This window comes from Piliocolobus tephrosceles, chromosome 10 (assembly GCF_002776525.5).
Source record: "Piliocolobus tephrosceles isolate RC106 chromosome 10, ASM277652v3, whole genome shotgun sequence".
Classification (NCBI taxonomy): Eukaryota; Metazoa; Chordata; class Mammalia; order Primates; family Cercopithecidae; genus Piliocolobus; species Piliocolobus tephrosceles.
This window is the reverse complement of record NC_045443.1, coordinates 74,424,644-74,496,732: the sequence shown is the minus strand read 5'-3', so window position 1 is coordinate 74,496,732 and position 72,089 is coordinate 74,424,644. Positions and strand designations below refer to the sequence as shown.

At 39.6% G+C, this 72,089-nt stretch overlaps 1 protein-coding gene across 1 annotated transcript; it reads left to right on the top strand.

Moving 5' to 3' along the window:
- Window positions 1–21,822: 21,822 nt before the first annotated feature.
- E2F7 (E2F transcription factor 7) lies at window positions 21,823–66,238 on the top strand. Its single transcript, XM_023218252.2, has 13 exons — window positions 21,823–22,058; window positions 22,773–22,865; window positions 31,383–31,658; window positions 36,799–36,967; window positions 41,187–41,477; window positions 42,755–42,913; window positions 44,354–44,488; window positions 53,120–53,305; window positions 54,046–54,118; window positions 57,201–57,702; window positions 59,401–59,656; window positions 61,533–61,954; window positions 63,293–66,238. Exons 2-13 carry the CDS (start codon window positions 22,773–22,775, stop codon window positions 63,461–63,463), a joined length of 2,733 nt encoding a protein of 910 aa, XP_023074020.2. The 5' UTR covers window positions 21,823–22,058; the 3' UTR covers window positions 63,464–66,238.
- The last annotated feature ends 5,851 nt before the right edge of the window (window positions 66,239–72,089 follow it).

The window sequence follows — 72,089 nt, the reverse complement described above, 5'->3', positions numbered from 1 at the left end:
TCATAATTCCCTCTTTGGTCATGGTCATCAGTCTATTCAGGTTTCTCTAACTCCACTTGAGTCCATTTTAATAATTCACAATTTTTTAGAAAATCACCTATTTCCTCTAGATTTTCAAATTTATTGGCAAAAAGGTAAACAGGCTTTTCCTCATAATGTCCTTCAAAATGAAAGTCTACGGCATAATGCTGAGGGCAACTCCGTTAAAGCAATTATCTAGGGAACTAAAGCAAAAGTATTTCAGGCTGCAGTTCTCTCTTGGTTTGGCTTAATCCAGGAATAAAATTGAATGTGTCTAGAGAAAGGATGGACTGCATATCCTTCAGGCAATTCTCCATCTACATTGCTTTTCATAAGTGAGCTTTTGATAGGTTCTGGGTAGCAGAGATTTCTAGGTTATAACCTCTGAAAAGAATTTGAAGTACAAATTATTTTACAGTGCTCAATTTCATATGTTTCATTGGTCAATCCAAATTGAAAGAGTTGACATTCTCTTATGAAAGTTGACGGCCGGGCGCGGTGGCTCAAGCCTGTAATCCCAGCACTTTTGGAGGCCGAGACGGGCAGATCACAAGGTCAGGAGATCGAGACCATCCTGGCTAACCTGGTGAAACCCCATCTCTACTAAAAAAATACAAAAAAAAAAAAAAAAACTAGCCGGGCGAGGTGGCGGGCACCTGTAGTCCCAGCTACTCGAGAGGCTGAGGCAGGAGAATGGCGTAAAACCCGGGAGGCAGAGCTTGCAGTGAGCTGAGATCCGGCCACTGCACTCCAGCCTGGGCGACAGAGTGAGACTCTGTCTCAAAAAAAAAAAAAAAAAAAAAAAAAAAGAAATTTGAGACGCCTAAATAGCACGTGTGTCTGAAGAGAAGATATTCTCAAGACCACACAAAAGTAGTTCCCAGAATAGTACACATGGGGTAAAACCAGGCCTTTCCCAGAGCAACTAAACAGCTGAACAAAACACAAAGCAGAAGACAGAATGAAAAACACACAACAAGATAAACCAAGACAGAGGGACAAATAGCATTCTGTGGAAAGTCAAGAAGTAACTGATGTGCTGCTATTAAAGAGTATGGGAAAATGACCTAGACGTCATCAAGAAAGTGCTAGTTGAGATGGCATTATAAGATGAGAAAAATGCTGATGGGTAGAATGTAAGCAGAGGAGCAAGAGAGAACTTCATGAGCATGTCTTGTGTCTTATGTTTCTTTGGAGTTTAGGGAATGGGCTGAAGAGATAAAGCAAGGGTTACATGATAAGATTAACTAAACTGTTGTCTAGCCACCATGATGTAGGAAAGTTCAGGCTAAACACTGAATGATGTGGAAAGTGGCCCTGAGAGACAAAGGCCTTGCATGTTGCAGCTCCCAGCTGAGCTACCCATTGAGTCCAGCCGCATGAATCACCCCAGATACAATCATATGAAGCAGAGGAAACACTCAGCTTCACCCTGCCACAGTTCAAGCCAACATTGAGAATAACAAGCTGTTGTGGTTTGAATCCAGCAAGTTTGGGCATGGCTTGCTCTCGGACATATGCTCAGGTCTGGAACTGCCTGCTTCGTCTTGTGCTACTCTTATGCTACTATTCATTGTGTCCCTTTGCAATCAATCCTACCTCACTCCTGGCCCTAGGAAATCATTTGTCTGCTTTCTGTCTTACTTTGCATTTTCTAGGATTCCAAGTTTATTTTGCATTTTCTAGGATTCCAAGTAAATGGAATCTCACTACATATCCTTTTTTTTTTTTCTTTTTTGAATGGCTCTTTTGCTGCACAAATAATATATTTGAGATTCTTGTGTGTTGTGTATTCCTTTTTATTTTTCTTTATTGCTGAGAAATATTCCACTGTATGGCTATACCATAGTTTATTTATTCAGTCACTTCTTGATGGATATTCAGGTTGTTTTCAGTTTGGCACTATTATAAGTAAAGTTGCTACAAATTTCATAAACAAAGCTTTATGTGGATATATACTTCCATTTTTCTTAGGTAAATTCCTAGGTGTGGAATTGCCAGATAAATGATAACTATATGCTTGATTTTATAAGAAATTGTAACATTGTTTTTCAAAGTGTGTGTACCATTGTACTTTCCCTCTAGCAATGTATGAGAGTTGCGGATGCACCATATCTTTACCAACATTTTATACTGCTAGTATGTTTCATTTTTCAAGGCATTCTGATGGATAAATAGTGGTATATCACTGTAGCTTTAGTTTGCATTTTTCTGATGGCCAATAATTCTGAACATCTTTTTATGTGCTTATTGGCCATTTGTATGTCTTTTTTGGCTCTGTATCTTTTCGAATATTTTGCTCATTTATTATTGAGTTGTTCGTCTTGTTTTTGAGTTGTGAGAGTTCTCTACGTATTCTTGATACAAGTACTTTTTTTACATAAGTGTATTGAGAATCATTTCTTCCAATCTGTGTCATGGCTTTCATTTCCGTAATAATTTCTTTCAAAGAACAAATGTTCTTAATCTTGAGGAAGTCTAATTTATCCTCTTTCATAATTTTATGATTTGTACCTCTTGTGTTCTACCTAAGAAACTATTGCCTACTCCAAGTTCATAAAGATTGTCTCCTATAACTTCTAGAACTTTTATCATTTTGGCTTTTACATTTAGGTTTATGATCCTCCATTTCAAGATAATTTTGTGTATAATGTGAGGTATATGCTGAGATTTTATTTTATTCCATGTGGATACCCAGTTATTTAATGCCATTTGTTGAAAATAATTACCATTTTATCCATTGAATTATCTTGAAATCTTTGTCAAAAATCGGGTAATTGTATATACAGACCTATTTCTGGACTCTCTATTCTAGCCCATCAATCTATATATCTGTTCTTATGCTAATATTCATGATCCTGAGATCTTAACTTTATGGCACTTAGAAATTAGATAGTATAAATTCTCTTCATTCTTAATTTTTAAAATTGTATTGGATATTTTAGGTCACCTGCGTTTCTATATACATTTGATAATAAATTTGCTAAGATCTACAAAAGAGAGCCTATAGGAATTTTGATTGGGGTTATGTTAAATTGATATATCAATTTGGAAAATTTTTAAATTTTAATAACATTGGGTTCTCCAATCTATGAACACCATATATATCTCTGTTTTTTCTTTGTAGATTTTCTTTTCTTTCCCTCAGAAATGTTTGATCTTGTCTTGTGTTCAAGTGTTACATATATCTTGTAAAATGTATTTTTAGATGGTTTATTTTTATGCTATGTAAATAGTATTCGATTTTTTTATATTTGATTTTCCAAGTGTTTCATTGGCAGGATAAAAAAAATCAAGAGTATTGTATATTGAACTTGTAGCATGCCATCTGACTAAATTCACTAATTCTAGTAGTTTTTGTAAAGATTCATTAGGATCTTTTTTACCTAAACTATCATATCTTCTGCAAATGGAACAATTTACTTCTCCATTGCCAATCTATATGCCTGTTATTTCTTCTTTCTTGCCTATTGCAACAACCAGGATCTCTACAAAAATATCAGGAAACGACAGATGCTGGAGAGGATGTGGAGAAATAGGAGCACTTTTAAATTGTTGGTGGGAGGGTAAATTAGTTCAGCCACTATGGAAGACAGTCTGGCGGTTCCTCAAGGATATAGAATCAGAAATACCATTTGACCCAGCAATCCCATTACTAGGTATATACCCAAAGGATTGTAAATCATTCTACTATAAAGACACATGCACACATATGTTTATTGTGACACTGTTCACAATAGCAAAGACTTGGAACCAACCCAAATGTCCATCAATGATAGATGGGATAAAGAAAATGTGGCACATATATACCATGGAATACTATGCAGCCATAAAAAAGGATGAGTTCATGTCCTTTGCAGGCACATGGATGAAGCTGGAAACCATCGTTCTCAGCAAACTAACACAAGAACAGAAAACCAAACACCACATGTTCTCACTAATAAGTGGGAGTTGAACAATGAGTCCAATACATGGACACAGGGAGAGGAACATCACACATCAGGGCCTGTGATTCAGGGGGTTAGGGGAGGGGTAGCATTAGGAGAAATACCTAATGTAGATGACAGATTGATGTGTGCAGCAAACCACCATAGCACATGGATACCTATGTAACAAACCTGCATACGTTCTGCATATGTATCCCAGGACTTAAAGTATAATAAAAAACAAGAAAGAAAAAATATATTGTATCACAGTGATAAACACCTTCGCCTGTTCCCAGTCTTAGAGGGGAAGCATTCAATCTTTACTATTTTTGTTTTGTTTTGTTTTTGAGATGAAGTCTCATTCTGTTGCCAAAGCTGGAGTGCAATGGCATGATCTCGGCTCACTGCAACCTCCACCTCCTGGGTTCAAGTATTCTCCTGCCTTAGCCTCCTGAGTAGCTGGGACTACAGGCACCCACCACCATCCCTGGCTAATTTTTATATTTTTAGTAGAGACGAGGTTTCACAATGTTGGCCAGGCTGGTCTCAAACTCCTGACCTTGTGGTCTGCCTGCCTCAGCCTCCCAAAGTGCTGGGATTACAGGTGTGAGCCACTGCACCTGGCCCCATCTTTACTATCAAGTATGATGCTAGTTGTAGGTTCTTCACAGGCTCCACTTACCAGGTTGAAATTTTCTTCTATTTCTAGCTTTCCAGGTTTTTTTGTTTTGTTTTGTTTTGTTTTGTTTTGTTTTGTTTTGTTTTGTCATTCATGAGTGTTGAATTTTTAAAAAATATTTTTACTGCATCTATGAAGATGATGATCTGGTTTTTATCTTTGTTCTTTTGATATGGTGAATTACATTAATTGATCATTGAGGGCTAAAATAACCTTGCATATCTGGAATAAATCAAATATGGTCATGAGGTGTTATTTATGTTGCTAGACTTGGTTTGCTAATATTTTGTTTAAATGTTTTTGGTCTGTGTTCTTGTCTTTAGTTTTCTTACCTTTTAATATGTTTATTACCAGGGAAATGCTGACTTGAAAATATTAAAAATGACTTGGGAAGTGATTTTTTTTAATCTCTGTTTTCTGAAAACTGTCATGTATTACTGGAAATATTACTTCTGAAATTTGTAGTAGAATTAACTAGTAAGTCCATCTGAGACTAGAGTTTTCTTTATGGAAAGGCTTTTAATTATTAATTCAAATTATGTAAAATATATAAGGCTATTCAGATGTTCTGTTTCTCTTTGAGTCGATTTTTATTATCTGTAACTTTTCCTTATGCCATTTTTATCTCAATTTTATTAATGCATTACAGTCATTTATGTTAATTTTATCTGATGCACATGTGTAAGACTGTCTCTGGGATATATACCTAGGTGTAGAATTTGGGGCTTTGTCTATCTTCTCCATTGCATCTCTGTGTTCTTTTACATTAATTTCTAATCTTATTTTTATATTTTACTTTCATTTGGTTTAATCAATATTTTTTCTAACTATATCTCACATTTTGATTTTCAATCTACCTTTTCTTTCTTTCTTTCTTTCTTTCTTTTTTCTTTTTTTTTTTTTTTTTGAATAGAGACAAGGTCTCGCTCTGTCGTTCAGGCTGGAGTACAATGGTGCGATCACAGTTCATTGAAGCCTCAACTCTCTGGACTCAAGGTATCATCCCTCCCCACCCTCCTGAGTGTGTAGGACTACAGTCATGCACCACCACATCTGGCCAATTGTTTTGTTTTATTTTTTGTAAGCCAGGATCTCTCTATGTTGACAGGCTGGTCTTGAACTCCTGGCCTCAACTGATCCTTCTGCCTTGGCCTCCCAAAGTGCTGCGATTACAGGCATGAGCCACCATGTCTGGCCAACTTTTTTCTTTTTCTAAAAAAGGAGGATTTATTATTAAAAATTTCCATCTAAATGACGTTCTTGCTCATTGTTGCAGTAATTATTTTTAGCATTTTTATTATCATTGATGTCTAAGTGTATTTTAATATTCAGTATTATTCCTTTTTGACTAAAAGTTACTTAGATATGTATATTTTAAAATTTTCAAATGTATGAGATTTTGCATTTCAGAAATACTTTTGCTATTGATTTTATACTAGATTGCATTGTTGACAGAAAATATAAGTTATGTGATACCTACTCATTTCTTACAGCTTACTTTACGGCCTAACACATGATCAGATTTGGTTTTTTGTTTCAGTGTTCCATATGTTCTTGAGAAGAATACATATTTTGTAATTGTTGAGTACGCAGTTTTATATATATCCATTAACTCAAGGTTATTAAATGTATGATTTGAGTCTTCCATATATTCATTTTTGGTTTCTACAACTTTAATTGAAAGGTATGTGTTGAAATCTTTCATTTGAATATTGGATTTATCTACTTCTTCTCTAGTTATATCAAATTCACTCTCTGTATTTTAAGACTTTATAAATTTTCTATTGTGTTTTATATATTTTATTGAGTCCTGCAAATTTAGAATTATTAGAATTTTCTATTTAGATAAACTGTTTATCATTGCACTGTGACTCTTTTTATCTTTAACAGTAGTTTGAAAAATTAAATTTAAGGGCTACAAGTGCTGTGTTTTTACATGGATATATTGGGTAATGGTGGTAAAGTCTAGACTTTTAGTGTAACTATTCCCCAAACAATGTACATTGTGTCCATTAGGTAATTTCTCATTTCTCTCCCCCTCCCCGCCCTCACCCTTCTGAGTCTCCATTGTTTATGATGTGTAACATTTTATGTTCATGTGTAACATTATAACATTGTTATGTTCATGTGTAACATTATAACATTATTTAGCTTATAAGTGTGTATTTGCAGTATTTGTCTCCTTTTTGCTTTGTTATTTTATTTATTTATTTATTTTTAGACAAGGTCTTGCTTTATCTCCCAGGCTTGAGTGCAGTAGCATAATCTTGGCTCACTGCAACCTCTGCCTCCCAGAGAACATGCAGTATTTGACTTTCTGTTTCTGAGTTGTTTCACTTAAGATAATGGTCTCCAGTTCCACCCATGTTGCTGCAAATGACATGGTTTCATTCATTTTTATGACTGAGTAGTTTTCCATTGTACACACACACACACACACATATATATAATTTTCTTTATACAATCATCCATTGATGGACACTAAGTTTCTTTTCATATCTTTGCTATTGTGAATAGTGCTACAATAAACATAGGAGAGCAGGTACCTTCTTGATGTAATAATTTCTTTTCCTTTGCATAGATACCCAGTAGTGAGATTGCTGGATCAAATGGTAAATTCTGTTTTCAGTTCTTCGAGAAATCTCTATACTGTTTTCCATAGAGGTTGTACTAATTTACATTCCCATCAACAGTGAACTAGCATTCCTTTTTCTCCACATCCTCACCAAGATCTGTATCTTTAACAGTGCTTTTTGTCTTAAAGCCTAACTAATATTACTACAGAAATCTCAACTATCTTTTGGCATTTTCCTGGTACGTCTTTTTTTTATTCTTTTACTTTTAACCTTCCTTCGTCCTTATGTTTCAGGTATGTCTCTTACAAACATGCAAGTGGATTTTGCATTTTTACATCTAATGATCTCTATTTTTCAGCTGATGAGTTCAGCTGATTTACAGACACTGTTACCTGACATGGATTCTATCACCTTGCTCGTACTTTATTGCGCTTTCTTCTATTTTCTTATTCTTTCTTCAGGTAAATTGTTAATTTACTATCTGTTTAAAAATTTTGTGGTAAAATATGCATAACATAAACTTGCCATTTTAACCTTTTTTTTTTTTCAAAGAAAAAGAGAGAAACAACCAATATTCAAAATGTTCCTTCAGTGGTGTTACTACATCCACAATGTTGTGCAACCATCACCACCGTTGCCAAAATTTTTTACCACTCGGTGCAGAAACTGTGTAACCATTAAGCAATAAATCTCCATTCCTCCCTTCCCCAGCCTCTGGTAAGCTCTGATGTACTTTCTGTGTCCAGGAATTTGCCTATTTTAGATATTTCATGTAAGTGAAATCATACAATCTTTATCCTTTTGTGTCTTATTTCCCTTAGCATAAAGTCTTCAAGGTTCATCAGTGTGGCAGCATGTATCACAACTTTGTTCCTTTTATGACTGAATAATATTCCATTGTAAGTATATGCCACATTTTATTTATCTGTTCATCTGCTGATGGACACTTGGGTTATTTCTGCCTTTTAGCTATTATAAATAATGCTTCAAGGAACATGGGTTTACAATATCTGAGTCCCTGCTTTAGATTCTTTTGGGTGTAAACCTAGGATTGGAATTGTAGTTTGCTTTCTTACTTGATTTTTCTGCATTCTATTGGTTAAAGATTACAGACTCTATGTCTAGTCTATTGGTTATCTTTTAAATGATAACAAAGTCTACACATTAATGTTTTAATTCTCTCCAAACAATACAAGGAATTTAGAAACCTAACTCAGATATTCTTCCTCTCAGCTTACATAGATTTGTTGTGAAAAGTTATGTGCTGCCTTCTTTTTAACCCCACAAACTACTTAGCAGGAGTAGTAGTAGCAGCAGTAATAGTATGCTGATATGATACAATTTTTAAAATAATAACTCACAGCCAAATTAAAAATAGAATCTTGATTTGTAAAGTAAAAGTATCCAGTTAGCCACTAGCAAAAGTAGATACAAAGTGAAAATTCTCAAAAAAAGTATTTAATACCGTGAAGAACAAAAACAACAACATAAAACCCCAAAGTGTCATTTCAGCTCAGGTACAGCCAGTTTAACATCTGTGAGGTAAGCTGATATTGCCGTTATGTCTAACTCTGGTTTTCTCATAACTGCATGTCCTGGTAGAACATAGTACATTATTTATCTGAACCATACGAATGAGTTTCTGAACTATGTTATCACAAGGACCCAAAAGGTCTTCCTCAAAGCTTTATTTGTGGTTTAGCAGATTGATCAGGGTCATTGTATTTGGGTCGGTATACAGTCCTTGAGTGTCTCATACATGGCAGCACAGTTCTAAGCACTGGACACACAGCACTGAATATACAGACAAAACAGGATGACTCGATGGACATTATACGTATAAAGAGAAAGACAGAAAATGAAAAAATAAACAAAGCATGCAATGTACCAAGTAGTGAAGGCATTCTAGAGAAAGACAAAACAGACAAAGTAGATAGGGAATGCCGACAGTGAGTGCTCAGGGTAGTTGTAGCGGTCAGGGAAGACTTTACAGAGGACATGAGGTTTGAGCAAAGACCTTGTGGTTGATAGAACTAGCTGTCCACAAAAACGTATGCTCCTCTGCTTAGTGCAGAATTATTGCTAAGAGCTGGCCTCTGAGCCAGGACTGCATTTCCCAGCCCTTCTTGCATGTAGACACAGCTATGTAACTCATTATCACCAATGGAATTCGAACAGAAGTGCCTTATCTTACCTCCAGACTGGAGCTTTAATGAATTAGGCATACCTTCTCTCCCGTCTCATTCTCCTTCTGCCAGCTGAAACAGAAGACTCGGAGGCTTCAGAACATTTCTGTCTGGCAGAAATATAAAGTGAGCCATATATATTCTCCTGTATTTTCTGTATGAGTAGAAAGAAACACATGAAATTCATTTTAACAATACATTTTCCAAGCACAATATTTCTAAATATTATTTCAGTATGTATTCAACATGAAAAATATTAGAGATAATTTCTATTCTTTTTTTCAAAATCCACTATGTACTTTACACTTAGAGTACATTTCAAGAGCTACCAGCCACTTTCCAAGAACTCAGTAGCCACATGCGGCACTGTCTCAGTGCAGGTCTAGAACACAGTACAGCAATGAGATTAAAGCGGGCGGGGGGGGGGGGCGGTCCCTGATGGAGGACAGCCAGCGTCAACCAGGAACACCCACATTGCATTATTACATGAGAGAGAAGTAAACTTTTTTACATTAAGCTTCCAAAATGTTGAAGTCTGCTGGCTGCAGAAACTGATTTCTTGAAGTAGTATATGTAAAACTCAAAACTAAAACATAAGGCATTGTTTTAGCAGTCAGGTAACAGGTTGTTCAAAATAGATATTAGAATCTGGAAAGCAGAGAACTGTGTTACATTATTTTACTATGGACACTTGAAAGACAGAGCAAGTACCTAGCGATGCTGTAGCATTAGAGTAAGTGCTTTGAAAGACTAGAATGTCGGCCAGGCATGGTAGTTCACACCTGTAATCCCAGCACTTTGGGAAGCCGAGGTGAGTGGATCGCTTGAGGTCAGGAGTTCAAGACCAGCCTGACCAACATGGTGAAACCCCATCTCTACTACAAATACAAAAATTAGCCAGGTGTGGTGGCAGGCACCTGTAGTCCCTGCTACTCAGGAGGCCAAGGCACAAGAATCACTCGAACCTGGGAGGCAGAGGTTGCGCCAAGATTGCGCCACTGCACTTCACCCTAGGTGATAGAGTGAGACCCAGTTTCAGGAAAAAAAAAAAAAGTATTAGCCAATCACAGTTGGCCATTTGAAAGAACCCCAAACAATCTTGTTCCTCAGGCCAGTGGCAATCTCATGGTTGAGATTTTTAAATATTAACAACAACAACAACAACAACAAAAATAGGCCAGGCAATGTAGCTCATGCCTATAATCCTAGCATTTTGGGAGGTAGGATGATTGCTTGACACCAGAAGTTTAAGACTAGTCTGGGCAACATAGTGAGACTTCATCTCTTCAAAAATTAAAAAATTAGCTCTGCATGGTCACATGCACCTGTAATCTCAGCTACATGGGACACTAAGATGGTAGGATTGCTCGAGCAAAGAGTTCAAGATTACGGTGAGCTATGATATGGCCACTGCCACCATCATAGAGGGTGGGCAACAGAGCAAAACCTTGTATTAGTCTGTTTTCATGCTGCTGATAAAGACATATCCAAGACTAGGCAATTTACAAAAGAAGGAGGTTTAATGGACTTACAGTTCCATGTGTCTAGGGAGGCATCACAATCATGGTGGAAGGCAAAGGGAGCAAGTCACATCTTACATGGATGGCAGCAGGCAAAAAGAGAGCTTGTGCAAGGAAACTCCCATTTTGAAAACCATCAGATCTCATGAGACTCATTCACTGTCATGAGAACAACGCAGGAAAGACCCGCTGCCATAATTCAATCACTTCCCAACAGGTTCCTCCCATGACACATGGGAATTGTAAGAGTTACAATTCAAGCTGAGATTTGGGTGGGGACATAGCCAAACTACATCAGACTCTGTCTCTAAAAAAATAATAATAATATGGCCGAGTGTGGTGGCTCATGCCTGTAATCCCAGCACTTTGGGAGGTGGAGGTGGGTGGATCATGAGGTCAAGAGATGGAGACCATCTTGGCCAATATGGTGAAACCCCGTCTCTACTAAAAATACAAAAACTAGCTGGGTGTGGTGGTGCACACCTGTAGTCCCAACTACTCGGGAGGCTAAGGCAGGAGAATCGCTTGAACCCAGGACGTAGAGGTTGCAGTAAGCCAAGATCGCACCACTGCACTCCAACCTGGTGACAGAGTGAGACTCCATCTCAAATAATAATAACAGTAATAATAATAAAATAAATAAAAATAAAATTATAACATATAAATAAATAAAATAACAAGATTACAAAAAATTAGAGAAAAGAGCAAAAACAAACTACCCAAAAAGAATACTCTAGCATTATGTCACTGTAATTGCAAACATCAATAAAATATTTAACAATCATCAGAAAAGTAAAGAAACCAGTAAAATGAAAAAAGAAATTCCTAGTGCAAATTTCAGCAAGCTTAAGAAAATAGCAGAAGTGGCCACATGGGAATATTATTAAACAATAAGAAATCCAGTGAAATTGAATGTGATAACAGGAAGAGATCCTCCTTGAGTCAAAACAATAGGAAGAATTTAACTTCTTCAGCTAAATAAATAGAAATTAGACATAGAGAAACAAAGAATATTAGACCACCTTAATAAACAGATGTAGGCCTAAGAGGGAAGAAATAAATGCAACAAAATATTAGATATTAGAGATGTGCTGGCCTGATATGACTTTGCAGAGAGTGGGAGGGTTTGAGAGGGGTGTCAGTGCCATCTCCCACACTCTGCAGAACCAGTAGCAGCAGGAGCTCCAGTCTTAAACGCAGCAAAGATCCAGACTGATGGCAGTAGCAGCCTGGCTCCCTTGATGGAGGATACAGAGCTTCCTGCCCTTCTGAGTGATGACAGCTTAGTTAGCAGGAAGGAGTCGTGCTACCTGGAGATGCCTGATGTCATGCATCAGCAGTGGGGCAGAAAGAAGCCAACACATGCCAGTGGAGTCCTGGGGTGTCACAAAGGCTGAAATAACTTCTATAAGAGTCTGGATGATTGAGGACTCCCAGAATTTACTGGGAGGGCAGGGTGAGTCTTTGAACAAAGTTAGAAATTCCAGTATTATATGTAAGATGTTACAGAGAAAACATTGTTTCCTACTTTAAGGTTAACCCCCAGGTATGGTTTGAGGGAAGATGTCTCATGTGCTACATAAATGATGTTGGTTAAATTATTACTCTTTCCAGGAAGTTTGCATTTTAACATTGATTTTGTGTAGACAATACTTTAACCTTTGTCCATTAATATTTCCCTCTGATTGTCTAGTGAAGACATGGTGGCTTCAATATCCTGCATCTCTAGTTTTTTCAAGGTAGAAAGCTCTACATCTGATGAGGTGACTCTGGATTAGAAAAATGTATGCGTTGTATTTGAACTTAAGTTTTCAGTCCCTGAGCTGCTAACCCCAAACTCCTCTCTCCATCACCCCTTACTCCAAACTCCTCTTTCCACTGCACACTGAAAAAATTCTCATTTAGTCATACAACGTATTATAATAAACAAATGCTAGCCGGGTGCAGTGGCTCACTCCTGTAATACCAGCTCTTTGGGAGGCCAAGGTGGGTGAGATCACAAGATCAAGAGTTCAAGAGCAGCCTGGCCAAGATGATGAAACCCTGTCTCTACTAAAAATAAAAAAAAAAAAGTAGCTGTGCGTGGTGGTGGGTGCCTGTAATCCCAGCTACTCGGGGAGGCTGAGGCAGAGAATTGCTTGAACCTGGGAGGCGGAGGTTGCAGTGAGCTGAGATCACACCACTGCACTCCAGCCTGGGTGACAGAGCGAGACTCCATCTCAAAAAAAAAAAAAAAAAAAAAAAAAAAAATGCTATTAAAATAATGCTATTTGGTAGGTATTAAAAGTTACATTCAGCGATTTAATTCTAAGCTTTAAAAAGTAAAGGTCACAAAGGTCACTTTGGCCCAATATTTAACATTCTCATTATTAATGTATAAAGGTACATAATGTAATTTAGTAAGAATGTGTTCAGTTTCACCAAACATGAAAATAAGAAAGTGGTTTTAGCAATATTCTTACATTTCCATACTGAGTGATTAGGAGTCAAAAGCAAATTGTTTTAAGGGATACACTAAGTATCCAATTAAGTATTATAATAATACTTAATATTTAAATAAGAATAATTAAGTTTTAAGCATTTAATATTAAGAATCCACAGGTTCTACAGAGGTCTTCCAAGTCAGCCCATCACAGAGAAAACTAAGGCCTATGTAGGGAATAGCTTTTGTTCCAGGTCATCCAGGAAGTTCATTCCCAAGGTTGACCTAGAATCTATGTTTCTTTACTCCTCAAAGTGAATCCCTTCCCTTCTGGATAAGACTCTGGTGATTAGAGGGAAGCTTGTGTTCCCCATTTTCTCCAGAATCTCACATCCAGGGCAGTAGTCCATCCCATTTTTATTGCACCAATGGGTGCACTGCGTTGCCTCCAAATAACCTTGCCCAAACCTGTAGCTATAAATGCACATTATATAAAGGAGTGGTCCATTATACACTCACCATTCTCATACTTTTCCCAGAAACACCCAACTTAAAATTCACCCAGTCCTCTGTGATCTGGAACACTTGCTTTAACACAACTTCCTCCCCAGCCCCTGCCTTTGACACACAAACACGCACATACACACATATGCATACCAAATACCAAATACACTATATTCATTCAGTGAGGATGCAAATCACGTGACTATTTTAAGAATACTGTCCTTGCTCCATAGTGCTAAGGATTACAAGGAGTCTAAAACTTAAAGAATGAATTCCCTCCATTTCCTATGGGACGTTCGATCACAGCTGAGGCACCTCCCTTTAAATAGCTAGACATCTGGATGTCATTTGAGATGGGAGCCATAAATACCCTTTGGCCTTATTTTCTTTTATTGTGGCTAAGGTCATGAGCAGGAACCAATCACTTTGGTTTCTCACATTCTCCTCACATTGCTTACAGTTGCTTCAAGAATAGATTTTTTTTTTTTTTTTTTTTTTTTGCCTTCTCTGAAGTTGTTATCAGATAGAGAAGCAAATGCATCACATTCTCAGACCCACAAATGGCTGAAAACTAAAGTGCATTTTAAATGGCAAGCCTCAGTTTAAGAACTGTTGAACAGGTCCACTCAAAGAAACTTGAGAACTGTCAGGATGTGAAGCCAAGATCCCTGTTATCTTTCTGGTAAAAAGTCAGTTACCAATTCCTTTCTGTGACTACACTTTTGAGAACAAATGTCACACCAGGATGATTGTGCTTGTAGTAGTGGGAGAAAAGGAATGTATGTGAGGAGGCTGATACTTTAACTGAACAACTCACACTATCTTGCCCTAGAGCTGACTGACACGAATTGTACTTTACTACAGTATATTCTTTCTGTAAAATGTAATAAATCTCTTTTTTTCTGTAAAGTGTGAGTAATCTTGGGATCTGAAACCCCAAAAGGGTAAAAGACTATTCACAGGTTTGAGGAGTGGTAGAGGTTTTTGCAGAGAGGAGTGTCAGACATCATCTGTGTACATCCTTCTGAGCACAGCCTTTGTTACTCACTCTTCTGTTCTATCTCCACCCTGTTTGTCAGATTTCTCATTTACAGCCTCAACTCCTTCCAAACACCAGTGACATTGCCACAAACCAGTGAGATTTAGCCCCTTGAAACCTCTGTGCCTACTCTGGGGGGCAGCACACCTGTCCAGCTCTTCCTGTCCTCATTGATGGGACGTGAGGATCCATTTCTGAAACAACTGAGTCAGAAGCATCCAAAAGAATCAATGAAAGAAGGATACACCTAGCAAGATGCTAAGGAGCAACACACTAAGCACTTAAACACTTGATATCCAAGGCCAATTTCAGATCAAGTAAATTAGAAATCTCTAGGTGTGGGGTTCAGCTACTGGTATTTTTTTTTTAATCTCCCCCAGATGACTACAAAGAATAGACGAGGTTGAGAACCACAAGATTAGCACAATACAGAAATGTAGGGAGAGCTGCCATGTAGGTAACACTATACTGTTTCAAAGTCAGTGACTTCTCAGGCAAAAATTATTGAGGTAGAGCCGTAAGACACTTCAATTGGCATAAAACCTGGTGCGGTAGTTTTGAAATATGGCCCCAAAGACACAGCTAAAGCAGTGGTTAGAGGGAAATGTGTAGTAGTAAATGCCCACAGGAGAAAGTAGAAAAGATCTAAAATCGACACCCTAACATCACAATTAAAAGAACTAGAGAAGCAGGAGCAAACATTCAAAAGCTAGCAAAAGACAAGAAATAACTAAGATCAGAATAGAACTGAAGGAGATAGAGACACGAAAAACCCTTCAAAAAATCAATGAATCCAGGAGCTGGTTTTTTGAAAAGATCAACAAAATTGATAGACCACTAGCAAGACTAATAAAGAAGAAAAAAGGGAAGAATCAAATAGACACAATAAAAAATGATAAATGGTATATCACCACTGACCGCACAGAAATACAAACTACCATCAGAGAATACTATAAACACTTCTATGCAAATAAACTAGAAAATCTAGAAGAAGTGGATAAATTTCTGGACACATACACTCTCCCAAGGCTACACCAAGAAGAAGTCAAATCCCTGAATAGACCAATAACAAGTTCTGAAATTGAGGCAGAAATTAATAGCCTACCAACCAAAAAATGCCCAGGACCAGATGGATTCACAACTGAATTCTACCAGAGGTACAAAGAGGAGCTGGTACCATTCCTTATGAAACTATTCCAAAAAAAAAAAAAAAAAACAGAAAAAGAGGGACTCCTCCATAACTCGTTTTATGAGGCCAACATCATCCTGATACCAAAACCTGGCAGAGACACAACAAAAAAAAAAATTTCAGGCAAATATCCTTGATGAACATTGATGCAAAAATCCTCAATAAAATACTGGCAAACCGAATCCAGCAGCACATCAAAAAGCTTATCCACCACAATCAAGTCAGCTTCATCCGTGGGATGCAAGCCTGGTTCAACACACGCAAATCAATAAACATAATTCAACACATAAACAGAACCAATGAAAAAACCACATGATTATCTCAATAGATGCAGAAAAGGTCCTCAATAAAATTCAACAGTGCTTCATGCTAAAAACTCTCAATAAACTAGGTATTGATGGAACATGTCTCAAAATAATAAGAGCTGTTTATGACAAACCCACAGCCAATATTGTACTGAATGGGCAAAAACTGGAAGCATTCCCTCTGAAAACCGGCACAAGACAAGGACGCCCTCTCTCACCACTCCTATTCAACATAGTATTGGAAGTTCTGGCCAGGACAATCAGGCAAGAGACAGAAATAAAGCGTATTCAAATAGAAAGAGAAGTGAAATTGTCTCTGTTTGCAGATGACATGATTGTATATTTAGAAAACCCCGTTGCCTTGGCCCAAAATCTCCTTAAGTCGATAAGCAACTTCAGCCAAGTCTCAGGATACAAAATCAATGTGCAAAAATCACAAGCATTCCTGTACACCAATAACAGACAAACAGACAGCCAAATCATGAGTGAACTCCCATTCACAATTGCTACAAAGAGAATACAATATCTAGGAATCCAACTTATAAGGCATGTGAAAGACCTCCTCAAGGAGAACTACAAACCACTCCTCAAAGAAATAAGAGGGGACACAAACAAATGGAAGAACATTCCCTGCTCTTGGATAGGAAGAATCAATATCGTGAAAATGGCCATACTGCCCAAAGTAATTTATAGATTCAATGCTATCCCCATCAAGCTACCATTGACTTCGTTCACAGAATTAGACAAAACTACTTTAAATTTCATATGGAACCAAAAAAGAACCCAAGACAATCCTAAGTAAAAGAACAAAGCTGGAGGTATCACGCTACTTGACTTCAAACTATACTACAATGTTACAGTGACCAAAACAGCATGGTACTGGTACCAAAACAGATATATAGACCAATGGAACAGAACAGAGGCCTGAGAAATAATGCCACACATCTACAACCATCTGATCTTTGACAAACCTGACAAAAGCAAGCAATGGCGAAAGGATTCCCTATTTAATAAATGGTGTTAGGAAAACTGGCTAGCTAGCTGTATGCAGAAAACTAAAACTGGACCCCTTTCTTATACCTTATACAAAAATTAAATCAAGATGGATTAAAGACTTAAACATAAGACCTAAAACCATAAAAACCCTAGAAGAAAACTCAGGCAATACCATTGAGGACATATGCATGGACAAAGACTTCATGACTAAAATACCAAAAGCAATGGCAACAAAAGCCAACATTGACAATTAGGATCTAATTCAACTAAAGAGCTTCTGCACAGCAAAAGAAACTATCATCAGAGTGAACAGGCAACCTACAGAATGGGAGAAAATTTTTGCAATCTATCCATCTGACAATGGACTAATATCCAAAATCTACAAGGAACTTAAACAAATTTACAAGAAAAAAAAACAAACAACCCCATCAAAAAGTGGGCAAAGGATATGAACAGACACTTCTCAAAAGAAGACATTTATGCGGCCAACTCACATATGAAAAAATGCTCATCATCTCTGGTCATTAGAGAAATGCAAATCAAAACCACAATGAGATACCATCTCACTCCAGTTAGAATGGCAATCATTAAAAAGTCAGGAAACAACAGATGCTGGAGAGGATATGGAGAAATAGGAAAACTTTTACACTGTTAGTGGGAGTGTAAATTAGTTCAACCATTGTGGAGGACAGTGTGGTGATTCATCAAGGATCTAGAACCAGAAATACCATTTGACCCAGCAATCCCATTACTGGGTATATACCCAAAGGATTATAAATCATTCTATAAAGACACATGCACACCTTTGTTTATTGCAGCATTGTTTACAATAGCAAAGACTTGGAACCAATCCAAACGCCCATCAATAATAGAAAATGTGGCACATATACACCATGGAATACTATGGAGCCATAAAAAAGGATGAGTTCATGTACTTTGCTGGGACATGGATGAAGCTGAAAACCATCATTCTCAGCAAACTAATACAGGAACAGAAAACCAAACACTGCATGTTCTCACTCATAAGTGGGAGTTGAACAATGAGAGCACATGGACACAGGGAGGGGAACATCACACCCTGGGTCAGTCAGGGGTAGGAGGCAAGGGGAGGGGTAGCATTAGGAGAAAGAGCTAATGTAGATGATGGGTTGATGGGTGCAGCAAACCACCAGGGCATGTGTATACCTATGTAACAAACCTGTATGTTCTGTACATGTATCCCAGAACTTAAGTATAATTTAAATATATACATATATACACATATATAAATATATATGTATATATATACACACACACATATATAGAGAGAGAGAGAAAAATATAGCCCCAAATTCTTTGACACTTCTCCCATTGAGAGTGAAGTATATGTCTTCTCCCCTTGAATATAGGTGGATTTTTGACTGCTTCCTCCCAAAAACTGTAGTGGAATTGATGCTATCATTTCTCAGGCTACATCACAAAAGGTGATACTATTTCCCCTTTGCTACATGGCATGTTCATTTTGGATCCCAGGAGCCACCCTGGAAGAAGTCCAACTATCTTGAGCTACCATGCTGTAAGGAGGACCAGGCCATATGGAGAGGTCACATGTTGAGACTCTTCTTGATACTCCAGCCTAGTTCTCAGCCAACATCAGTGTTAACTGAATCACCGAGAGATTGACAGGTTATGTATGCATTCTAGGACTTAAAAGCATCAATATAAAACATCAATATAAGTGTGTTGGAATAACATCTCTGAATTTGTCCATCAAATATTTATTTTCCAGTTTTCCTCCAAATCTAAGATAACTCCTATAATCAATGAAATTATAAGTGCCTGAAGTGATGTATCCAACTGAGTTTTTTTTGTAACTTGAATAGAGGCTACATTTGTATCAAAATAGAAAAAGTACTTTTACTCTAAAAATGCTAGGAAAAGTTTGGCACTGTGAAACTGCCTAACCTCAAAGAAACCATCACTAGTATTTTGAAATATCAGAGAAATGAATGGACTTTAATAATTTGAATGTTGGTCTAGAAGGCTGACTGGTGGGCTCCAAAAAGGTGTGTTCATGTCTAATCCCCAGAACCCATGAAGGAACGTGACTCTGGAAAGAGGATCTTCCCAGATGCAATTAAATTGAAGATTTCAAGATGAGATCATCCTGGACTATCCAGGTAGGACCTAATTTCAGTGACAGGTATCCTCATAGGAGACACATGGGAGAGACTTAACAGACAAAAGAGAAAGCAACGTAACCATGGAGGTAGAGATTGGAGTGAGGCTGCCACATGTCAAGGAATGTTAACAGCCACCAGAAACTGGAAGAAGAAAAGGACAAGAAGAAAAGGCCCCTGGAATGTAGCCCTGGGAACACCTTAACTTTCCAGAAATGTGAGAGAACAAATCTCTGTCCTCATAAACCAGTTGTGGTAATCTGTTACAACAGCCATAGAAAATGAATACCATTGGGAAAAGTATTTCCTTATCTACTTCCTGCTTCCACATATGTGCAAAATTTAATAAGTTGCAGTTTTTTATTCTTTAAACTTCTTATTAGGTTTCTACCTACAAAAGAGTTTTCAGTTCAAAATGTTATTCCTATAAAAATGTCAGACTTTTATTACTATTGTTTCTTTTGTTTAATGTTTTGCACACTTTTCTCTTTTCAATGTATGACCTAGCAGTGATTTTTTTTTTTTTAAGGCTCTACTTACCAGCAATCTAGAGTACGAAGTGAAGGACTTGACTGAGAATTCTGAATTCTGCTGAGAGTTCATTTAAAATATATGTATTTGAGGCTGGGCGCAGGGTCTCACACCTGTAATCCCAGCACTTTGGGAGGTGGAGGCAGGCGGATCACCTGAGGTCAGGAGTTCAAGACCAGCCTGGCCAACACAGCGGAACCCCGTCTCTACTGAAAATACAAAAATTAGCTGGGCGTGGTGGAGCACGGCTGTAATCCCAGCTACTCGGGAGGCTGAGGCAGAGATTCGCTTGAACCCAGGTGGTGGAGGTTTCAGTGAGCCGAGATCTTGCCACTACACTTCAGCCTGGGTGACAGCACGAGACTCCGTCTCCAAAAATAAAATAAAATAAAAATATTTGGAGGGTAAGTGGTGAAGAGTGGAGCCTTGGTACAGAAAGGAAAATGATACCTTTGCTGTAAAGTATATGGGGTGTAGGGAAATGTCTGTACATTTAAGAATGTCTGATGCTTTAAGGCTATCTCACATTTCAGTTGAGGGATATCCTACAAAATATTTGACCGATACGACTCAAAAATGTCCAGGTGTCAAAAATGAGGAAAGTATGAGAAACTGTCATAGCCAAAAGGAGCCTACAGAGACATGGGAACTAAAGGTAATGTGGTATCCTGAACAGAAAAAAAAAGGGCATTAGGAAAAAATTAAGGAAATCTGAATAATGACTTTAGCTCAGAAGAATCTACCAATATTAGTTCATTAATTTCAAAAAATATTCTATACTAACACAAAATGTTAATAGTGGGTGAAATTGGGTGCTGAATATATGGGTATTCTTGGTACTATCTCAATTTTTCTGTAAATTGAAAACTTCTAAACAATAAAGTCTATTTTGTAAAAAATCTATCTCTACCAACATTCATATTTTAAACAAGAAACTGTAGGATGAAAGAAGTGAAACAGTTAATACAAATCAGTGGTGTTGAGGAAATTTTGTAGACTGTCTCCCAGAATGCTAGTCCCTATTGCAAAGAATTACTTTTTTATGTAAAGCTTTTTCCCTCCTAATTATTTGCAGTGTGCCAAAAAGGGAATACCAAAAAACATTTCCGGATTTGCCACACACACACACACACACACACACACAGAAAAATTGCTGGTTTGGCTTCCAGTCTGGTCTCCAGGGCTAACTGGCGTGCCATCTGCTCACAGCAGAGCGGTAACCATGGTCCATGTGTCACACCAGCGTGCGGTGTTAGGAAGTTTGCCCCGGCAAGTCTGGACAACTCCGCTTCCGCACAGGTTGCTGAGGGCGGGTGGGGATGGCGGTAGCAGCATCCAGCGGGTGTAGATCGTTCTTCCAAACCCCATCTGCTTTCCTCTCCTCTGGCTGTGCCCGGGGTCCCCGGGCGCGGCAAGCCTTGGGGACGTGCGCGGGTCTTCTATGCATAACAAAAGAGCCCTCCTCCTCCTCCTCCTCTTCCTTCTCCCGCCGCCCCGCGCCGCCCCCACCTTGGCTTCCCGCGGCCGCCCGGGCCCGCGTCCCCAGCAGGAATTGGCTCCCGGGCCCGAGGTTTCCAGGTACCCGGAAGGGGGAGGGGGCCGAGGCGGCAACAATTGGGCGGGTGAGGGCAAAACGCGCGACTCGGAGCGCCAAGACTCCGAGGGGCGGTGAGCCCGAGCCGTGCCGCCGCACAATTGGCCGGGGCCGCCCCGCCGGCCGCCGCTGATTGGTGGATTCTCAAATTCGGTCTCAAGGCGCCAGAGGAGGTGTTTTAGCGGGGACTACGATCCAGGCTGGAGTCGCGCTCGGCGGATCTGAGCGCTGGCGCTGTCGGGACGCCGCGGGGTCCCCGCCAGCCCAGGGCACTCGGCGCGGGGATCTGCGCACCTAGCTCTCCCTTCCCGATGCCGCCGCCCGGCTGCTGATCGCCGCACCACCTTCCCTCATCGGCTTGGGTCGGTGGAGGTCCCTGCAGAGGCAGGAAGCCTCCTTCGGAAAGCAGGGGTAAGCGGTAAGCGTGCGGCCCCCGCGCTGGTGGGGAGGGGGGAATTGGGATACGGGGACCCCTTCCGCCCCGGCTGCCAACCTGCCACCCCCACATCCCCCGGCTGGCGAGGGCTCGAGGTGTTTCTGCCGGGGGACCCGGTGCGCAGAGGGTGTGCCGGGCGCAGCTCTCCTTCCAGCCCGGCAGTAGAGGGAATTTGCCCTTCCCCACAACTTGGGGCTTTCATTGGAGGAGTTTATTTGGGGGATCTGCTTGGAGGCCTGGGAAGTGGCTGCGCTCAGCGCTGAGTGGGTTTGGTCTGGCGATCGGGTTTCCTTCCCCCTGATTCAAAACCCCTCAAAGCCGAATTCCTCTCAGTTCTTTGCGCCAAAATTAACTGACCTGGGAGACCCTGTACTTTCTGACAGATTTGCCCAACACCCTTCCGACTTGGTAACTTTATTTTGCCGTCTAGCTTTTCATAAAGAAGTACTGTTTTTGTAGATTTTTTTTCTTCCCAGATTTTCAGTATTACTAAGCACACTTGAGGTGTTTGAGTTTGTTCGTGTGTTTTAGAAAGTTGAGGGTGGCTGCGACTCCTGGAAATGCCCAGGATTTGCTTAGGCAAGGGGGAGTTTCATACTGACAAACAAGTAACACATATGTAGATATTTTTGTTTGAGGAAAAGGTACGTAATTGCAAAATCATTTTCTAGTGTAATTGTGCATTGCAGATGGAGGTAAATTGTCTAACACTAAAAGACCTGATCAGCCCCAGGCAGCCCAGACTGGATTTTGCAATTGAAGATGGGGAAAATGCACAAAAGGTAAGCTAACAAAAACACCTTAGTTTCTAACATATTAAGGATAGTGATGTTGAATTCAATTAAGTGTTCCAACATGCTATTTGTATTTGTATTTAAGCATAATAAGTAATATTGATAAACATTATAGAAACATTCTTTTTTAGAAAATAGAGCGATCCAAACCATTATTGTTGGAATTCTACTCTCAGATACTTAGTGGGAAAAATAGGCGAGGTTACATGTAATGTTGTAACCAGTTTATATCCGTCAAAAATATGCTGGCTACAGCAATCAAAGTTTATAATACAATTGTCAAGGGTAGTGTAGCTAATGCTCTGTAGGAATGCTAAGCCTCAGTTCCCAGGAAAATAGACCTTTGTAGGCATAAATGCTGGATTATTAAAGTGCTATGAAATGTCTTCATACCGATGAACTAGCTCCCAAAGACTGTTCCATTCACCCAAGAGTAGACCTATGCCTACCATATAGGGAGATAAAGTGGCTGAACTCATCAGTATATTCTGAATATTTTGCCATACTATTGCTAGTTTTACACTGAGCCATTCCCTTACATTTTGCACTCCTTGTGATTTGTAAGACCAAGGTGTTGTTTTCAAGAAACATTACAAAGAAACTGGCCATAACAATGTCTAAACTATCTGAGCACTTTTCGGCAGAGGCAAATAGAAATAACAGAATAAGTTTTAGAAACTTTGAATATAAATCTGTGAGTAGCAACTTGGGCATTGAACTTCTCTGAATTCCTGGTCTTATTTTTAGGCTTAGCATCAACAGTGAAACTCCTTGGTTGCAAAGCAACCCATGCTCATATGAGCCTTTGAAGAATACTTGATAATTGTTAATTTAGGATAGATGCGAAATTGTATGCTCCCCCATCTAGGGATTTTTTTTTTTTTTTTTTTTTTTTTTTTTGTCCAGCATTTTGATTTATTTTTATTAGGTAAAGAAATACAATAGTCCCCCTTATCCACAGGGAATGTGTTCCAAGACCTGCAGTGAGTACCTGAAACTGTGGATAATAGTGAACCGGATTGCCATTAGTTGGAACACATTTCTGCTTGTTCTGTTTATGTTTTCCACCCCCAAATTTAGTGCCTTTTCCATCTTAACTAAGCACTTATGTACCATGGCTATACCTTTTACAGTTTGGGGTATGACAGCAAAACTAGCATGAATTTCTTTTTCATTCTTTACAATTTCACAGATAGGAAATTAATTCTTACAGTAGATCTTAGCAACCTTGGCGTATCTTTCCTTAAGTCAAGAACATTCACCTTTTCACTTAAAATAGCACTTTATCGCTTCCCTTTGGCATATCCAAATGGCCAGCTCACTACTCTTGTGCTTTGGAGCCATTACGAAGTCAAATAAGAGTTACTCGAACATGAGCACTGCAATACCATGACTGCCAGCCTGATAACACAGTGGCTGCTAAGTGATTAATGAACGAGCAGGTAGTGTCTACAGTGCAAATACGGTGGACAAAGGGGTGAGTCACATCCCAAGCAGGACGGAGCAGGATGACGTGAGATTTCATTACACAGAACTGCACACAGTCTAAAACTCATGAATTGTGTATTTCCGGAATTTTCCATGTGATATTTTTGGACCACAGTTGGCCACTGGAAGTGAAACCACAGATAAATCGAAGATTATTTAAAGTGGCCTTTTTTTTTTTTTAAATCATCTAAGTCGTGAGGATAGAAATGCCCAGACTTAAAGTGTGTATCCAGAGTTTTGACTTTGAGAGTTTTAGAGCAAAACTTTGTTTTCCTTTCCAATTTGGATGGTTCAGCCTTGAAAATATATATATCCGTACATTTATATAAAGTCTAAGTTAGTGCTTCTCTTCCTCTGGGTCAATGACTTTTATCAAGTACCTTCAACAAGGACCCTTCTCCTCTAGCATCAGAAAGTGCTACTGTGTCCAGTTGAACTTTCACATTCTAATGTGTGTGGGAAAAAAACTCAAGTGACTTAAAGAGATTGGGAAAGCAGTGAAAATGTTTGAAATAACATTTATAAGCAGGGATTATGTCACCTCAAATAGAAGGCAAGAGATGAGAACAGTGTGCTTTCATAGAGTTACTAGGAGGGGCTTCTGTCTCTCGTTTTCATGCTGCTATGACGTAAAGGAAGGACGCTTTCTACGGATAATGAAAACATGGGGTTTAAGAGCCAGGGGGTCCTGGGTTTGATTTCCTGCTTTGCCATTTGTTAGCTATGTGACCTAAAACGAATATACTTACAAGGTCTTTCAACAAATATTTTTATTCCAGATGCTGGGGATATGGTGATTTAATGAGTTTCCTAATCTCCCTAAGTCCATTTTTTTCTTCCATAAATTGGAATTAATATATAATACTCCCCACATTGAGTTTTTGTAAAGCACCCATAGGCACATAGCCTTCACACTGTTTGGAATCAGACTGATAGCCTAAAGATGAACATGATGTCCACCCTGCCCTCAGTTACCAGGGAGACTTTCAGGGGCCGAAATGTAAAACTATACTGTGATTTGGTAAGTGCTATACTAGGAGTAGGAACAAATTACCCGGGCAGAAAGAAGAGGAGGAAATAAATTCATGGGAAGTTCAGAGAGGGTTAAAAAGCTTCACAGAGGAAGGGACATTTGGGCTAAGCATTAGTGGATGAGGAAGCTCAACCTCCAAGAAAGCAAGAGTGAACGAGATGGACATTTTAGGCAGAAGAAACAGCATGAGGTATGAGCATTCAAAAAATGTTCAAGAAATCAAGAGTGACTGGAAGCTGGTGGTGCTGAGTTGTTCCTTCTTGGAATCTCTCTGGGGAATACCTGGAGTGGTGTCTTGCTGGATCAGCGGTCATTTAGAGGATTTCTTTCTTGGCCATTTGCCCTTTGGTCAAGGTCTGTAAGTACTGCATTATGCATGCACCTTCTTACCAGTCATGGAGAAACTTTTCTTTAAAACATAAAGGAGTTTCCTACTTCATTATCCAAAGTTACTATGCCTCTTACCTGTTTACAATGCATCTGAGACAACAAAAGTAGAAAACAGGTAGTCTGGAGCAAAGAGGCTAGGAGAGCTTTGTGAAGGAGCTAGCACTTGAGCTGTGGCTGGAAGGAAGGAATACTGAGTCTCAGGCAAGTAGAAGAGGGGAGCTAGTGAAGAAGTGGAAATGAGCATGGCATATTTGGGGACAATGCCCAAACTTAATGGACATGGGTGTTCTTTGAAGGTCATTCATCTCTTTTGGGAGTGGGTGAGAAAGAAGGTGCGTTCAGTTTAGAATATGTTTGTAGCTGTGTGATTTATAGGTAAATAAATATGTGCAGAAAGCAGCAGGTAGCCTGATTTTGGAATTCAGGAAAGGTAGTAATCAAGTCCGAACGGGAATTGTCAGCATATAGGCCGATTTAAAGCTCTATACATGGGAGTGGCAAATAGTGAGAGAGCAGCAGAGGGTTGTGTGTGGACTCTTGCGGTTTGGTTTGTAAGAGTGAAAATAGAAGGAGGCTGAGAAGGCACAGTCAGAAGTATGAGAAGAACCAGGAGAGAAAGAAACAGTGGAATCTCACAAGTTAAGGGCTGAGAGTTCTATAGAGCAAAGAATAGTCAACAGTCTTAACTGCTGCAGTGAGGTCATGTAAGATATTTTGCCATTGATTTGATCTGGCAACGGAGAGGTGACCTAAGTAGATCTGACCTAAGTAAAGGTGACCTAAGTAGATCTGGTGACCTAAGTAGATCTGGCAACGGAGAGGTGACCAGTGGATCAGAACAGACTGGTGGTTTGAGGGACCCCCTAGGAGGTAGGCAGAGAAAACCCTCAGTGGGGATTGCCTCTAGAAAGTGTGCTCTGGAAAGAAGGAGAGTTGTTGGTCCATAGCTAAAAGGAGACACTTTCTAACATGTAGTCATTGCAATGAGACTTAAATAGTAGACAGAATTTCAACAGGCAAAGCCAGTGGCATTAAAGAGGAAGTGGTGGTGTGAGCACCAGCTTTGCTGTGATAAAGTGCAGGGCAGGTCTGAGTAGCAAGGGGACTGTTTTGGCAGAATGTGGGATGTGCATGAGAGGGAACTGAAAAAGGTTGGCTAAATATGGCCCAAGCTAATATATACACTTGACTGTGTATATTGTTTGAGATAACATGATCAAAGCCGTATCGGACACAGGAGCAGGACTAGAACCAAGACAACGAAGACCTTTCTGTGGCAGCACAAACCAGTTTACCTATAGTCAGTGTGCTGGTGTTATTAGTAATAATAATGAACATTTGTATAGCACTTCACAGATGACAGAGTGCTTTGACCTTCTGAGCCCATCATCACAGCAACTCTATGGTAGGTAAGCCAAGGTGTATTACCTCTATTTATATAGAGAACTAGAGGGCCATTTCACAGGATACACTTCTCCAGACACTCTAATGGAGGGAGTGATTTCCAGGCTGTTGCAGGTTAGATTTCCTGAAGCAGATCTTACCCAGAGGTTAAGTGTTCAGGAGGTTTATTAGGAAGTACTCTTGGGATCAATGCCTAGGGAAGGGACAGGAAGGCATGGAATTGGACAGAAGGATAAGTGGAGCTGCAATACAGTCACAGTGGAAGTTACCTCTGGGGAGTTCTAGGGCAGCCATCAGAGGAGTCTAGAGTTGGGGCAAGGAGGCCTGGCTTTTTTTTTTTTTTTTTTTTTTTTGAGACGGAATCTCGCTCTGTCGCCCAGGCTGGAGTGCAATGGCATGACCTTGGCTCACTGCAAGCTCTGCCTCCCGGGTTCACGCCATTCTCCTGCCTCAGCCTCCAGAATGGATGGGACTACAGGTGCCTGCCACCACGCCCGGGTAATTTTTGTTTTTGTATTTTTAGTAGAGACGGAGTTTCACCATGTTAGCCAGGATGGTCCCCATCTCCTGACCTCGTGATCTGCCCACCTTGGCCTCCCAGAGGCCTGGCTTTTATATGTCTGTGCTACTTCTACCAGCCAGTGAGTACAGGAGAGGCTTCCCAGGAAGTGGTGTGACCTTGGACGAGTCAGCCGTTTTCAGCCAAAGCCTTCCGGTTATGGGATGACTGTTGGCATTACTTCCAGCAGCTGGGAAATGAGTCATGTCTGAAGAGATAGGGTGCATCCCAGCATCCACTCCACAGCTAGGCAGCCTTGCTAGAAAACCTTGGAAATAGACACTTTCATCTAAATTCCTCATTTTATACATACGGAAACCTGGGCCCAGACAGAATAAACAGTTGTCCAGGATCAAAAAGATACAAACAGCTGGGACACAAATCAGGTTTTCATTGCAGTGCCCTTTCCACAGTCGTATGTGCTGTCAGCATAGCAGGACAGACAGATGGAGCAAGGTGTGACTAGATTGCAATTGACTTTCTGTCCACCTGAGACCCTAGAATACAACTGGCTTGGCATTTTTTTCTCTTGATGTAGAGGTGTAATACAATCATAACCTACCACATGACCTAACTCCCATCCTACTTTAAGTATTCAGTAAACTACAGTGAAAATATATCAAAGTGTATGAAGAAATAATCCATTCTCAATTGCCCCCTCGCTAGGGAAAAAGTAACTCTGTTGGAAGCAATGGAGAAGGCATGTGAATCTCTGTCCACCCAGCATGCCTGGACCACACCCTCCACCATGAGGATACCTTTTGGAATAACTCATCAAAGCACAGTGTTCTTTGAGTACCTGCAGTGGGCAAGGCATTGTGCCGAAAATTGTGACAAACAGGACATGTAGAACTTGCTTCTTGACCTTCTCAAGAGCACAGTCTTATTATTGAGACAAGACACACATCCAGGAAGTTAAATAGCAATATGATGTGCTGTAGTATATTTAGCTCGAAATGCGAGTGAATGGTAATAAAGAATAGAAAAGAGGGAAAAGATAATAGCTAAGTTTTATCAAGCACTCCCTATAGTCCAGGAACTCATCTCATAACCCTTGAGATTGGTATTTTTATGAACTTCATTTTCAGTTGAGAGAAATAAAGTATAGTGAGGTACAGGAACTTGCCACACTCACCCCTGCTGATATGTAGCAGGGGCAGGTTAGCTGGACCTACATCCTGCACATATAACTATTTCCCTATGCTGCCTCTCCCTAGGTGCTAGTGGGGATCAGTGGCTTGCTGGCTACCTTTGGTTGGAGCTGTGAAAAAGATAACTTCCTCCCACTCTGTACCCAGGACACAAGCTCGTTTTTAGATGGAGAATTTCAGAAAGTTCTGCCTTCAGCTATTTCTTGCATACCAATGATTTTACACTGAATGAGGTCATAGGTGACCTCAGGCAAGTTATTTGACTTCTCTGTGCCTCAGTTTCTTCATCTATACAATGGAAAAATGTTAATGCCTATGTCACAGGATTGGATGAAGAGTCAATACATGCAAAATACATGAAACAGGGTGTGGCACACAGTAAACAGTAATTTCCCTTGAGAATTCACCTGTAGAAGCCTTTATCAGAATAGCACGCTAACAGGGACTCGTTAAAAGAGGTGGGTAGATGCAGCACTCTGGGCCGGGTACTTACTGTAGTATGAGAAATCGCCACTTCCACTGACTCCTCTCCTTCTGCTTACACTAGGACTGAATGTTGCCATGACTAGCTTGCAGCTTCTGCTGATCCAAGGAGCAAGAGTTGCCTTGCCTACACAAACTCCAGTTTCTCCCAATATTTTACCTCTTCACACATTGCTCATTTATAGAAAAACACTATTGTAAACCCCTGCTCAACCAAAACACAACCATTCAGTAGCTGTATGGAGTGTACAGGGACAGAGTGACAGATAATTCATCTACCTTTGTAATTATGTAAGACACTGTTGACTGGAAGAGAATACTACAGAAAGCAGAATCTTTCTGTTTTTGAATATTGAATTACCAAATTCTCATATTGAATTTTTGAAACTTTTTTAGGGGAAAGATATGTTTTAATTACTTGGTAGTTCCAAAGGTGGATTCTATATACTTAGTCTTTTTTTACAATGGGCCCATCGTTAATCTTTTCTTAGAATTATTTAAGACATTCTAACTCAAAGTGTGGTCTAGAGGCAGATGCTATTCCACAAACTATCACCAGGGTGCAAAAAAGAATGAAACTTGGGAGTTAAGCACTTAAAAACCTCAGTAGTCTAGGTGTGGTGGCTCATGCCTGTAATCCTAGCACTTTGAGAGGCCAAGATGGGATGATTAGTTGAAGCCAGGAGTTTGAGATGAGACTTGGTAACACAGTGAGACCCCAATCTCTACAAAAAATTTAAAAAGGCCAGGTGTGGTGTCTCATGCCTGTAATTCTAGCACTTTGGGAGGCGGAGGCAGGAGAATCACTTGAAGCCAGAAGTTCAAGTCCAGCCTGGGCAACATGGCGAGACCGTGTCTCCACACAAAATTTTAAAAATTAGCTGGGTGCAGTGGTGTGCACTGGAAATGGTGTGCACACCACTGTACTATGCACACCACTGGAAATCCCAACACTTTGGAAGGCTGAGGTGGGAAGATCACTTGAGCCCAGGAGTTTGAGACTGCAGTGAGCTGTGATCATGCCACTGCACTCCAGCCTGGGTGACAGAGTGAGACCCTATCTCCAAAAAATAAAGTATTGGGTGTAGTGGTGCATGTCTGTGGTCCCAGCTACTCGGAAGGCTAAGGCAAGAGGATTGCACATGCCCAGGAGTTTGAGGCTATAGTGAATCACGATCACACCACTGTACTCAGGCTGGGCAACAGAGTGAGACCCTATCTTTAAAAAAAAAAAAAGGAAGAAAAATAAACCTCAGTAGCAATTCAGTATTGCCACCATATCTAAGCTTATGATTAGTGGTCTCTTGTTGAAGAAGCTATGGGTCAGTTTGAGTGACAAACTCAAATGGCAAATCACATCTGGTGGGAGTTTTGTTGCATATTAGTCCTATGAAGTAAGGTCACATATCAGTTTGCAGGAGTTTGGAAATCTAAAAAAACAAGTCCTTTACCATGGGTAGTTTGAGATGCACTGCTCTAGGAGAATGACATTAGAGAGCTCTCTAAGTTGGCTTAAAATGTGGGATTTTGTTGGATGCTCTTCCATTAACTGGTCCTGCTACTAAGTGCTGTATTAGCACTGGTGCACATTGAACTACAAAAGCATTGTTGCTCTTCACTAGTCAATGCAAACTTGTAAGTAGTGTTTGAAAAAAGATGACACTTAGAAACAATATGGACTCAACCGGCATTCGCCCTCATAGTCCTCATCTGTTACAAACATGCAACAGTAACAGATACGTTGTGATTTCTCTTACAGAGATATCATGAAAGATAGTTGTAAAAGGGGTAGCAGATTATAATCTACTTCTCACTGGAGCCACTCTTCGATTCCCATGAGCCTTCTACTTTTTGTTAGTCCTATCCTGATACTTTTCAGCCCTAAACATACGGTCCTATTTGTATTTTCAAGTTTTAGTGAATGGTGGGAACAAAGTGTACTCTTAGCTGATACCTGCCCTTTCTCATTCTTGCTAAAAGTCTCTTTTTTAAAATAGGAAAATATATTTGTTGATCGATCAAGGATGGCCCCGAAGACTCCAATAAAAAATGAACCAATTGATTTATCAAAGCAAAAAAAATTTACTCCAGAAAGAAATCCCATTACTCCAGTTAAGCTTGTTGACAGACAGCAAGCGGAACCATGGACACCCACAGCTAACCTGAAGATGCTCATTAGTGCTGCCAGCCCAGACATAAGGGACCGGGAGAAGAAAAAGGGACTATTCCGACCCATTGAAAACAAGGACGATGCATTTACAGATTCTCTACAGGTAAACAGACTGTGCTTCTCAGGGATTTTATAGAACTTAAACGATTTTACTTGATTATTAAAAAGTCATAGAACTCTCAACTTTTCAGCTCCTATTAAGCCAAAAGCAATGGCAAACTGAATATTTTTTGATTTATAGCAGAATTCTCATTCTATCTTATTTTTCATAACGAATGCTTTCTTTTCTGTATGATAGTCCCTGGACCAGGGCTCATTTTAAAATGATAAATTATTTTAAAGTAATGATATTTAATCATTTTTATTTAATGAAGGAATTTGGATTATTTAAATGCTGCTGTGAATTTTAATTTTGCCCAGATTTTAGGGATAATGTCAATGTAAATATTTTTTATTTAGGAAATTCCATTATTATGTATGTTCAGTTTGTTAGTTTGGGGCTCTATTGAAGTTAAGCCATCTTTAAATTACCTGTTCTGTGGGGAACCAGTGCTGTTGAATAAGCAGCATGTCTATACTTTGTTTAAAAAAAAAAAAAAAAGTCAATTATTTTCACTTCCCATCAAGCTTTTTCCCAGACTTTCTAAGAAAAGTTTTGCAGATTTCAGTATTCTTAGCCATTTTTCTCTTTTTGGCGGACTTTTCAAGCTGTAAAAATTGCCAAAATGAAATAATTGGGAAGAGAGAAAAAAGATGTCTTGAATTACAACTTGAAATTCATAGAACAAAATGAATTTAATCGGTTATATATATTGCAGTGGTAGATTAGTGCTAGTAGTAAGAGATTCTTTCACATAACTAAATACAAATCACACAGTAGTTCCTACGTGCTTGAAGCCAGAGGAATTTCACAATTCCTTTTTTTTAAGTCTGGGCTGTTCTTTGGATTCCTTTCTGTTTTATATTTGATGTGCAACACACAAGGAGCTGGTTTCTAAGGCCTTGGGTTCCAATCACTAGCTGCGTGAGTGGGGGACGTCACTCAGGATCTCTGCATCTCAGTTTACTCGCCTGTAAAATGAGGGTGGTGGTACCTGTCCTGGTTTTATTGTGGTTCTAAAAACTAAATAAGAATATGCCTTTTGTTGTCAAAGGCATATAATTATTAGATTTTTTGTAATTTTTTTTGACAAAAATATAGCAAAGTGAAAATCAGCCAGTGGGAATTGTTAGTGACCTCTTTCACAAGGTAACATTGTTAATCTCTTACTTTGGTAGAACTAGTTGTTCTACCAAGCACGCCCCTAAAACAATTAAAATTTTGGTTTCTACCCAGGCTTTATAGAGAGATTTTAGCTGATCAGTTGCTAGAAACGTTCACCACCTGCAGGAAGTAAATGCCTAAAATTTTGGCAGATTTAAAACTGACTTTCTTTTAAAATTTAGGGCTTTAATATCTTTCAGCATTGTTTCACAATTTTTGGTATAGAGGTGTTATACACCTTTTGTCAGGTTTATCTCTAGGTTTCCAAATTTTTTGATGCCATTGCAAATTTTTTTTGTTTTAATTACCAATAGTTTGTTTCTAGTATATACAAATACAATTGATTTGTGTGTGTGTGTGTGTGTGTGTGTGTATATTGATCTTATATCCAGAAAACTTATTATACTGATGCTTTTAACGTCTGATTTATTAGATCAAAGTCAAGTATTTTAAGTAGGTTTTTTTTTTTCCTTTTTCTAACTTTTATTTTAAGTTCATTGGGTACATGCGCAGGTTTGTTACTTGGGTAAACTGCATTTTGCGAGTGTTTGGTGTACAGATAATTTGGTCACCCAGGTAATCATCATAATATCCAATAGGTAGTTTTTTCAATCCTCACCCTCCTCTCACCTTCTACCTTCAAATAGGCCTTGGTGTCTGTTGTTCCCTTCTTTCTGTCTCGGGGTACTCAATGTTAAAACAGACTTTTAATACCTTTTTTAAACTAGTCTTTGTTACCTTTTGATAGACTATTTGATCATCTAAAATGCACTTATCCTTTGCAGTACCTTTAACACCATGAATCTACCTCTCAGCCCAAAAATGGGTACAATGTAATTAATTTACATCTCCCTCCCCAACGGAGTAACCACTCTTCTGATTTTGTATGTATAGTCCTAGGGGACTTGCTTTTGTCAATCAACATACATCCTTAAGTTTTTGCATATAGCTGTAGTTCTTTCATTGCTGTATGATAATCCACTGCATGACTACACCACAATTTATTCATTCTCCTGTTTGTAGCCATTTGGGTTGTTTGTAGTTTAGGGCTAATACAGACTATGCTATGATATTCGTTCTTGTTTATGTCTCCTGGTGTACATACACAACAGTTTCCCTTGGATAGTGGTTCTCAAAGGGTCATCTGGGGACCTCAGTGTCCACAGACAGTTTTCAGAGAGTGAGGAGGTCAAAACTCTTTTCATAATTATACAAAGACCTTTGCCATTTGAACTCTCATTCTCTCCCAAGTATACACTGGAGTCTTCCAGGAAGTACATGATGTGGATATTGCAACAGACTGGCTACAAAAGGCAAACACAAGAATCAGTTCTCTTCTATTAATCCAGAAACTAAAGAGATTTGAAAAATAATATTTAAAATACCCCTTTCTCACAAAACATTTTAACTGCCTCAATTTTAATTTCTAACATGGTAGCTATCAATAGATAACCCACATAAACAAAAAGCCCTGTGGAATCCTCAGTAATTTTTAAGAACATGAAGGGGTCCTGTGAGCAAAATGTTTGAGAACTACTGTTTTGGGTACATACCTACTGGTGGAGGTGCTAGGTCATTAGATATGGAGATGTTCACAAGATAATGCCAAATTGCTTTCCAAAGTACTATTTGTCTCCCCCCAGAAATAAAGTTTTAGTCATCCATATCCTCTCTGACACTTGAAATTGTCTAATATAGTAATTTCTGCTAATCTCATGATTATACAGTATATATCTTTTTGTGATATTCATTGGCTTTTCTTTGATTACACATGAGATTAAGCTTCTTTCCACATGTTTACTGGCCACCATGTTTTTTGCTTCTCTGTGAAATGCCTGTTTGTGTTCTTGGCCAATTTTAATTGTTTTTGTTGTTGTTGTTGTTGTTGTTGTTGTTGTTGTTGTTATATTGATTTGTAGGAGTTGATTATATAATGATACTAAACCTTTATTATATGTGTTATGTATCTATTCTTTCAGTTCGGTAATTGTCTTTTCCCTTTATGTTATTTCTTGATGGACAAAAGTTCTTAAGTTTAATATAGTTCATTTTTTCCTTTTAAGGGTAATGTTTTTTGTGTCTGAAGAAGCTCTTCCCTATTCCAAGGTTAGAAAAATATTCTCCTTCATTTTCTTCATTTAAAATTTGCTTTACATGTTGAAATCCTTGATCCATTTGGAATTGCTTTTTGTGTATGGTGTGAGTCAAGAATACAACTTTGTTTTTCTATATGTATCATCAGTTGTCCCTGCACCATTTATTCAGGAGATCTTTCTCTTCCCCTCAGCTCGCAGTGCAACTGCTTTCATATCAAAATTCCATTTACATGTGTGTCTGTTTCTGAACTCTTCCTGTTCTATTGTCCATCCCTGTCCTAATACCCTATTGTAATAAGCACTGATAATCAGGTAAAACAGGACCCTCAACTTATTTTTCTTCAGAGTGTGTGGGCTACTCTGGGCTGTTTGTTCTTCCATATGTGTTTCAGATTGGATTTTATTGAGATTGCATTTAATCTAGAGATTAAGAATTAACCTCCTTAAGATACTGAGTTTTTTTTTATCTATGAAGACAATGTATTTCACTAAATTTTAAGTATTCTTTAAAATCTAAGTTTTAGGATTTTATGCAAATAGATTTTTGCTAGATGTATTTCTAAAATCCTTACCATTTTTGTTGCTATCATAAATGATGTCTTTTCAATGTATTTGCTGTTACTGTTGTATAGGAATGCAGCTGATTTTTAAAAACATATTATCTTGTATTCAACTACCCTGCTAAATTCTCTTACTATTTTTAATGATTTGTCTGAAATTCTTTTGAGTTTTTGTGTGAATAGTGACATCTTCTGCAGAAGGAAAGTAGCTGATTCCTTTCCAGTCCCTGTGCCTCAGTTTCTTTTTCTTGTCCTCATGCATTGACTAGGGTCTTCAATATGATATAGAAGAGAAAGTGATAGTGGGCATCCATATTGTTTCCTGACTTTAGGGGAACACGTCCAAGGTTTTATAAATAGATGTTTTCATGAATACCCTTCATTGAAGAAGCTCTCTGTTATTCCTAGTTTTTTTATTATTGTTATTATTATACTTTAAGTTCTAGGGTACATGTGCACAGTGTGCAGGTTTGTTACATATGTATACAAGTGCCATGTTAGTGTGCTGCACCCATTAACTTGTCATTTACATTAGGTATATCTCCTAATGCTATCCCTCCCGCCTCCCCCCACCCCACGACAGGCCCCAGTGTGTTATTCCTAGTTTTTTAACGGTGTTTTTGAAAGTCGTGAATGACTGTTAAATTTATCAAATGTTTTTTCTGAATCTATAGAAATGATTATATCACTTTTCTCTTGAATCTATTTGTCAAAAAGCCTTTTACTTTCTTGGGGCTTGAATGGAGCCCCTTTCAAATGTGGGTTGAGGAGACAGGATGATAGTTTAATGTATTTACAAATAAAAGGATAAGGAAGAATATGATTGGACTGCCTTCGTTCACTTTCATCAACCTTTGGTCAATTGTAAAATCTAAAGCAGTTTGGTGACAGAATGTAGGCCAGTGCATCTGAAACTTCCAGGTCAATAAAAATTACCTAGAATCTTATGAAAAGGCAGATTCTGATATAGCTGATGCCTGAGCTTCTGCGTCTCACAAGCTCTTGGTGATGCTGATTCCACAGGCCCAGTGAGCGCACTAGTAGCTAGACCATAGCAACCTGTAAATGATTTGCATTTTTCATTTGTCAAACTTTTCACTAATAGACTCAGCCTCAAATTATAAAGGAGAAAAAAAAAAATCAGTCCAGAGAAGACAATAGATAAAACATTCAGGGAATTAGATTAGGAAATGTATTTTAACCAGAATCTAGGATGGTGTGGATTGAGATGTCCCCCCAGTTTGCCAGTACCGGCCATTGCCATTTCTCCATTAGGATGTTAACTGTGACATCTTCCCCCTCCCTTCTATCTGCCCTCTGTAGCTTGATGTTGTTGGGGACAGTGCTGTGGACGAATTTGAAAAGCAAAGGCCAAGCAGAAAACAGAAAAGTTTAGGACTCCTGTGCCAGAAGTTTCTAGCTCGCTATCCAAGTTATCCCTTGTCAACTGAGAAAACTACCATCTCCCTAGATGAAGTTGCTGTCAGTCTTGGTATGTATCATCAGATTACCTGGAGGCCTGTCTCCAGTTACAGTGGGAAACTGGTTTCCTTGGGCAGGCTGAAGGTTGAGGTAGTGTGAGCCCCTCAACTGGGTGAAGACAGAGGAATAGGCAGAGCTTCCTTTGTCATCGTCAAATTTGTTTTCATTATACACAGAATTTCAGGGAGACTTTCAGACCTCAGGACCAAATGAGAATGCAGTCTCTTTTAACCTTAAAATATATTTTTATAATGAGTAATATTTTTATAATAGAGTTACATTACAAATTAGTATCTCATTTTAAATTCATCCTACTTCAGACAGATGCAAAACTATTTAGAAATAGCCTGCTTTTTATTTTTAATAATGCTTCCAGGAGTTCAGAACTGGTGTGATTTCAACTTTGTAAAGCAAGATTTGAGAGCAAGAGCATTATGTTTAAAGCCCTATACGATGATTGGCATAGCAAGTGGGTCAAACTAGAAAAAGGTCATTTGGACATAACTCAAACAACTAAATCTTATAACAAAGAAGAATCCGTGTGTTCACGTGCATGAGTGTATGATGTGAGATGGGTGTATGTGCTGGAAATATGTATACACCTGCTTCAGAATAGAGACCCCTAGTGGACATTGCAGTTAGTTCCAGAATGAATGTATTGTTGACAATCGTTAAGTAAGCAGAAATCACAATGACTTGAAGGTGTCAGGGTGTCCCCTTAAAAATAGGAAGGTTTTACACACACACACAAAAAGAAAAAGTTCTGAAGAAATCAGCTAAATAAATGATAGATTATAATTTTTAGTTTGTTTTTTAGTTCTATTTCTTCCATATGCTAGAGAAATATGCCCAAGTAGAGGAACGTCAACTTGAATTATTCAAGCTGAAAGCTAAATAGATTTTGGTTGTTGGAAACTGAGAAGAAGAGATAGTGGGTTATGATAAGAAGACCATGGGCTGGGCTTTGGGTCACATGGGGCTAGATTTGAAGCCCAGCTCTCTAATTTACAGGCTGTAAGAGCTTTAAAAAGTGAATTAACCTTTTTTTTTTTTTTTTTTTTTTTTGGTCTATAACTTAGAGACCACAGCACCTACCTTGCAAAGACATAGCAAAGTTAGGGATAATGTCAGTAACATGCCAAAGTCAATGGCTGGCATGGAGAGCTCTAATTATGTGGAGCAGTTTCTACTCAGCTCTTACTAGAATGTCGATACCCTAGCTGCCTTGTCCATCTCTATAGGAAGAGGAAGTAGAGTGCTATGGTTTGGGGGCCGATTTGGAGCCCAGAAGTGTAATATAGTATTCTAGAATTGGGGGCAATTAATCAAAAAAGGAAAGTGAGCCAACTGAGCATCAAAAAATGGGGTCCCTTGCTGGCCCTGGGGTGTATCAGTTGCATTCACATGGCATTTCTAATGGGAGGGTGTATGGAATGTTATACTCTCTCAACAAGATGTGTTAACATATGAAAACAGACTGGAATAAAGAAGCAGGCAGTTTTGGGCAAGGGACTATTGACTGCTCCTGCCAGCATCTTCCAGTAGGCATGGTGAAGAGCCAGTTGAGGGCTTTTGGGTCCAGGGTCCTAGAAACTAGTCTTACAGTAATGAAGGTAAAATGACAGATTGTCTGATACCCTTCTCATTGGGGTTCATGAAGCCTACTTCCTCCATGTACCCAACTTCCATTAAGGAGTCTTGCACTGGTGTCCCTGCAGAAGACAAAGGATTAGATGTTTGAGGGCTGTGTTGCATCCCAGGGAGGACAGAAACATGGACTCCTACTTTCGTATGACTGCAGATGGTTGTGCACACCCCATGTTATGGCTGCCTGGAGCAGAACTCTAGAGATTTTTACAACAGCTTCCCAGTGCCTCCTGATCACCCAGACCTGCTAAACAAGCATGCCATCTTTTCATGTGACATCATAAAATGGGGTCCCTTGCTGGAAGCTATTTCACTGCCGACTATCTTTTGGGGTTGAGTCTGAACTCTGTGCTACATCCCAGGTTACAGAGTGCAAGACTGTATTTTACTGAGGATGTGCAGAGCATTCAAATTGCATTGTTTTCATTGGATATGATGGGTAACAGTTTAGAGAACTGGGAGTAACTTAATAGCACACCCTGGGAAACTATTTTTCTGGACTGAGAATTCTTAGTAAGTCCCACCAGCAACTAAGGGAAGCATAGCAAAAATTAGGAAATCCTTGACCATATAACTAATGCCATGATTGGGATTAATAGAATGACTTCAATACAAAAGAAAAAGAAGACTGAATGCAGGGAAAACCGTTCTGACAGAGCAAGCCCCCAGAGTAATCTACGGGTCTTGAGACCTGTGAAATGGAACTTTTTAGTGCACTAGCCAGTGGATGGTTAAGCTCAGTTCAGATGAAAGAGGTAAGGGGTTGTGCAGACAGGCAGCTGTCATGTTGGTTTTCACCAAAAGCACCTACTGAACAGCCACTATGCATCCTGAGAATCATCCGGGTGGTCAGAAACTTCTTTTATTTTCCCTTCTTGGGATGTCTAAGCCACTAGATGGAGACTTAACAGCTTGTCGTCAGATATCAACTAACAAAACAGCCAGGCATATGGCTGGCCCTGGGGTGTCAGTTGCGGTCACATGACATTTATAATGGGAAGGTTTCTAGAATGTTATGCTGTAAACAAGACGTGTTAATACATGAAAACAGACTGGAATAAAGAAGCAGGCAGTTCTGGACAAGGGGCTGCTGCCTGCTCCTGCCAGCACCTTCCGGCAGGCATCTGGCACCGAAGCCTGAGCTTGTGAGGGTAACAAGCCTTTCAGGGTCATGAGCTGAAATGTTCTGATTGACTGTGAAATGCCTCTTCATGCATGTGATAGAACTTCCTCTCAGCTCTGGAGTTCTCATTGTAATTTGGTATATTTCTCATGTTAAATTTTTGAAGGGCCAACAGCTACATTCAGAGTCTGCCCTGATTATGTAACAGCTCCTGGCAAATGAAAGAAGGCATCTTTGTAGCTGGGCTGGTTTTCTGCAAGATGCCTGGAGGCTTTTGCTATAGGCCCAAGGGCCTGTTAGATAACAGAATGAATCACAGACATGAGATTTTTAAAATCTATTTCTACTATGACCTCTTATGCTAGCAGGGATTTTAGGTGTAACCAATGTCATGCCAAAAGTAATGACAAAAGTATCTATTTAAAATTAACACCTACTGGGGACCCTACAGTTACAGTTAGATTTCATCCTCATTATTATATAAGATAAATACAAAAACATAAAAAGGTTAAGTAACTTCCCAGGATCACTCAGCTACTAAGGGATTTATCAGGGATTCAAATGTAGGCAGTCTGACCCCAGAGGCCCCCCACCTTAACCACTATAAGTATTTTTGCTAGGTTTAATGGACAGCTTATAATCCTAGCTGCCTTGGGAGTGTTGGGAAAATGAGTAGTGAGCTGCCGAGCCTCATGGTCAGCTTGTACTGGAGTCTCTGTGCTTCACTTTTTGGGCTGTTTGCCAGGTTATGGTGAATGAGAACACAGAGAATTGTTAATAGCCATGATGAACAAAAGGAAATTCCCATGTTGTTCCAACCCCAGCTCTGGCTTCCTTCAGCAATATGAGAAGGGTATTCAAGCCTTTGACACCTGCATTTCCAGTTCAAAATAGAAAACACAATATTTGCATCCATTTTCTTTACTGGTCCATTGAGAGCGTTATCAAGGTAATATTTTTATATCATTGGAACTTCATGAAAGGATAGATAGTATTGTCTAATGGGGAAGTGTCAGTTATTGGACACAGTTGATTTTATAGTCTGCATAATTAGGAGTACAAGTCACAGTCAACCATCCATTCATCAGGTGTCCATTAGGCACACTGTTACGTGTATTGCTCAGACCACCAATTTCAGCATGCTGAAATGTTTGTGTGGTTTGCCTGATGGGTCTAAAGAGCAGTTGCTGTACTGTTTATGTCAGACAGATGGAAATGTCACCATCTCTGGATAGATGTTTTATTTTAGATCTGTTTAAGGGTTGGATCTCAAGAAGGAAAAAGAAAAATAATTTCTATTGGTTGCATCCTTGCAGGTTGAATTTCTTGAGCATCCACGCAGTGGGCATTATATTGGGGATCAGACAAAGTAGTTCACAGACATAGTCCAGGCCCTCAAGAAACTTCTCTTCAAAAATGTTTGTCTGCATGATGTCCATCGGCCTCTGTTTTTAAACAGGTGTGGAAAGGAGACGCATCTATGACATTGTAAATGTGCTGGAATCGCTGCATCTGGTCAGCCGGGTGGCTAAGAATCAGTATGGCTGGCATGGACGGCACAGCCTGCCAAAAACCCTGAGGAACCTCCAGAGACTAGGAGAGGAGCAGAAATATGAAGAGCAGATGGCCTACCTCCAACAGAAAGAGCTGGACCTGATGGATTATAAATTTGGAGAACGTAAAAAAGATGGCGATCCAGATTCCCAGGAACAACAGTTATTGGATTTCTCTGAACCCGACTATCCCTCTTGTGAGTCCATTGTAACTTCATGAGTAATGGCAGAGAAAGAGCGAGTGATGGTCTTTTCTGCAGAGGTTCACTGCTCAGATGGGAAGTGCCAGGTTGACAAACCTGGAGGGATATGTCCTCTTATTCTCTTCACTGAAGAAAGGAAAGCAGATGACTCCCCAACTGGACTGTCCACTCGACCTCATTTAAACAAACCTGGCCGATGGCAGTTCACTCGAGTTTGGCCTGTTGGGAGAATAGATCGCTAGCAGTACTCCCATTTTTAGATTGGCAGCCCCATGCTGCTTCTTTGAGATTTACTTTGTAAATCTGTAACTATTTGCAACTGTAAGATTTACTTTGAAAAAGTTGTATTTTCAAAGAATTTTATCTAATTATATACTGAAGTAGACTTACACTACTTAGAAAAGAACTCCATTCGCAGAAAATGTTGATAAGAAAGACAGACAATCTCTGCTTTCATTTGGTGCAGAATTTTTATTTACATCGGCATCATTCTTCCTTCCCAATTCATATTTAGCCTATTCTTGTTTTAGCCATTGATCTTCATCCCTGTTGTTAAGATGACAAAGTACAAGTGTCACGTCTCACTTGCAAATATAAGAAATGGAAAGAAAGGTGGGCCTGGTTTTCATTGGATTCACTGCCTCATGCCTTTTAGTTCCACCCCATGAGCCAGTACTTATCTTAATAACCAGAGAAGACAGCCATCTGTCGGGGATGGTTTGCCTGCCATCCACAGGAGCACATATCTAATCTGTCTCCTGTTTATATATAGTTCATTTATTCACATATTTCTGAAAAGAAGTGGAAGAGGCGGGCATCTACTATGTTTAGGGTATAGTCTAGATATTGCAGGCACAGAGAAATAAAAATGGAGTAGCAATTTGCCTTTGAGAGGAGAGTTGATGTTCTGAAAACAATTCTATATTCCTACCCTATCTTTTTATCATTCTACGTTAATCTTTCCAAGAAGCTGCCCGGTAAAACTACCGTATGGATTCTATTATAGGAAGTATAAGTATAGAGCATTGAGTGGTTTAAAATATGCATCTCAGAGTTTATGCCTACTGTAGAGTAATTTTACGAGCCACAAGAAAATCGGCCTCATTTCTTCCTGAGCTGACTTCTGCGATGTGTATCCAGTAAGCTTCTGCCTATGACAAGGGTGATCTTTCCATCTGCTGATAGGGCTAGATCATTTTGGGAAGCTGCAAGTATAGTCTTTCTTGTAGAAAATCATGTGTTTTGATGCTTTTGTTTCATTCCTTGTGTAGCATCTGCAAACAGTAGAAAAGACAAGTCTCTGAGAATTATGAGCCAGAAGTTTGTCATGCTGTTCCTCGTCTCCAAAACCAAGATTGTCACTCTGGATGTGGCTGCCAAAATACTGATAGAAGAAAGCCAAGATGCCCCGGACCACAGTAAATTTAAAAGTAAGAATCTTCACCTACATCAACTTACTAGTACAAAAAGGGTGGGATTTCATGTGTTGATATTTTCTCCTTCCAAGATTAAAAATATATATATTGTTTTTGACATACGTACTCCTTTCCTGCATTCATCAAGGTTTTTGGTGCTGTGACAGGTAAGTTAGTCACCTACTAGAATTCAGCTTAAAGTCCTGTCAGTGCCTTTTTCTTGATGATTTCAGTAGAGTGAAAAACAGAACACTATCCTGAGAACTCCGGTCAGGGAGGGTGTGAATTATTTTGCATTTCTCTTTAGTAATGCTGCATCTAAGACAGAATGTCTGAGTTTTCTTTCCCCTTTTTTCCCCACCCCCTGCATACTCTTCTGAAGGGTGGAGATGAAAATTGTCTACAGGTAAGAACCAGAAGAATGCCCAGGGTAAGGGTGGTGGGACATGGACAGGGAGAGAGTTTCCAAGCATCACACCCAGTGCATCCTCCTTTTCTGTCCAGCTTGGATACTGAGCCACATGCCCTGGGCTGCTGGTAGCCTGTAAGCCCCGGGAAACCATGAGCTGCAACACTCTCTAGCTATTTTTTGTTTCCAGCTGAAATTACAGTCACCCTGTGGGTGAAATGGCTAGATAAAATCAGGATTGGGAAGAAGAAAGCTGCATCTGGGGTGAATGCTTACTATTTCTAGATGATAATTCAAACTTCTTTGCTTGATCTTAACACGGAGGTCAAGTGGGTTTCCTACCTGTAAATCCATTTCTTGAATAGAAAATACTCTGTGGTCATTATCCTGCCTGTTTCATGTGCTACCACCCCTTCTGAGTATTTCCTCTACTTTGTACATATTTAAGTGTTTCTCCCAAAGCCACTTAAGATTCAGGTGAGGCCCGTCCAACCGCTTCTCACTGGGTGGCTGGAATGCTACGATTTCAGGTGAGGAGCTGCCTGTCTTTAGCACAGTTGTACTGTTGACCTTGAGCATCCTGTGTGCCCAGGAGTGCAGCCTGGCAGGAAACTCTGGGGAATCTTTGTCATTTTCACAGATCAGCTGCCTGGTGGAGCTGGCACCACAGTCTCCTGCTGGGAGAAACTCAGGGCATGCTTTTGACGTGCCATGTCAGAATTACATTTACTAAGCCTTTAATTACAGCCCGTTCCCTCCCTTGCTGTTTTTGCAATCACAGTGCTCCCTATGTGTCACCAGGTGCCTCTTGTAAGAGGTGTGAAGTTGTGGGAATGGAAGGACACACTGACCTTCCTTTAGCCTTCAGATACTGCAGGTACATAAATCCTGGGTGATTTTATGACAGAGCCACTGGTCTCCTCATCCCAACTTGCTGCTTTCCACCCGAGGTTTATATGGCAGCCGAGAAAAGTTACCTGTCACATAAACTAAACTGTTATGGTGTCACAGGCAGCATGATCATAATCGTGTTTTATATCTTCAAGCAAAGGTACGACGCCTCTATGACATAGCCAATGTTTTGACCAGCTTGGCTCTGATAAAGAAAGTGCATGTAACAGAAGAGCGAGGCCGTAAACCAGCCTTCAAGTGGATCGGGCCTGTGGACTTCAGCTCAAATGGTAAGGTGGCGTGGTTTTGCTAAGCAGGCTGTTTTATTTCGAATTCTCAGTTCCTTTTTCAGGTCTCACATCTACTACACAGTGAGACTGATCTTTTCCCATGTCACATACAAAATAGACTAGTGACTCCACTCTTGGAACGGTTAACATTAGCCTACAAATTGTGCGTGCTGGTTTGCCCACACACGGTAGGAAAAGAAATACTGAGCGTTTATAACGTGGGAGTTTCTCTGACTACTAATTTACAGCTCTTTAACTGTTTAAATTTTGTTCTGAAGCTTTTTCCTGAAAGTTTGGGACCCAGAATTAAAAATGACACCTCTTTTGAACTTCAGTTGTTGCTACATTAGCAGAATAAAACGTGGTTTCTCTTTGAAATTCTACATAATGTAAAAATTATGAGTAAAAAATCACATCAATTACTATCACAAAACTTATATGTGGTAAGATTGCATCTAAATGTAGTATGAATGTAATGGACTTTTTTTTATTTAAAAGGTTATAAATATAACTTTACAAAACTGGAGTCAAAGAGGATATTATCTTCTACTTATTTCATGGGTAATATATGAGCAATCAGGGACTAGATCCAACTGCACTAGCTATTTTACATACAGCTGTACTGCCTGGGAAGAAGCCATTAAAGTCATTTTTAAATTACCCTTCCAATTTTGGTGTTAGTGGTATAAATGTGAGCCACTTAACCCAGGCTTATAAATATATAGCTCTCTACCTCACTTGTAGCACATCATTCACTTAGGATCTAGATGAAACCACTTAAAATCAAGTATAACAAATTCAACCCAGTGCATACAACACTGTGTGCCAGTGACTATATTAAGGGCCCTGAGAGACTGAAGATGTGGGTGACACAGTCCCTGCCTGCATGAAGCACACAACTTTGCCATTTTCTCCTTTCTGTCTCTGGTTTCTCCCGTTCTTTTCACCTGTGAAGCCCTCTTCTTTTTAACATGAAAATATTCTCAAACTTCAAGATCTGGCTCAAATGTCAACTCCTCTATGAAGTTTTCCCTGATAACCCAGAGCAGAGTGTCTCATCTGAATGACTGCAATTGAGTATTGTGCGGTTTGTGCTGGATGAGGTTGATACGGTGGTGTCATCCCTACCCTACACATCTGAGACCAGACATCATCTTTATTCATCCTTGATTACCCCATAGTATCCAGAACAGTGCCTTACTCACTTTACTTGGTTAATGAGCTTCTATAATTAGGCATAGAGTTAGCATACATTTGAAAGTTAGGAGAGCAGTTACACTCTAGATGGGGTGGTACTGGCTCTATAGGCATTCAGAGAGGATACAGATTAAGTTCTGATGGGCTGTTAGGTTTTAGAAGGATGAAGAGAACATGGGATAAAAATAATGAGATACAGTGTTACAGTGTGATCACTGGGGACTGTATTTTTGGAAGGCCTCAAAAATTAAGGCAAGAAATTTGGACTAGATGTGATAGACAGAATTAACCAAGCGTCTTCGGACAATGATTAAAAGAGAGGAAGGACTCAAAGGTGGTCGTACCATTGAAGAAAATTAGATAGCTGGGCTGGGCACAGTGGCTCACACCTGTAATCCCAGCACTTTAGGAGGCCAAGGCGGGTGGATCACCTGAGGTCAGGAGTTCGAGATGAGCCTGACCAATATGATGAAACCCCGTCTCTACTAAAAATACAAAAATTAGCCAGGCATGGTGGCATGCACCTGTAATCCCAGCTACTTAGGAGGCTGAGACAGGAGAATTGCTTGAACCTGGGAGGCGGAGGTTGCAGTGAGCCAAGATCACGCCATTGCACTCCAGCCTGGGCAATGAGTGAAACCCCGTCTCAAAAAAAAAGAAAGAAAGAAAAAGAAAGTAAGATAGCTGGAAGATGAGCAGCTGTTGAGAAGTTGAGACGTTCATGTATTTGCACCACGGGACAGAACGGGGAGAACTCTCTGATTTGACATGAGAGAAAGACTTTGGAGGCAGGTCAGGAAAATTAAATTGAACATATTTCCTCTGCCCACCAGAAACCTGATCTTTCTGTATTCCCTAGTGTCATTACTGATAACATCAAGTTTCCTTTGATTCCTTGAGCCATTCTCCTTCATCCCTTGGCTAGCCATTTCTCACAAATTTTATAAATGTCTTCCTCCTCCTCTTTCCTACCAGCATAGCACAGTGTATTATGAATGGTGTTTTCTTTATAACAGCTTTATCGAGATGTCATTGATATGTAATAAATGGCAGGAAGTTAAAGTTACAATTTGATAAGTTTTTCATATGTTTGTACCTGTGAAATCATCAAGATAATGAACATATCCATTACCTTCAAAAGCCTCCTCCTGCCCGCTTTGTAATTCCTCCCTCCTGGTCCCCACTCCCATCCCCAGGCAACCACTGACCTGCTTTCTGTCACTCTGGATTTGTTTGTATTTTCTATAATTTTGTTGTAAGTGAATCATATATAGCCAATCTTCATTATTTACAGATTTCTTATTCGTGAATCTGTCTACTTACTAAAATTAACTTGTAACTCCAAAGTCAGTACTCAGGGTGTTTCCACAGTCAGTTGTGGTCATGCACAGCTTGGTGAAGAATTTGGGTCTCCCAATGCACATGTTCCCAGATGAATCAGGCAGTACTCTGCCTTCTTGTTCCAGTTCTCATACCATAAGCCAGCATTCTGTTTGCAGTCTTTTTAGTGCCACTTTTTCACATTTTTGTGCTTTTTGGCTCCCAAGTATTGCTGTCTAGTGTTTCTTAACACAAGAAAGCTGCATTGTGCCTTACAGAGAATATACATGTGTTAGATAAGCTTTGATCAGGTATGAGTTATAGTACTATTGGCCAAGTTCAATGTTAATAAATCAACAAATATTAAACAGATTTCTTTAAAAAGAAACACACATAAACAAGGTCATATATTGATCAGCTAATGAAAATGTTGTAACCAGAAGCTCACAGGAACCTAACCCTTTATGTCCCCTAGAAGCAATGGGTCAACATTTGCTAATCCGGTGTTTGCAGTGACTTTATAGAACATAACTACTGTGAATAATGAGAATCAACTATAACTGTACTCTTTTGATCAGGCTCCTTTCACTCAGCATAATTATTTTGAGATTTATACATGTTGTAGCATGTATCAGTAATTTATTTTTATTGCTGAAGAGGCTATTATATATAAAGCTCCTGCAATTATTTATGTACATGTCTTTGTATGGGCATATGTTTTCATTTCTCTTGGGTAGATACCTAGGAATGGAAAGGCTGCAACGTGTGGTAGGTGGATGTTTGAAATTTTTGAGAAACTTCCAAACTGTTTTCCAAAGCAGTTATGACATTTTACTACCAACAGTATATGAGAGTTCTAGTTCAACCATATCTTGCCAAAACTTGATATGGTCAGTCTTTTAATTTTAGCCATCCTGATAGGTGTGTAGTGGCATCTCATTTTGGTTTTAATTTGCATTTCTCTAGTGATTAACGATGTTAAGCATCTGTTTTGCCATCTGTTTATCTTCCTTAATGAAGGGTGTGCTCAGATCTTTTGCCCATTTGTTGCTGTTGGGTTGTCTGCTTTCTTACTATTGAATTGTGAGAGTTGTATATACATTCTGCATACAAGTCTTTTATCAGGTATATGATTTCCAAATATTTCCCCTCCATCTGTGGCTTTGTCTTTTCATTTTTTTACCAGTGTCTTTTGAAAGTCAGAAGATCTTAATCTTCAGGAATTCCACTAATATATTAATTTTTATTAATGTTTTTCTTTAGTGGGTCATGTTTTCAGTTTTTAGGTAAGAAATCTTTGCCTAACATGAGATCACACATGTGGTGTGAGTTATGGATCAATGGGGTGCTTTTCTGAGAGGATGGGAGGTTACATATTTTATCCAGCTGTACCCGCACCATTTGTTGAAAATAGTGTCCTTTTTCTCCAAAATTTATTTTGTGCCTTTATTAAAAATAAATTGACCACATATATGTATGGTAATGTTTCTGGACTCTCCATACCGCTGCATTGATCTGTTTGTCTATTTGCTGTCATGCTAATACTGACCTCTTAAAACGAGTTGGGAAGTAGTCACTCCTCTTCAGTTTTCTGGAAGAGTTTGTGTAGAATTGTTATTATTTTTTCCTTAAATGTTTGGAAGAATTTATCAGTGAAGAATTGATAAAGATTTTTTCAGTGAAGCCATTTGGGTCTGGTTTTTATCTGTAAAAACTTTCTATGTGAGAAGGTTTTTAACGATAGATTACATTTTTTGAATAGCTATAGAGCTATTCAGATTATCTCTTTATAGCTCCTTTAACTTTGAGTTCAATTTGTTCTTATTGTAGTTTATTAAGGTAGAAGCTGAAATAATTAATTTGAGACCTTTCTTCTCTTCCAATAAGCATTTAGTACTATAAATTTTCCTCTCAGTACTGCTTTAGCTGTATCTAACAAATGTCGATATGTGTGTTTTCATGGTCTTCCCATTCAAAATACTTTCTATTTTCCCTTTTGATGTCTTCTTTGGCCCACAAATTATTCAGACTCGTGTCGTATAGTTTCTAAATATTCTGGGATTTTCCAGACGTCTTTCTCTTATGGATTTCTAATTTCATTTCATGTAACCAGAGAATATACTTTGTATAACTTGAATCTTTTAAATTTATTGAGACTTGTTTTGTGGTACAGACACAGTCCATCTTGGTAAATATACACAAATATACAGAGTATATATTCTGTTGTTGTTTGGTAGAATGTTCTATAAATGTCCAGTTCTTTTATATTCTTACTGATTTTATGTTTACTTGTTCTAGCCATTATTGATAGATGGATATTGAAATCTTTGATTATAGTTGCAGATTTGTCTGTTTCCTCTTGCAGTTCTTTAAAGTTTTGTGGAATGGATTTTGAGGCTCTTTCATGAACTCTGTCTGCATAAATATTTAGGATCACTATGTCTTCTTGATGAACTGACCCTTTTATCATTATAAAATTACCCTCTATTCCCGGAGATAATTCTTTGCTCTGAAATCTACTTTGTCTCATAGTGATATAGTCACTTCAGTTTTCTTTTTATTAGTTAGCATAATATATATTATCCTTTTATTTAAATAATTTCTGTCTCTATTTAATGTGAGTGTCTGGTGGGCAGTGTACATAGTAGAATTCTTTTTAATCTAATCTGACAATTTATGCTTTTCAATTGGGTTATTTAGGCCATTTACACTTAATGTGATTCTTGATCTTGAATTTTAATCTGTCATCTTGCTATTTGTCCTATTTGCTTATTGTTTCTTTTTCCTCTTTTTCTTTCTTTTGGATTTATTAAGTATTTTTTATGCTTCCATTTTATCTCCTTTGTTGATTTCTTGGCTATAATTCTTTGTTGTGTTAATGGTTGCTTTAAGGTTTATAGTGTACATTTTTAATTTGTCACAGTCTACTTTCAAGTGATAGTATACTACATGTATTGTACAAGACTCTTACAATAACTTGCTGTCATTCCTCCCTGCCTGGCCTTTGTGCTATTGCTGTCAAACATTTTACTGCTATATATGTTACAAACCCCATGGTGTGTTACTGGGGGATTTTTGTTTGTTTTTTTTGGTAGAGACAGGGTTTCACTATGTTGCCCAGGCTGGTCTCGAACTCCTTAGCTCAAGTGATCCACCCGCCTCAGCCTCCCAAAGTGTTGGGATTAGGGGTGTGAACTACCACGCCTGGTCCACAGTTAATTACCTTTTAAAGAAACTTTAATAAGAAAATTTCCTAACCCTAACCCATGTTGTTACCATTTCCAGTGCTTGTCATTTTTTTGTAAATGTAGGTTTCCATCTAATATCATTTTTTTCCTGCTTGATGAACTTTAACATTTCTTTTAGTGCAAGTCTGCCAATGATGAATTCTTCTAGCTGTTGTATGTCTGAGAACGTCTTTATTGTGCCCTTGCTTTTGAAAAACATTTCTGCTGGGTAAAAAATTCTAGATTGACGCCAGGCACCATTGCGTATGCCTGTAGTCCCCACTACTCAGGAGGAAGGAGGTGGGAGGATTGTTTGAGCCCAGGAGTTCAAGTCCAGCCTAGACAATACAGTAAGGCCCCTGTATCAAATAACTAAAAGAATTTGAGGTTGAAGTTTTTTTTTTCCTTTAGTTCCTTTTTTTTTTTTTTAATTTATTTTATTTTTTTTAGAGACAAGGTCTCACTCTGTCACCCAAACTGGAATGCAGTGGCGTGATGGCACGATCATGGCTCACTGCAACCTCAAACTCCTAGGCTCAAGCGATCATCCCACCTCAGCCACCCAAAGTGCTAAGATTACAGGTGTGAGCCCACACACTCAGCCCTTTAGTTCTTTAAAGAAGTTGCTCCACTGTTTTCTAGCCTGCATAGTTTCTGGCAAGAAATCAACCATCATCCTGTTCTTTATATGTTAATGTGTCATTTTTCCCTGGTTGCTTTTAAGTTTCTCTCTATGACTGGTTTTAAGCAATTTGATGATGTATGACTTGGTGTCCTTTTCTTCATGTTTCTTGTACTTAGATTTGTTAAGATTCTTGGATCTTTGGGTTTAAAGTTTTCATCAAATTTGGCTAATTTTCAGCCATTACTTAATCAAATATTTTTCCTGTCCCCTCATCTGCTGTTTTTACAGATTCCACTTATGCTTGCTTTTGGTTACCTAACGTTGTCCCACAGTTTACTGATTCTTTGTTCATTTCTGTCTTTTTTCTAGTGTTTCATTTTTGTACAGTTTCTATTGCTATGTCTTCAAGTTCTCTATTTATTTCTACACTTTGTAATCTGCCATTAATTGTATACACTGTATTTTTCGTCCCCACCATTGTATTTTTTTTAATCTCTAGAAGTTTGACTTGAGCCTTTACATTTTTGATGTCTCTAAGACAACATATCCAGTCTTTCCTCTAGTGGCTTAAATTTATGGTATGCAATACTAATATATGTTTTAGTGTGCTGGTCTACTTCCTATCATCTGCTTCACTTCTGGGTCCATTTCAATTGATTTTTCTCCTCATTGTGGATATTTTCAGTTGTGTGCCAGACACTGATAATTATACATTATTAGGTGCTAGACATTTCTGTATTCCTAAAAATGTTTTAGCTTTGTTCTGGGAAGTTATATGGAAACAGTGATCCTTTTGGGTGTTGCTTTTAAGTTTGGCTCAGCAAAATTCTTTGAGCTTTTAGTCTTTAGTACGTTTTTCCCCTTATTGGGGCAACACCTTTTTTAGTACTCTAACCAATCCCTCCTGAATTAGGTTTTTCTACTGTAGCTATTGGCAACAGGCACTTTTCCCAGTCCTCTATGAGCTGCAGACATTGTTCCCTCTAGTACTTTCTAATGGTTCTTTCCCTGGCCTTGGGTATCTTTCTCACATGCATCAGTACTCCAGTGAATGTTCAGTTTGGACCTTTGCAAATCCCCAGCATTCTCTTTCTGTATAGCCCTCCTCTCCAGCATTCTGCCCTGCAAACCCTAGCTGTCTTGACTTTCCAGGACTCCCAGCTCTATCTTCAACTTAGGGGGACCTCCAGTCTCTGTCTAGGTCCCTCTCCCTACATCCCAACCTAGAAACATTCTCCAGGCAGTAAGCTAAAATCATCATAGAGCTCACCCTATTTGATTCCTGTCTCATAGAGATCACTGTCCTACATGTCCTGATGCCCAAATGTGTTGAGAGCCACAGTTTTATGCATTATGTCCAATATTTTGTTTCAGGAAGGAGGCAAATGTGGCCCCTATTACTGACTTGACCTGTTTTCTTTTTGATTTTGTAATTTCTTATTTTTCTAACTGGGCTTTTGTTCTAAGAAAAAGAAAACTGTAAAGATTACTTTTTGTTGTTATTTTCATTTCAAAGTTTAATTAATGTGAAATGCATGTTTTAGAAAATGTAAGTCTAGCTGGGCCTTTCAGTTTATTAAATCAATTCTCTAACTAAAATGTGCATGCTTTGAGCTTAGAAAAAAATTAGCACAAATGAATAAGGTAGAGATGACCATCTGTACAACATGGATAGCTGCCTGAGTCTATATAGAAAGTTCTATCTTAACCCCACATACACTCCGTTAAACACAAACAGTGTCTCCAGGGCCTAACCTTTCGAGCCTCCTACTGCATAAGAAAGAAATAATAAAGCATAACAGAAAATAGAGATTCTCCTATTCATTGTTGTAGATCTGTGGCATAGGAAGCTGTTCTCAGTTAATCTTGAAAGTGAATCTCAAAATATTCATTTTGGGCTGAGCATGGTCGGGCTTTCCTTTGATACTCTCTGCCCAAATAGAGCATCTAAAATGTGAGGCTCATTCTAATTCGGGTTGAAGAACATCTTGCTCTACTTCTGTTGCAGTTCAGATAATTTTAGAATATACATGGATTCAATCTCATTTTATAGTCATCCACTAACTTAAAAAAAAAATAAGTACATTGAAAGAAATTGGGGTTTGAGACAAGGCTCATAAAATTCCTTTGATTGTCTTAGTTTTTGATTTATAGGGTAGTAGCTCCATTACAATTATAGGTTCAAAGCCATTTCTTAAATAGACGAAAATTATCCTGAATTACAGCTGTATAACAACACTACCAATTCTCTCATTTATGTAGATGAAGAACTGGTGGATGTTTCTGCATCTGTCTTACCAGAATTGAAAAGAGAAACATACGGCCAGATTCAAGTCTGTGCAAAACAGAAGCTGGCTCGCCATGGTTCTTTTCACACAGTTCAGGCTTCTGAGAGGATCCAGAGGGAGGTGAACTCAGAACCCAGCAGCCCGTACAGAGAAGAACAAGGTATCTGCCCTTGCATAATCTATGGAGTCCATCAGTTGCCATGTAGCTGTAGCCCATGCCAGTGCAGCACCCATGTGATGGCGTTTCCGAACAAACTGACTCTCTCAGCCCTGCCTGTTTTTTCCAGTGGTCTACTTTTTACTTAGCTAAAGTCAAGCAATTATTGGAGGCAAAGGAGATGCTGATATCACAGTCTATGAACATGACCCCTTGCCTAAAATTGATCCTAGTCACCTTGTAGACCAATTGGTTTGGCATAGTTGGCCTGTTTGACGTATCTCAGAAACTCGTTAGACCTATCAAGCAATGCTTGTTTTGAATACTTTTTTTTTTTTCCTTTTTGAGAGAAAGGTCACTCTGTCACCCAGGCTGGAGTACAGGGGCATGATCACAGCTCACTGCAGCCTTGACCTCTCAGACTCAAAACAGTCCTCCCACCTCAGCCTCCCAAGTCGCTGGGAGCACAGGCATGCATCACCATGCCTGGCTAATTTTTTTTTTTTTTTTTTTTGTAGAGATGGGTCTCCCTGGGTTGCCCATGCTTATTTTGAATTCTTGATGAGACCTGAATTCACCATGAACAGTTAGCTTCTGAAAATTTCTCTTTGAAGCAAAACCGTAACAGTTTTGAGTAATCTCTGAGCTGAGAATAATGAATTCTCAGCTATATAATTCTCAGTATATAGTTGGTATGTATAAGTCTCTTGCTATATTTGTTAAGCCTTCATCTTCCTTTTCAGGATCAGGTGGCTACTCTTTAGAAATTGGAAGCCTGGCAGCTGTCTACAGACAGAAAATAGAAGACAATTCACAGTAAGTAGTCTATAAAAGCTCAGAGTGTATTCTTTTCTGTCTCCTAGTGTTAACTTTGACTAAATTGCAATGCTACCTATCAAAAGAAAAATGTAGGTCAGCCGTTTATTTGTTAGGAATTGGTAAGTTTTCCCTTTGTGCCCTACACTGTGCAGGAACTAGCATTAGGAACACCAAAGTATGAAAAATGGATACTGTAAGCTATGATGGCTTCTAGGAAACAGATAAAAAGACCAACGTTGAAAAGACACAATTCATAATTAACATGACCCTGAGAAATGATGTATCAGAGTTCCATGAATCACTTCATCATTATCATAGTTGGCTTTGCCACTACCTACCAGGTATACCGTTCCAGGAGCCTTAGTGTATATTGACTCATCTGATCATAAGAGCAATCCTTTGAGGTTTTACAGAGAGGTATTACCCTCATTTTACAGAGCGGAAACTGAAGTGCAAAAGGTTATGTAACTTGCCCAAAGTAACATTGGTAATAGGTGACAAAGCTGGGATTCATATACCCAGGCTGTCTGACTTAAATTTGGGGCCCGATTTTGAAAGAAATCATGTATCACCAGAGAAAGCAGAAGAAACGCTAAACAGAGTAATTAGAAAAGTGTTTAATGACAGCTAGCTTCTGAAAAACATAAAAGTGTTTAATGACAGATATGGGAAGAAGCAGATTACAAGGCAGGGCCAGGGAATAGAAGACACCAAAGCCTGACTCGTTTTGCTGTCATGGTTTGTCCAAATAGGACAGGAAAAGGAAAAGCCATTCAGCAGAAGAGGTTAGGTGTTGGAGGCAAGTAGATCAAGTTGGCAAAAAGTTGGCAAAAACTAGATCAAGTTTGAAAGCCAGAGAAGAGTTTGGATTCATCAGGGAAACCATAAAGAGCTACTATAGGTTCACTGATGAAGATCATCCTGGCTACTTTTCGCAGGTGGGATTAGGAGTGGAGAAAGGCAGGCCACAGAACAGAGCATTTGCAGTCGTTCTGGTCTGCTGTGGGGCAGAGCTGAGCTGTGCTCACCAGAGGTGGAAAGAAAGGGAAACCAGTGTGAGACAGTGAGTTGGCAAGACTCGCTAAAGGAGACAGGCATTAGAAAGAATGTCTGCATGTCAGGTGATGGTGATATCACTGGTGGAGATGGAGAAGTTGAAGGTGGATGGCTAGGTGGAGGGATGGTGGGTGATATACCCAGGGTGGGCATGTTCAGTTTCACAGAGCTGAGCAATCCCCATTACTCAACCAGAGGCAGCTGACTGGAGAGGTGATTCATCTCTGTGGCCCAGGGTGCTCCGTTTTCTTCTCAGCAGCACAGTGGGCAGTGAGATGGTGGGCAAAACAGGTCTTCGTGATTCCATCAGAAAGACGGAAAGAAATCCTAGTCCTCTGTTTACTGTTTTTTTGTTATTGTTGTGGGTGTGTGTTTTTTTCTTTTTTCTTTTCTACTTTTTGCTTTTTCTTTTTGGAGACAGAGTCTCACTCTGTTGCCCAGGCTGGGGTGCAGTGGCATGATCTCGACTCACTGCTCCGCCTCCCAGGTTCAAGTGATTCTTGTGCCTCAGCCTCCAGAGTAGCTGGGATTACAGGCATGCGCCACTACGCCCAGCTAATTTTTGTATTTTTAGTAGAGACAGGGTTTCACCATGTTAGCCAGGCTGGTCTTGAACTCCTGACTTCAGGTTATCCACCTGCCTCAGCCTCCCAAAGTGCTGGGGATTACAGGCGTGAGCCACCACGCCTGGCCCTCTGTTTACTATTTCTTAAAGGATCATTCTTCTCTATTCCTAAAAATATACTAAGAACATAAACATGGTTTTAAATATTTGGAAATTTTTCCAAACGAAAGGCTCCAACATTGTTTATATCTTATTTATTTCATTTTCTTATTTTAGAGACAGGGTCACCCAGGCTGGAATGCAGTGGCACGATCGTAGCTCACTGCAGCCTCAAACTCCTGGGCTGGAGCAATCCTCCTAGGCACCCCACATTTATGGGACTTAATTTTGTCACATTTATGGGACTTAAAATTTTACACATTTATGGGACTTAATTTTGACTGTGTGCTGCCTAAAATGTTGTTAACAACACAGAGCAGAATGGGACAAGAATGGCAGAAAATAATAATTGAGAAGATAAGTTTGTTTCCTCACTGCCCACTCCATTTCTTTCATACTGGATTTGTGAAATGAGACAAATGAGATTAATCTTTTTTTAAATCAAAGTCTAGTCTCTGGTACTCTCCCAGGGTCTCTCACAATCACTGAGAACATGGGTTTTGCCATCAAACAGATGTGGGCATGGGCCCAGCTTCCCACTTCAGAACTGGCTCACCCAAGACGGGGTGATCAACCGCTGCACTTCAGTCTTCCTCAGTAGTAAACTGGGGGAAATGAGAGTAGCTTTTTTTTTTTTTTTTGAGACGGAGTCTCGCTCTGTTGCCCAGGCTGGAGTGCAGTGGCATGATCTCGGCTCACTGCAAGCTCCGCCTCCCGGGTTCACGCCATTCTCCTGCCTCAGCCTCCCAAGTAGCTGGGACTACAGGCACCCACCACTGCACCTGGCTAATTTTTTGTATTTTTATTAGAGACAGGGTTTCACCGTGGTCTCGATCTCCTGACCTCGTGATCCGCCCGCCTCTGCCTCCCAAAGTGCTGAGATTACAGGTGTGAGCCACCGCACCCGGCCAAAGAGTAGCTATTATTATAATAATTGCATAAAATTGTTATACTATTATGCTAATTATAATAGTATGTACATGCCTGGCAAGGATGTAAGTGCTTGGTAATTGATAACGATCAGATGTGGAAGAGATGGAGGAGGAAGGAATGTTCACTCTCACCTGAGATTCCAATGGCTCTTCCCACATCGGCTCTCCTACCCCATCCTAACCATTTATCCAGGCCATACCTGGGTGTCTGCCTCTGGCATGAGCTAACACGTGCTCAGCGAGTGCACTTTCCTATCTGCCTGAAGAGTATTATCTCATTCCTGATTTGGCATGGCTCTCTTTGGGAAACTAAAGGGTCAGGAGTTGGTAGAATGTGCTAACTTCATTACGTTTCTTTTTATTACAGGGGAAAAGCCTTTGCCAGTAAGAGAGTGGTGCCTCCATCAAGCGGCTTGGACCCTGTTGCTCCTTTCCCTGTCCTCTCTGTTGACCCAGAATATTGTGTTAATCCTTTAGCCCACCCGGTATTTTCTGTTGCTCAGACGGACCTGCAGGCATTCTCTGTGCAGAACGGTCTGAATGAACAAGTGGACGTCTCACTTGCTTCTGCAGCCTCTGCTGTGGAGAGCCTGAAGCCGGCACTCCTTGCTGGCCAGCCTCTAGTGTACGTGCCCTCTGCCTCACTGTTCATGCTGTATGGAAGTCTGCAGGAGGGACCAGCGTCAGGGTCAGGGTCAGAGAGGGATGACAGAAACTCAGAAGCCCCAGCCACAGTAGAGCTGTCATCCGCACCCTCAGCTCAGAAGCGCCTCTGTGAGGAAAGGAAACCTCAGGAGGAGGATGAGCCAGCCATGAAAAGGCAAAGCAGGGAATATGAAGACGGCCCACTGTCGCTCATCATGCCCAAGGTAAGGGAGTGCAGGTGGATGTGTCTGGTGACATCCTGTTAGCCCTGAGCTTCTTCCTAATGAAGATACACTGATATTAATAAGCGATGGAGTCTGGAATATGGGGCTATTTCATGTTACTTGCGTAATTAATTAAGCCCTGGAGTGGCTCTGCCAAAAATCTTGCCTTAAAATAGTGCGTAAGAAAGGTGATTTTTATAAAACTCACACTTTCTATAAAATGCTAAAAAGTATAAAGAAGAAAAGTTACCCAGAATCCCACCACATAGAGGCATCACTGTTAACATGTTTATATATTTCCTTCCAGTTTTTTTACATCCTTTTTTTAAAACAAATTAGGATCACTGAAATAAACATCTTAATCCAGGATGCAGCTGAGTTCCAGAGGGAGGAATGTGGGTGCCGTCTGGCAATCAGATCTTATGCTTGGTCAGTTCTCTTCACTGCTCAGTGATCCCATTTCCCTAGCTTCAAAATGAAAAGAACAAAAATATGAGCTGTCCACATCTCCTGCTTAGTAGCCATTCAGAGGTTAATGAGATATGACCAGTAAAACTCTCAGAAAGCAGGAGCACTGTCATTACAGTGGTTTGCAGTGGGTAGGCTGGGCACACTTCCTGGAAATCATTACACTAATTAAGAACCTTTCTCTATTTTTTTCTCTTGCTAGAATGAATCTTTCTCATTTTGTAGATAGCCTGGGGTTGCAGATCAGAAGTGAAAGACTGGCATATGTCTTAGGTAACCAAGACATCTTGGGCCAGCCCACAGTTCTTATGAGACCCCAAAAGACTAGTATCAACACCCTTTATGTGTGTTACTAGCTCAGAAATATATCTCACAGTCTAACCACCACAGCCAGTTTTCCATTGCTAAAATCTCTCTCATTTCTCTACTTTGAAATCACAATACTATCAATGCACATGACATGACATTTTCAGACGATTCCTACAAATACAATGGAAACCACTGACATACACAAATCAGCGTAGCACGCAGCTGTATGCTACCTTTATGTGTTAGCAATATTAAGAGAGCTGTTATTAAGATTTACTAATCCCAGCCAGGCGCGGTGGCTCACGCCTGTAATCCCAACGCTTTGGGAGGCCGAGGTGGGTGGATCACGAGGTCAGGAGATCAAGACCATCCTGGCTAACATAGTGAAACCCTGTCTCTACTAAAAATACAAAAAAATAAAAAAATTAGCCGAGCGTGGTGGCAGGCGCCTGTGATCCCAGCTACTCAGGAGGTTGAGACAGGAGAATGTTGTGAACCCGGGAGGCGGAGCTTTCAGTGAGCCGAGATGGCGCCTCTGCACTCCAGCCTGGGCGACAGAGTGAGACTCCGTCTCAAAAAAAAAAGATTTACTAATCCTAGTACTTTGGGAGTCTGAGGCGGGCGGATGACCTGAGGTCAGGAGTTCGAGACCAGCCTGGCCAACATGGTGAAACCCCGTCTCTACTAAAAATACAAAACATAGCCAGGCATGGGGGACACCCCTGTAATCCCAGCTACTCGGGAGGCTGAGGCAAGAGAATCACTTGAACCCAGGAGGCGGAGGTTGCAGTGAGCTGGGATCGTGCCACTGCACTCCAGCTTGGGCAACAGAGCGAGACTCCATCTCAAAAAAAAAAAAAAATGAGATTTACTACTGGAATTTTGACTTACTTTCCTGCTTCCTGGTTTGGTTGTGTTTAGAAACCCTCAGATTCCACAGACCTTGTCTCTCCCAAGACTATGGGTAACAGGGCATCTATACCCCTCAAAGACATTCATGTGAATGGCCAACTCCCTGCTGCAGAAGAGATTTCAGGAAAGGCAACAGCAAACTGTTCTGTTTCTTCTGAGTGGGGAAATCCTTCAAGAAATACAGATGTTGAAAAGCCTTCAAAAGACAATGAAAGCACCCAAGACCCTTCTTTGCTACAGTATCTTTGTGTGCAGTCTCCCGCAGGTAAGAGATATCATCATGTCTTAGAGTCCCTTGTGGCAGTCAGATCATGAATTGGATTTTTAAATTTTTGTCTGTGTCACCTGACCAAAGTGGCTTATTGATGTGCCTGAGTCATTTTACTCCTAGCTCCTTTGTTTTCTCCATCTATAAATGGAGAAGCTGATTCTACTTTCACTAACTTCAGGAGTAATGGGAAAATAGTTGAGGCAGATGATTTAAAAAAAATACATTAAACATTATTTGGTGAAAAAGCACGGTAATTCAGCTGAATCTAGCATTGGTTTAGTTTAACAGTATGAACCTGTTGGCCATTGTGTGCAGCTAGTGTTTTGAGGTCTTGAACATCTAGAGGTACTGAGTATATAGCATCATGACTAAGCGCCAGGTCTGGAGTAAGAGGGCTTGACATTTAAAACCACTTATTATTGCGTGAACTTAAGTATTCTTCATCCTCATTGGTTAAACAGCAGTAATAATAGCACCTGCTTCATATAGATGCTGTGAAAATTGAATTAAATTTAATAAGATAATACATCTAAAGCACTTAGAATAATAGCACCTGGCACTTAGCAAGACTCAATAAATGCTGTTACTATTTTGAATTAAAGCCGAAATACAGTAGACACCAGATTTTAGAAATATATACTTTGTACATAAAGCTACTCTTGATGCAAAGATACCTAAATTGATTTTCCTCAATTCCTTGTTGGCTTAAGCCTAACCTGCTAGAACAGGTTAGGTTAGTATTTATGATTATTCACTTATCTAGAAAAAAATTCTTTATTCCTTTAGTAAATATCTTTTAGTGCTTTCTCTAAGCACTGAATATTGGGGATACATGGGTGAACAAAAATAGATTCAGCCCCTGCTGAATGAAAATTACAGCCCAGCACAGGGATTTTTAACTTTTTCTGTGCCATGGATCTTTTGGCAGTCTGGTGAAGGCCATGGATTCCTCCTCAGAATGTTTATAGATACATAGAATTAAATACATGGGATTACAAAGGAAGCCAATTATATTTAATGCAACAGGAACAACCATTTTTAAAATTACTGATAGTAATAAAAAGACCTGGCAGCAAGCCCAATACTGTCAAAATTTCCAAGTTGTGATGAGCTTGACAGTTATTAAGAAATCTGTAATAGCTTTAATGTAATTTTCACATGTCTGTACTATTTCCTAGTGACAAAGTCAAGGTACTGTTAAAATTGTTGATTTGTTGCCTGTGATAATTGAGGGAAATAAAAATTTTCAGTTAGGAACTTATGAAGATATTTTGGCCAGGCACAGTGACTCATGCCTGTAATCTCAGCACTTTGGGAGGCTGAGTTGGGAAGATCACTTGAGCCCAGGAGTTTGAGACCAGCCAGGCAACATAGGAAGACCCTGTCTCTACAAAAAATAAAAGAAAATTAGCGGGTGTGGTGGTGTGCTTGTGGTCCCAGCTACTCTGCAGGCTGAAATGGGACGACTGCTTGAGCCCAGGAGGTTGAGGCTGTAGTAAGCCATGATTACACCACTGCACTCCAGCCTGGGTAACAGAGCAAAACTGTGTCTCAAAACAAAACAAAAAATCATAATAAGTAAATAAATAAAAATAAAGATGTAATCTTTCCCATCCAAGCTTTTTGCCTTCTCAGTTTGGGTTCAGTGGAACTCATGTTAAAAACTTTACAGGCATCAGATAAATGTGGGATTACAATCTTGGCCACAGCTGTGAAGGAGCAGGGTGTGGGCTGTTTGGCCTGGGGGAAGGCCTCATCATTCTTTGATTTATTGTGGACTCCCATTTGAAAGGGCCATGACAAATGTGAGCTTGAATGGTATCCTCATGATGACATATATTGATTTTCACTTGTTCTGCTTTTCTTTCAGGATTAAATGGTTTCAATGTACTTTTATCTGGCAGTCACACCCCCCCTACTGTGGGCCCATCCTCAGGTCAGCTGCCGTCTTTCAGTGTCCCTTGCATGGTCTTACCATCTCCATCTCTGGGCCCTTTTCCTGTTCTCTATTCTCCTGCAATGCCGGGCCCAGTTTCTTCTACTCTTGGTGCTCTCCCAAACACAGGACCTGTGAATTTCAGCCTGCCTGGCCTTGGATCAATAGCCCAGCTTCTCGTCGGCCCCACAGCTGTGGTTAATCCAAAGTCGTCCACACTCCCTTCTGCAGACCCTCAGGTTCAGGGTCAGCCCTCACTAAACCTGAGTCCAGTGATGTCAAGGTCACACAGTGTCGTCCAACCTGAGTCCCCCGTTTACATGGGACATCCAGTCTCAGTAGTAAAATTACATCAGGTGAGGCCTGAAGTTTCCTGAAGACACTGTCATTCTGGGAAGGGGTATGCCTGTGTTTAACTAGCTTTCATTTTAGCCACATGATTGCCGGACAGAGGCACTAGGTCAGGCTCCACCTGGCTTCCATTGTAGACCTAGAGTTATCTGCTCCTTTTATAAAGCACTGAGACATGAGGTGAGAGATCCTGTGCTTTAAAGACAAAAATGTATGTTTTTAGGTGTCATTCTGTTTCTTTTAATTAGAGGGACCTGTTTTAGGCATAGTTCGGGGGGATTTTTGAGGAATGCTAAATAGTTGTATTATTTTGATGATCTTCAAGCTTTTATTTCACTAGGTCAATAAAAGAAGCCACCCTAAATTTTAATTATACAGCTATAAAAACAATCAAAAGAAACAGAAGTCTTGATAGTAACTCAGAGATGCTTAGCCTGTCAGTCATTTCTTAAGATGTGATGTTTAGAGACTGTGTCTATGTATAATGTCTGTATGTATATTCATCTGTACATACTCAGAAAACATAAAAATATACATAAAGATATATTATCGATATAAGTTAATGAGTCTATATTTGTCCCCCAACCTCCATTTGTGGTTCAGTCAAATATTTGTTGAATTCCTATTATACATTAGGTTGTTCACAGTGATTACTTACTCTCCCAAAGAATTATATTTAGCCAAAAAATATTTTAGACAAGTTATTCAGAGGCTCAAAAGTTTGCAAGACATTGAAATGAACATGTTAGGTTTAAAACAAGATGATTATAGCATAACACAGAATTTTCTATCACCATGTGCCAGGCACCGATCTAGGCAACGATGATAGAGCCATGAACAGGGTAATGGTCCCTGCCATTTTAGGGCACATTAAGGGAATAAATATTTAACATTTAACATTAGGGGATAAATATTAGCAAGTAAAGAGAAAGAGCCAATACACAAACCATGTGGGCCTCACATGCTCTAAAGTGCTTTACAATTATTATCTTATTTAATTCCTACAACCTTGTGAAGTCAGTACTTTTACCATCCCCGCTGGATGAAGAAACTGAGGGACAGATTGCCTTGTCAACGGTCGTAGAGCCCAGTCCCTGGCTCTAGATGCCACACTTGTAACCTCTTTGATAGACTGCCTTTCTGCACCCAAAACAACAAATGTGAATTTAATTTTCAGTTGTAGTAAGCAGGAGAGACAAACGGCATAAGTATGATAGGAAAGCAAAGAAGGAGGAACACCTGCCTTGGGATCCTAACACACAGGTCAAGAAAGGGCTGCCTTTCTACTCAGGGATCAGAAACAATGTGACTTCACTTCTGCTTTTACTTTTTTCTTTTTTTAGTCACCGGTTCCAGTGACCCCCAAGAGCATCCAACGCACACATCGTGAGACATTTTTCAAGACACCCGGCAGCCTTGGAGACCCTGCCCTGAAGAGAAGAGAAAGGAACCAGTCACGAAACACCAGCTCGGCCCAGAGGAGACTGGAAATCCCCAGCGGCGGGGCTGACTGACCTGCTGCTTTGCCAGGTGGGGGAGGGATCAAACGCTCTGAGAGTCCCGGATGTCCGAGACGGAATGCGAACCTTCCCGTTCTGAGCACGGGTCCTTCCACTGTCTTTCATCCACACTTCTGTTAACTTCCCACCATCATCAATCATCTGATTTCCTGAAAGTAATTAATTGTGCATTTAATACCAGTTAGAGGTCCGACTCTCTGCATGGTGTCACAGTGAAAGCGCCGACTGACTTTAGTGGTTTTGATTCAAGAATCGTCTTATTGCTGGAAGTAGATCTGAATAGGCTACCGGAGCCTTGTGGTTTTTCTAAAGAGGGGCGCTGTCTAGCACTTAACTAGGGTAAGCATTCTTAACATGTATTTCCACTTACCCTGAGTAAATCTGTGGTGAGAGAAGCTTCCTTTCTGCAGTTTAAAAAAGCTACTGCTTCCTTAGGCTTTATCAGGAAGCCACCTTCAGTTGTGAATCCTATGGTATTATTTATTTTGTTCCTGAAATGGGATTTAGTGCAAAAAGTTTACAACTACAGTCTTTAACACATTTTTTTCAGGGTATGACGACTTGAATGTTTGTACTTTTATTCTATAATTTGCCCTGCACTTATTCTACAACTTAGTAATAATGTGGATAAATGTATCTACATGACACATGTCAAGACCAAAATAACTGTGAATGACACACCTTGCTGTAAATGAACTGTGCTAACCCTGACTGTGGGCATGAGAACAAAGATGAACTCTAGAACTCTAGCAGCCTAACTGCTGCTTCTCAAATAACTGTGTGAACAGTGAGATATTACTGTTCGTTTCTAAAAATCCTACTGTGCCCAGTTTCCTTCACTACATGCCCTGCGTTTTTTATTTCAATGTTTAGCTGTAGAGCTATGAGATATGGATGTCTTCTAACAATTGCTGTTTGTAAAAATCAGGATGGTAGAAAGTGATTACATGGGAAATTGGAACCTGGATGAGACCTTTTCGTTGAATTCTGAAGAGTAATTATGTGAAAATTGATATAGGGCAAGAGATGCTTCTTTTGTTTCTCTTCTACTTCATGTGTGGAAGAGTAAGGGGGAAAATGGACATATGTTTCATAACCAAGGATATTCAAACCGTAGTTAGATGGTACCTCTGAAAAATAAGTATGGTGAGCACAGGGGTTGGTTGTTCTAGCATGAATACAATTTTGGAAACTGTTATGCAATTTCCCTTTTTTAACCCACATTACTTTAGGGGTGCATTAAGTAGCCAAACTATACTAGTTCTTTGTATTCCTAGACTTGCTGATATTTACCTCTCTCTTGTCTCTTCAGAGAACAAGGCAGCCATTCTCTCCTTCCTACTTTCCTTCATTCCCTCTTCCTTCCCTCCTTCCTACTTCTTTTCTTCCTTCCTTCTTCCTCTCTTAAAACTTCTATCTTAGATGTAGAATCCTGGTGTGGGGTTTTATTTTATTTTAATTTTTTGACCCAATAAAATGTTATATGAAAGAATAAAAATATTAATTTAAGAGACTCTGGGAGTCTGAATAAAGTAGCTTTATATTAACTATAGGATAATATTAGCCTTATTACCCCCACAAGATTTTTTTAAACTTGAGGTAGGTAGCTACATTAAATAAATTTGCTACTTATATAAAAATTTTTATCAACACTAAACTTTTAAAGTTTACAAGATTTTTTTTCCCCTTTTTTACAGTCTTCTATAGAGTTAGGTTAAAAATGTGGTTTTTAACCACATCAAAAATTGCATGGTACTGATGATCCTGAACTAAAACTGATGGGTTCTCTATCAAAACAAATAAAAATATACCTTTTTTAGGTTTCAATCTGTGCAGGGTGTATGCATCTTAACTCTCCCATGCTTAAGAACTTCCACAAAATATTTCATGGAGAGGTCTACATTTAGATGGAAACACAAATTGCCTTTCCCCTCACTGTTCCTGAATGCTGTATACTTGTTTTAACATTTTTGCTATCTTTTTTTATTCTGATCATGATATAACCATCTTAACCTCAGAATTCATATTTCTTGAGGGTGTTAAGAAGCAGTCCCATTGGTGAGGATATTATGACTTGGTGACCACACTTAGGAATAGAAAACCAAGCACAATTGCTTCTGTATTCAGTATCCACTTCTTAATGTGGCTTTATATGTAAAAATAATAATGCAGTGGTTGTTTGTCAGGAAAATGAATCTTACAGAACAACTGGTGGAATTGAAGCTGCTGCGCTAGACTTGGATATTTTGGGTAGTGAAGAAGCAATGGCAATCTTAAGTCTATTATTGTATAATTTAGTAAAAGAAAAAAATAATCAGTGGTGGTCCTACTAAGAGAATGCAGCTTTTTTTGAGTTGTCACAGAGGCTGTGTGTGCCCTACACTGACCAGGGTTTGTAAAACCCTTTCATTCTGGTACAAGAGTCGGGGGTATAACTTTTATACTTGAATCTACCTACCAAGTTTACATTTCTCAATTCCTTTTTGTAAGGTGCTATTTCTGTATTTAAATAACTTTCTTTTAACGTAAAGCTGCTTTCTGCTTATCTTATTGCACTGCTAGTTGTATGTAGGTATTAATTTTATTGCTGCTTACTGCTTTTGTTTTCTTATTATTTAGCTCTGCTCTTTTTCCTAATGGCTATATTATGTATAGCTATTTACTTGTAACTGTACTACATGTAAACTGATTTTTTTGTTCTGATTCTTTTCTAATATTTTTAGGAAATATTAAGCTTTATAAAATAGCAATAAAAAATAATTCATTTAAGAAGAGATGGTGGTTGTATTTTTGGTAGGCTTTTTTTGCATACTGTTTTGAGTAAAACCATTAACAGCTACAACATAGCCAACCAGGCCCTCATAAACGTAAGTCAGATCTTTTTGCTGACACCACCCGGTGGATGCTAAATGCTGAAACTTACTGCATCAGAATTTCATGGGAACTTGCGGGGGTTGAGGTACTGTGTAATTGAGCTTCTGATTTCTTCTAAGTCCCAATCTCTGTAGGTTTGGAGCTTCCAGATGATTCTGATGTTTATCCAATCTAGGAATCACAGGTAAATGCAGACCACCCCTCAACTTCTTGTGCCATCCATTAAGTCAAATGCTTCTCAGTGTAGCTAATGCCCACCTTTCACTGAAAGCCAATTTCTATCGTTAGCCCTCACTTTTAAATTGACCTGCAAGCAGACTTAATCTGATGTCCCCTAGCTCTTTATATCCCCGGAGTGATCTATGTTGCACTGTTGTCAGACTCCCCTGCTAAATTCTGAGGTGACACTTGGAGATGTTTGAGCTGATTCACATGGAGAATTCTTCAAAGGCCTCATCTTGAGAGCATTTGCCTGAACTGTGATGCAAGCAATACATATTCTTCCAGCTGCAGCCCTCCCTCTGCTGCTGGTTCTCCTGCTGCCCATTCCGCACAGACCCTTGGGCAGGATTTTGAATGGTCCTAGTTTGGCCCCAGTGTGGTTAACGGAATCATGGTGGTGGTTTCCCCCATACTGTACTCGTGGTAGAGAATAAGTTTCATGAAATCTGATGGTTTTATAAGAGGAAACCCCTTTCACTTGGCTCTCATCCCCTTTGGCTGCTGCCATGTAAGGCGTGCCTCTCGCCTTCTGCCATGATTGTGAGGCCTCCCCAGACACATGGAACTGTGAGTCCATTCAACCTCTTTTTCCTTTGTAAATTACCCGGTCTCAGGTTCATCTTTATCAGCAGCATGCAAATGGACTAATACAGGCCCTATCTCTTATCAACCACATGCAGTGATCTTTACCTTGATTCTAGGAGAGAAAACCCAGCCAACACACAGGCTTCTCCCTCCCTCCACTGCCAAAGCTGCTGGCCCACTCATCTCCCTTAGGTCCCCTAGGTGAGTCAGACACCAGAGCATACCTCTCACTGCAGGAAAGAGGTGAGAGAGAAGCATCACCCTGAACACCTCCCCTTATTGGCTCGTAAGTGGCAGAAACGAAGAATTACAGCATAACTTCAAAGAGATCCTCACTAAATCCATTTCTTTTTCCATCCCTTCAACCCTTTCACAGACTTGTAGGTGAACGCATTCAATACTTGGTTCACTAGTTTTGTAAAACTTCCTCCATCAATCCTGCAGAGTCCAACACCTTTGGAATGCAGCATTTCCTGTGACTAGGTGATATAGCCAAGCTTCCCATTCAATCTCCTGTTACAATAGTTACAAGCTGCCATTGTCCAGGATTTGCAGTTACGGCACTCCATATTTCACACTTATCAGAGTAACTTTTGACAGCTATCGATTTGTTTTTAGTGTGAAAATCAGTTTGATTAATTTGATGTCCTTTTCTACCCGAAAATGCTTCTGAAATTAATAAATCATACCCAAAGCTAAAATTATTTTCTGATTTTCATTCTCTTACATCAAAATCCTCTTTTTGTAACTAATCCACTGGTAGTCTTTAATTTGACTGTCTCTTCTATTAATGTAGAAACATCCAGTCTTGCCCCCACTGTGCTCTGAAGAACTCAATATTCTTTATTTTTTTTTTTATTTTATTTTTATTTTTTTTTTTTGAGACGGAGTCTTGCTCTGTGGCCCGGCTGGAGTGCAGTGGCCGGATCTCAGCTCACTGCAAGCTCCGCCTCCCGGGTTTTCGCCATTCTCCTGCCTCAGCCTCCGGAGTAGCTGGGACTACAGGCGCCCGCCACCTCGCCTGGCTAGTTTTTTTGTATTTTTAGTAGAGACGGGGTTTCACTGTGTTAGCCAGGATGGTCTCGATCTCCTGACCTCGTGATCCGCCCGTCTCGGCCTCCCAAAGTGCTGGGATTACAGGCTTGAGCCACCGCGCCCGGCTTAATATTCTTAATATTAAGATATTAACTCAATATTCCTAATAGTAGGAATCAAAAGTGGATAATACTGGTAAAACAGTTTTTTTTTACTGTAAGATTAGAGACATAAACTTATAAGAGGAAATATACATTCAAGTTTTTTAACTGGTTTGATTATGAGACCATTTTTTCTTAGACTATCTTACAAGCAGCAGAAGATACTCCAAGAAGCAAAGAATCCCCTCAACAACCCCTAAAATTTGCTTGCTCTTTACTGAAAAGAAAAACAATATTAGCTTCGTAAGGGCAGAGCCCCTAGGTAACTTATATCCGTATTCACCATACCCACCACAAAATGTGTACCCAATACAAAGTTGGGGGGAAGAATATGGGATGGATGACTTAGCACAAACATTGTTTTTTAAAAACCTTAGAGGGCTCTTTCATTGCACGGTTCCGCGTACATAGCTTGTTTGTTTTGTTTGTTTTTGTTGGTTGGTTTTAGTTTAGAATGACCGCCACAGCATCACCAATGTTCATCAAACAAAATTAATCATGATAATTGTGCATTTAAACTTTTTTTTTTTTTTGAGATGGAGTCTCGCTTTATTGCCCAGGCAGGAGTGCAATGGCATGATCTCGGCTCACTGCAGCCTCCACCTCCCGGGTTCCAGCAATTCTCCTGCCTCAGCCTCCTGAGTAGTTGGGACTACAGGCGCGCACCACCACGTCCGGCTAATTTTTGTATTTTTAGTAGAGACGGGGTTTCACCATGTTGGTCAGGCTGGTCTCGAACTCCTGACCTTGTGATCTGACTACCTCGGGCTCCCAAAGTGCTACGATTACAGGCGTGAGCCACCACCCCTGGCCTCTGCATTTAAACTTTAGTGGCATGACATGCAGTGTTTTCCTCTTAAGCATGCCTTTCTAGTTCCTACAGAGTCTACCTTGGCTCTCAACTTGCCTGCCAGCTATGCAAGATATTGCCTGTTGACCCTCAGCATTGATTTTCACTCCTTTTCTAAGTTTTTTTAATCACAGGGGCAACAAGGTAGGCAACTACATTTCCCACATTCCCTTGCTACAGATGATTTTGTTAGTAAAATAGACTCATGCAAGATTTGGTAGGTAGAAAGGAAGCTAAGGCTGTTCTCCCTCTTACAGTAGAAGCAATTCATGCACAAATTGCAGCAGGCTCAGTTTTTGCAGCAGCCATGCTTTATTCTACTGTCTAGTCCAGGACTGTGTATCAGTTGTGACACTGGCAGTGGTTTTACACTGTTGCCAGCCATCGTGCAGCAGCAGCATTCGCCCCATCCTCTGAGTAGCAGCCATGGTGGCACAATCCAAAAACACTTCACAACAGCCCCTTAATTTCCACTTTTCCTTCCCTCCTACTTGTGTAAGCACCTAATTCCCTGTATTAGAACCTTCCTGTTAGAAATACCTAGAGTGTTTTCTAATTTCTACACAGAACCCTGCAGTGCTATCTCCCACCTCTACTCCCTTCTTCTCCCCACTCCTGTGCCCATCCTGTCACTCTACTCTTGGTGATCACATTCTTCATCTTATTTTATTCATCCATGCCTTAGCCCCAGCCATTCCCTTTTTCTAACATGCCCTGCCACCCCCATTTCTCTTCCTCTGTCAGGCTACCTCATATGCATCTTCCCAAACCCATTTCAAATGCCCATCCTTCAGAAAGAAGTTGTTTTCCTCACCCCATTGTGAGATCCTTCAAGGCAAGAATTCACTTTTTCTCATCTAGGGCCCAGCATTAGGCTTAGTATATGAACAAATAGTCAACATGCTGAAAAGGATACATAATAGTGCACCCTGACTTATTAGAGTAGCTGTGGTTTAATATGCAATGGCAACATGAAAATAGTGAGTACAATAAACAGAAGCTTCTCACCAAAATCAAACATTTTATGCATAGCCCTACTGCACCATAGTCATGCTAATTATTTATTTACTCAATAAACATTCATGGTTCCTATGCAAACAGAAGAACCCTTGGTGGGAGGGCATTCTACCCTCTTTTTCTCTCTTTAATAACGGTAGAGAACTCTAGAAACTTAATGCCCAATGGAACTTTAAAAATTGTCTTATTTGTGCACCTATTTTACAGGGAGGAAATAGAAGCAAGGAAATTAAGTAACTTGTCCTGCATTATACAGTAATTTAACCACAAAGCTGAGACCAGAGCACAAAACTCCAAATATCCCAGTCCTGCACACTCACCCCTATGCTATGCCACTTACCAAACTAAGACAAATTGTTTTAACAGAATGTGATAGGTGTAGTCCATGCAAACCCATCCATACAATTCTCGGATTGTATGAATTTTATAGACAACACACTTGTATGTGCAGGAAGTTGTAATTTTATTATGCAGACAGTCCTCTCTTTACACAGTACTGCAAGACCATAAAAACAATCATGCAAACTGAAAGTGTGCAAAGCAGTCTTCACATTTGAACTGGTCTTGAAAGATGCCTATTAGATTGCTAGGTGGGAGGCATTTTAAGCCAAGTGACTGCTGCAAAAGCATGCATGCATAATTGCAAGTGTTCTGTGACCTCTTAAATTTTTATCAAGATATTAAAAATTCTCTTACTGTTGGCTATAGAGAAATGAAAAGATATTAAAACTAATATTTATTTAGTATATAATTCTTAATATTAGATTGAAAATTAAAGTGTTTTATTTCTTTGTAAAAACTTATCAAGAGCAGCTTGAAGAGCACTTACCTTCTCATCAACATATAACTTATGATAAGTACTGAACATCTTTTCTATGCCTTGGGGAATTGTCATGTTCCTTTCTAAGTTTGGATCAGCTTCCTACATTTTATCTTTTGCACTTTTGATTGCAGAAATATCTCCAAGAGTTCATTTAATGGATAGTTTTTGCAGACATCTCTTTCTCTGGGACACCTTCATTGTTTTCATCACAGCCATTTGCCTCACAGGTTGATACATTCACCCTCATTAAGTTTCCATAACTGCATATCTACAGTTTCTCATATGGTGCTTCACTTTCGTCTTTACTGGCCAACTCTATCTTCTGATTATTCATTTTATTAAATGTCATGTGTCTATCACCAGGAAACAAAGAGGCAACATTACTCCATGCTTTGCTATCTACATGAAGAGAGACTTTGTGCATCAACAACAGACTTTGAAATAAATGACATGATTGCTTGTTGGTCATGATGGGCATCTGTTATTTATGTAGAGAGGGTATTATAGTAACTAAAATCTGAACCATGTTATTAGAAGACCGATATTATTTAACCCATGACAACTGACATACATGCATATTAGAACCAGGCAAAGCATACATGCATATTAGAACCAGGCAAATATATATGTGTATGTATATACACATATATGTGTGTGTGTGTGTGTATTTCTGGCATTGAAATTAATTTCTATTTTAAGCCCTCATTCTATCTTCGGCAGAAATTATTCTCAGTCAGTTCAGCCCCAACTCTACACACAACTCCCTGAAACTCTCTAGAGGCAGTTGAAGTACTTTCAGTGGCAAGTATTTGAAAACATAATTCAAACAGGCTTAAACAATAAGGGGCATTGTTGGCTTACCTCACTAAAAGCACAGAGGTAGGGCAAGGACTCCAGCTCATTTCAGCTCCAGTTCATTTGGTTCTGCTTTGCTCCATATGTCAGTTTAATCTGCAGGTTGCAGCCATGATGGTTCTACACAAGCCAAGTTCAAAGGAAGAGAAGAAAACAACTTACGAAAGTTCTTCCAGAGGGGTAAGAACTTTTTCAGAG

Bases quoted from the DNA above. Each gene is read 5' to 3' on its own strand.
- E2F7 (XM_023218252.2), top strand. From the start codon at position 22,773: ATGGAGGTAAATTGTCTAACACTAAAAGACCTGATCAGCCCCAGGCAG. The intron at 41,478-42,754 runs GTGAGTCCATTG...TTCCTTGTGTAG, and splicing joins TGAACCCGACTATCCCTCTT to CATCTGCAAACAGTAGAAAA. The intron at 44,489-53,119 runs GTAAGGTGGCGT...TCATTTATGTAG, and splicing joins TGTGGACTTCAGCTCAAATG to ATGAAGAACTGGTGGATGTT.